This window comes from Saccostrea cucullata, unplaced genomic scaffold (assembly GCF_032062105.1).
Source record: "Saccostrea cucullata isolate Sc308-1 unplaced genomic scaffold, CSIRO_AGI_Scuc_v1 ctg4590, whole genome shotgun sequence".
NCBI lineage: Eukaryota > Metazoa > Mollusca > Bivalvia > Ostreida > Ostreidae > Saccostrea > Saccostrea cuccullata.
Window position 1 is genome coordinate 23,506 of NW_026921923.1, and position 72,089 is coordinate 95,594.

The 72,089-nt window shown below is 34.7% G+C and overlaps 2 protein-coding genes and 1 long non-coding RNA gene across 4 annotated transcripts; 1 reads left to right on the plus strand and 2 right to left on the minus strand.

Moving 5' to 3' along the window:
- Positions 1-7,582: 7,582 nt before the first annotated feature.
- LOC134260917 (fibrillin-1-like) lies at positions 7,583-58,843 on the minus strand. Of its 2 annotated transcripts, XM_062743443.1 has the most exons (6): positions 58,695-58,843; positions 58,513-58,617; positions 32,661-32,765; positions 26,118-26,186; positions 8,535-8,659; positions 7,583-7,685 (listed from the first exon to the last, which is right to left on the minus strand). In XM_062743443.1, exons 1-6 carry the CDS (start codon positions 58,795-58,797, stop codon positions 7,590-7,592), a joined length of 603 nt encoding a protein of 200 aa, XP_062599427.1. In that variant the 5' UTR covers positions 58,798-58,843; the 3' UTR covers positions 7,583-7,589. The 2 variants fall into 2 exon arrangements, with proteins under 2 accessions (XP_062599427.1, XP_062599429.1); XM_062743445.1 differs by lacking the exon at positions 58,513-58,617.
- On the minus strand, positions 22,666-23,792 carry LOC134260916 (uncharacterized). Its single transcript, XM_062743442.1, has one exon. It carries the CDS (start codon positions 23,718-23,720, stop codon positions 22,692-22,694), a length of 1,029 nt encoding a protein of 342 aa, XP_062599426.1. The 5' UTR covers positions 23,721-23,792; the 3' UTR covers positions 22,666-22,691.
- LOC134260915 (uncharacterized) lies at positions 43,964-51,946 on the plus strand. The gene is made up of 2 exons (XR_009990666.1): positions 43,964-45,808; positions 51,009-51,946. It is a non-coding gene; the product is annotated as an uncharacterized LOC134260915 (long non-coding RNA).
- Positions 58,844-72,089: the final 13,246 nt, after the last annotated feature.

Genomic DNA, 72,089 nt, shown 5'->3' on the forward strand with positions numbered 1-72,089 from the left:
TCCAGTTCTAACGATGGAGAGACGCCAAAAGAATGTTAAGACTTTCATAAGAGAGATGTTATGCATGGTATAACTAATATAAAAAAAAAAAACTCTAGCAAAATTTTTATTAAGGATTGATGGACAAGATCGCCATCTGTAAGCCAATGAGGACACTTTGGTTGGTTTTAAAAGTTTATTAATCCAATTTACAATTTTTCCCTGATCGTATAGATTTTTAGTAAGCGTTTTCGAAATTTGAAATTTGATTCGTATAAACCAATACACTGTTGATATATATATATATTCAAAAGGATCCGTCCAAAATAGAAAGAGCTGATGAAGACTGAACTCCCAATATAATAAATAGATTAGCAAAAGTCCAAAAGAATGATTCCCAAAATTAGAATAAGATATGAATAGAGGGTTAAGAATTTACGAATATCAGAGTAAGAATGGGAATAAGAACGGGAATAGGAATGAGAGCGGGAATGCTCTTTTCTGACCAAAACAGGTTATTTTGTGTTGAGTGGGTATCCATGGTCCCGGATATAAAAATGCATTTCATTAGCTAATTCACCATCACTAACCACCTACGCTTTGTCCGTAGGTCTGTCCGTTGACCTATGAACCCCAACATGGCACCACCCTTAAATGCAGGTAAATACTCATTACTAACCCCCCGTTCACACAGAGCTGCGACTCTACGGCGATCATCCCGATCAAGCCACGATCTGAATTTTTTTTGGATCGGGGCAGATCGTAGCCGATCGGCGTCTAAATAGAGCAATTTGGCAAATTGTGGTCTTCGTTACGACCGTACTAGGATATCCCTACGTCAAACGCGCTGCTAACACCCTTCTACTACGATGTTACGCAGACAGTTGCCGACAAGCTACCGTGTTTACTGCGTTTACGCTACGCTGCCACTACGACATTGAAGACCATACTACGACGCGACACAGACCTAGATGACTGTACCGCGATGTCGCTACGGTGGTGCCGATTATATTGCGATTGCATTACGCTTCTAGTACGATTTTGGTGATGATGCAAATATGTCTTGAAACTGCAGATTTTTGTTGTACAATTTTAGCGATGATACATATCTTGCGACCGTAGTTTTTTTTTCGGCCTTTACCACATGGTTTAGGGCATTTTTAATTATTATAACTGTAACAAGAAGTGAAAATACTCAATTGTAAATGATCATCAAGTATAGTGTCACCCTTTACATTTAGTTAACAGATGATGATTGGTCAAATATCAGCGATATAAGAACACACTCTTGACTGATAGGTCGTGTGTTACAACGCACTTTGAAAAATTACGCACTTTGAAAATTTTTTTCAAAGTGCATTAAATTTGGGACCAAGCTAACGCACTTTGAAAAAAATATTTTTTTCAAAGTGCGTTAATATCGACCATATTAATGCAGTTTGAAAAAAAACCGTAAAGATTGATCAATATTCCTTCAAATAATCGGTATGATAAATAACAGATCCTGGTTTGAAAACTTTTTTTATGATAAAGTCACTGTAGGACCTGAGATATTGACGTTTTAAATATTTAAGTTTTTGATAAAATAAAAGGGAAAATTAAAAGGTCTTGAAAAAAAAAAGCGTCGATTGTTGAAGTTCAATAATTCCTTTCTTCTTTTCTTTTTTTTAATTCTAGTCTCTGATAAGTAGATGTAAAGGTGTATAGGGGGCACTAACAGAGGGCAGCTTCAAGCAACTTAGCATTTATCATAATAAAAAGGGGCCAATTTGATTGTCCAAAACTATGAAAATTCTTTCTCTCTCATACGTTTTACTTTACTTTAATTAACTCATTTATTATTGAAAGTTTTCAACGTCATACCAGTTAGGTAAATACATAATTATATGAATGCTTTGAGTATAGCATAGTCATCGAGAGTGGGCGAAGTGCCAGGGGAAGGGATGGGGGGCTAAGCCCTTCACTTATTTTGGAAAGATATAAAAATCGTATAAGCATTGAAAATGCGGCGTACCCTTTTTTAGGTTTATTGCTCCCCTACCCCGTTTGTTACCGACACCTATGTATTGGAAAGATAAAGATTTCGACGGAGGGATCTGATACCCGTCTTCTCCTCTTTTCGACGGGAGTAAATCAATTCATTTTTGAGGTTAGGGTTAGGCTTAGTTCTTTGAAAGATAAATAACAAATAAAATCTTTCCATGACTAAAATATGATTTTTTTTTCAAAGTGCGTTAAGTGTCTCCATGATAAAATATATTGATGTAGACTCTTAACGCATTTTGAAAATTTTTTTTCAAAGTGCGTTGAGTTGGTCCCAAATTTAACGCACTTTGAAAATGTTTTTCAAAGTGCGTTGCCACAGTCGTGGAATGATCGGCGTAAGGTCATTGTAGGTCTTCGTAGGATCTTCAGGAACGTAGAGGGATCGTAGTGAGAACGTAGTACGAACGTAGAAGGAGCGTTGTATGAGCGTGCTTGGTTAGTTCCTACGCTCTCACGGCGCTTTTACTACGATCATGAAGATCTTTCTAAGATGCTTCCGCGCTGCCTGTACGATTACGGCGCTTCTACTACGCTCTTTTTACGACTCCACCCCGATTCTTGTTGGCCACGATGCCGCTACGCTTGTTTTGAACATGTTCAAAATAAGCGTGGTGAGAGCGTAGAGCTCTCCGATCATGAAGACTCTACTGCGATCATACTACGCTTCTGACGACCCCACGACGTCCCTCTTGCGATTTGTCACGATTGGCCACGCCTTTAACCAAATTTTGATCGTAGTAGAAGCGGCGTCTATGTGTGAACGGGGGGTAATATTTATGTGCTCAGTCCCCATCTCTGCACCACAGGGGTTCTAGCCCTAAGCTCTTTTACTTATTTACTTCAAAGTTCCCAATTTTATTGCTCTTAGTCAAAACCCTTAATAATACCCAAGTATTTCCGTTCAAATTTTATTACTTACTATCGATGGGCTTAATTTGTCTATTCGGATCAATTTCATTACAAAATGATCTACCAAATTATAGTGCATTGGAACAACAACAAAATCCAATTTGGTTTAACAAGATAATATTAGTTTAAAAATTAATGTCATTTTCCAATTATAAAGTCACCGAATTTGAGTCACTTATAATATACATTCTGATTTAATAAACCTTTATATCATTTTACTTTAACTACTAATAACTAAATATGATTATGATGTTAATATTGTCTAAGTTTAAAATGTTAAAACAATATGTCTGTGCTAAACCTTATAGGTTTACACATCTTGACGAGGTCACAAAGGGCATTAGAGGAATTAAACCAAGCATTCGGGAGAGACAAGAAAGTGTACAAGAACAAGCGAACGATACGATATATATAACCACTGAGCTGCAGGAAAAACAGAAGAGGATGAAAATTGAGAGAACTTGGCCGAATGAAGGATTTCATAGTTCGACTGGAGTATTGTGTAAAGACTCAACGTGAACGTATTCCAGAACTTAAAATTACAGCAATTGAAGATAATATCATAGTGAGTAGAGTAGATTAAAAGACGCGCGAGATGAAAAATCCGGAAAACAAGCTTGCTAAGATCATTAGTAACGTGTTTGCTGTAGAGATTGAGATACCAGCAGAGACTGTGGAAAACATGCATATCTATTTAAACTGTTCAGAATGAAAGAGTACGACAAGCAAATAAAATGTCTAAGGCCGGTTTGTGTTTAATTTGTTAAAAAATAACACAATGATATTGTAATGAGGCATACTAATGAGGAATAATACTTAAAAATAAGCAGTCGCCAATAAGAGTGTCCCAACATCATCAAAGAAAAACGGAAACACCTATACGATGACGATGTACAGAAAAAATACGCGGACCGTAACATTGAGACTGTGTTGAAGGGTCAAAAGCTCATTTTCACACAAAGCAAATCAAATTGGCAGCCGACTTTGGCCGATGAGATCATCAGTGGAGAAGGGGTAAAGATCGCGATCTGCACGGGGAAGACTACAAAAGACTACAGAAGACTACAGAAGACAATGGAAACCGGTTTGGCAGGACTCATTACAAAAGCAATAAACAACCCATATGGATAATGACATTTTACTGAATCAAATAAGTTAGGAATTATAACTTGCCTACCTAAGCCAGGAAAACAAAAACAGTCCTGAAACCCAATCAATTTGTTGAATGTGATTTATAAAATAGCCTCATTTTGTTGAACAATTGAAAACCGTGTTAAATAAAAAAAATGATTAAGGACCAAACTAGCTTTTTAAAGGGGAGATTTAAAGGAGAAAATATCAGACTGGTTTATAATTCAATGCATACATGTAACACAGAGCAAAAACATGTCAAAATTGATATCTAATTAGATACTTTGTTAATAATTCATATTTGATTAGCGCGCATTGCTAATCAAACATAACGCTGTTTGTGTGAATGAGTGCCATGTGTGAATGTTTTGTTTTGTCACGTGATGTTTATATTTTTAACTTACTACAAGTACGACCAGTTGACAAATGACAGACCACTATGTGATAATCAATATGCATGTATACTAACTTCGTGCACTAAATAAGCGCTTAATCCGCCGAATAAAATATCCATTAGCTTCTACCTTCACGGTGTACATGTATGAGGTCCAAGCATTTATGAAATGTGTAAGTCATCGAGTTATACGATGTCTTGATAACAAAGTATTCATTATTTAATGATGATGTAAATACTTAAATCGTTTTCAATAATACATAAAATATCTTATTGGCGGCGACGTGAATTTTCATGCTGTGTAATTTGTAACATTGATTTATGTGCTGTATTTGTCTCTTGTTAATGTGTGTATTGTGGGAGTGTTTTGTATGTTTCTAGGTTTCTTTCTGTTATCCATAATAAACATCATAAAACCGAACCTAGCGTATTCTCTAAACCATTGACCCTGTGACACAGAGCAAAAACAGATTCGAATTCCAGGCTTATTAACGTTAATTGACTTAAAATTTCATTGGTCAGTCACGAATGCTCCATGAATTTAAAAGGGACATACAATGCTCATAGTTAAAATTCAAAGAGTAAACTCAGGTGACCTATTGCTTTCTGTTTTCGTCCATCGTCGTGCGTTCACATTTAAACATTTCAGCTTCTTCTCTAGAACCGCTCAGCCAATTTCAACCAAATTTAGCACAAAGCATCCATGGGTGAAGAGGAACAAAACTTGTGAATTTTTTGGTCCCTCTAGGGCCTGAGGGGTGGGATCAAAACTATTAAAATTAATGCAATCTTTGAAAATCTTCTCCTTTACTCCTGGACATCAGGCAGTCAAACTGTTTCCTAATGGACTTTTCTGAAAAGCACTGTATTTTACAGTTGACAGTTTGCCTGGACATTTAAACCTGTATCATGTACGGAGGTACAGAATTGATGATAGATTAGAACACCTTTCAAATGGTCATAGGTATGGTGTTAGGGGCACTTGAATGTGAATGCAGGGAGTTGAGGATAGAGTGGTTGTAGTTTTCTTCAGGTTCAACTTATATGTGCATTGAAATAACCCATTATTAGGTCACCAGAGTAAACTCAGGTGACCTATTGCTTTCTGTGTTCATCCATCGTCGTCCGTCGTGCGTTAACATTTAAACATTTTCAGCTTCCTCTCTGCAAAGGCTCAACCAATTTCTACCAAATTTGGCACAAAGCATATATGGGTGTAGAGAAACAAAACTTCTGAATTTCATCCCCCTCCGGGGGCTTGAGGGGTGGGGTCAAAACTTTTAAAATTAATGCAATCTTTAAAACTCTTCTCCTTTACTCCTGGACATCAAGCAGTCAAACTGTTGGCATGATTGTAATCAGCATTGAGTCCTCTATTAAAATTGTGAAATTAATGACCCCAAGCTCAGGGGTTCTAGGGAGGGACTAAATAGATTATATAGTGAAAATGCATTAATTTTTCCTTTAATATCTTCTTTTCTGCTCTTGGGCATTAAATAATCTAACCAAGTACATTGTTATGTTGAATAAGGCTGCCTCTTCCAAAGTTGTGAATTTCATTGCCCAAGGTCGGGGCTTCTGGTGTTAGGGCAGGGATCTATTATTTATATAGTGAAATTGCATAAATTCTTTGAAAACCTTTTACTCTGCTCCTGGATATTGATTAAACTAACCAAGTACAAAGTGATAATGAAAAAGAATGTCTCTTTCAAAATTGGGAATTTCATGGCCCCTGGGTCAGGGGTTCTGGTGTTAAGGTGGGGTTCTATTGATTTTATAGTATAAATAGATTCTTTAGAAATTCTTTAAAAATCTTCTCCTCTGCTTATAGGTATTAAATCAATAAACTATGTACATATTTATGATGAGTAATGATGCTTTTTCCAAATTTGTGAATTACAGGGCCCCTAGGTCAGGGATTCTGGTGTTAGGATAGGGCTTTAATGATTATATTGTGAAAATGCATGAATTCCTTGAAAAAATTTCTCCTTTGCTCCTGGTTAATATGCCAATGATCTAATTACATATTCATGATGAAGAAAGGTCCCGCTTTCAAAATGGTTAATTTCAGGCCCCTGGGTACCGGCGGGGGTGGAGGGTCGGCGGGTGGGTAGGTGTTACTTTGTCTTAAAATAAATTAATACTCAGAAATCTGATCCTTGGTATTAACAACCATTTATGATGAAATAAAATTTATGATAAAATTTCCCAAATTTTGTAATACCGGGTAAGTGGCCCCAGGGTCAATGGTTCCAGTTCGATTGGGTGCACAACTGGTGGTTATAAACTGGAAATGTATTTTCTCTTTGTTACTCTGATCTACTTCTGGGTATTAAGTAACCAAAGTATGTATGCTAAGTGTATAATTATGATAAGCAATGGTGCCTCTTTCAAAATTGTTAATTCTATGGCTTTTGGTTTAAAACATGAACCAAATTTAATTGTTGGAAAGTTGTTACATGATACTCAGGTGACCATTAAGTCCCTTGGGCCTCTTGTTTTAAATGAAAGAAATGTTGAGCCAAATTCTTAAATCGTAAAAGAGCTTACATACATTGTCCTAGTGTAAAAGTAAGCTGTCAACTGTAAAAGCCAGCGCTCCTCGGAAAAGTCCAGTGATAATAATTCCAGTGATAATAATTTCTCTGTGTCAGCTTTGTGAAATAGTTGGATGCTTAGTCGAACAATAGTATAGTACTCATTAAAATATTTTTTTTGTGTTTCGATGTCATGATTGGTCAAATTATTCATACTTTGAGCTATTTTCGAAGAGCACTTGGCCGTCGATTTCCCGAGTACAATTTTGGTGTTAAGGAGAAGCATATATAAGCTCGTTTCTGACAAAAATCTGTATGACATTTTATGAATAAACATACCAGCATCTCAGCAGTCGTTCACTGCAAAAGCAAAATCAACCTGCAAAATTATTTCAACGTTTCAACGTAGTGCTAATAATGCACACTGTGTATGAAACATTATGTTATAATATAAAAAAGAAATCCCTTTATATATAAACCAGAACTACATTTGGACAAAGTAGAACAATTTTCTTGAAAAAAAAAGAATTTTATTTTTCTAATTTTAACTCTTCCATGGTCAATACAATGTTTAAATGACAAATGACATTAGGTTAGACTCCAAGGTAGGTTTGTAAGCAAACCCGGTCATTACAACAGAAGACTTCTCCATTGTGCATCAAATTCTTTATAAAAGAGCAGTCCTCTTTCTGTTAAAATGACAAGTTTCAGCTTTTTAATTTCATTTTATCACGAATTAATAGCACAACTAAGGTGTTTTAAACACCATTTTAGTATCTATAAATATGATGTTTGATATTTATTTATACATGACTGTACTTATCATTACACTGAAAATAAATAATGTTTTGTAAGGAATGATAAATTTGGATTTCTAGGTCACCTGGGTCACTCAGATGACCTATTGCTATCCGTTTTTGTCCCTCGGCGTTCGCCGTGCGTCGTTCAGTGTGCGTTGACATTTAATCATTATAAGCTTCTCTGAAACCGCTAACAAATTTCAACCAGTTTTTGCATATAGCATCTATAAAGGGGAAACAACCATTATGAATTCCATGGTCCCTAAAAAACCCCTACCCCCACTCCCCCCCCCCCCAGGTTCTGAAGGGTGATGCAAAAACCTTCAAATTTAATGGCGCTAGGTTGAAGGGTTCTGGTGTTAGGGCGAGGCTATATGAATCATATAGTGAAAATGAATTTATTCCTCGAAAATCTTCATTGGTCCTGGGGATTAAACAAACTACTGTACATACATACATGTAGTTGTGATGAGCAAGTGAGCCCCAGGGTCAGGGGTTCTTGTATTAGGTGAGGCTTATACGAGTTTATAGTGAATATGCCTTAATTCATTGAAAATCTTCTTCTCTGCTCCTGGATGTTAAAGCAAATAAATTACATACATAATTATAATGAACAAGAGTACCTCAGGTGACCTAGAAAACCCATGGGCCTCTTCTTAATTATATATTTATTGTCGTCATCATATGTTGTACATGTTGACGTTTGTGCTATTTATTACCCTTTGTGCAGTGTATTACCCTTGTACAATGCGTTGTAAACTTTGTTCCTTGATATCTGCTTCGTATCATACAACTCTCTTCCGGATAACATGTCTGATTCCACACGCAGTTTAATGTTTCGTCACATGTGGGACACTGAATACCTAAAGAAGAAATTGAATGTTCATTAATTACCTTCTAGGGCAACCTACATATATACATAGTATTAGAGCCAATATGGATAAATAAAATCTCTCTGTTTCTCTTCCTCTCTGTTCTTGCTATGTTTCTAACTGTTTCTTGTGTCTAAAAACAAATAAAATTCAAATATATCTGACAGTTTATAATTTTTTTTCTGTCAAGTAATTGTTTAAATATCGTAAATAGAAATAATCACATTGCATTTGTTAAACGTCATAATGATCTCATAAAACGTTTAATCATATAAGAAGCAAATTTGTTCAAATTGCTAGTTTAACGAGCATTTTGATAGTATTACACCAGTAATACTAGTTTCCTCCTACCAGTCTCTCTCACTTACGAAAAAACAAGTGGGACAGACTGATCGACAGACGGAGGGACAGTTAGAAAAAAATCAGACAGTTGAGCAGGAAACTTAAAGTCCTTTCCGTCTTCATTGACAGGGAACTAAAAAGGAGAGAGTAGACAAATTACGATTAGGTAAAGATGACGCTGAATTGATTGGGGTCAATTCATTTGAAGTTCTTCCAACTGATTAAGTAAAAAATGAAATTTTGTCAGACGAACCCTAGAAAGAATGTTTCTTTTCTATATATAAACATCAATCTTATGAAATGCATATTATATATAGTATTGATGTCTTGTGTATTACAAGATACAAGATTTTATTAATCCAATTTGGGCCCCCGGAGGAGCAAAAAGATTTACAAATAGAAGGAGGAGGATCCAAATGATAGAACAAGCATGATGATGATATTACAAATAAAGAGTAATTAGTAAAGCAACCAAATAAAGCGTAATTAGTAAAGCAACCATTTTGTTTAAGAAAAAGCATTAGTGTTCTTACATTTCAATGAAAAGTGTTCAAGACTTTCAGTAAATCATATGTAAGGATGGAAATTATACCTTTTGGGCGAATGAGAGCGGTAAAATGTTAGATAGGATTAATTTCTGATATCTATTTCTAAGTTAAACCTAAACAGTGGTCATGATTTTGATAACATATTTGTTATCCTTTTTAGGATAGTTTCAGTGCACATGAATATTGGTATTAATGGTAAACTTAAAATGCTGTTTGACAATTTTTTTTCCTTTTACTTTCCTGTAATAACTTTCAACCATATTTGTAATTATATTTCCTCTTGCTGCACATTCTCACTGCAGCTCTGTTTTTGCCGAGAATGTTTATTAACAAGGCACTTGTAACAGAACAACAGGGACTTATCCTCTTTGGTGCATGATCCCATCTTTGTTTTCTTAGGTTCATATGTTAGCTTTGCTCAAGATTTGTTTACAAATCATTTAGACAAGGTGTACAAATATATCGCCTTAAAAATGGGATCAAATTATTATGTTATATCACTTGCTAGATTCTAAACCCTATTTTAGCACACATAGGTATAAAGAATTAGGAACATTTGAACATATGTTCTTTTAAAGTCAATATTTGCCTTGGGGGTAAAAACAATGCTTGCCAACATTGAGACTAATTTTCCTAAAATCTTTGGATATTACTGTACAATCTCTATGTCTTACATTTTTTGTGCAAAGCTGTACATTTTTGTGCAACAGTTTTAAAGTGAGGTGGGTTAAGGATGAAATAATTAAAATAAGTTATATTATGTTGGATTTCAGTGTCTTAATTTATAAAGATAGATTACTTTCGCTGTCATGAACCATCTATTGGTACTTGATAACCCAAGCACAGCATTAAATATTAATACCAATATTCATGTGCACTGAAACTATTCTAAAAAGGATAACAAATATGTTATCAAAATCATGACCACTGTTTAGGTTTAACTTAGAAATAGATATAAGAAATTAATCGAAATTGAAATTAACATAGATAAAACAAACAAGAGGCCCAGGGGCCACATTACCTGAGCAACTGGCTAGTTAAATACAAAATATCAGTTCAGTATTGAAAATTTAAATATAAAATTGGGTTCAGGGGAAGGGGGTGGGGTATTTGAACATTCTTAAATCTACAATTTCTAAGGATGCTTTTGAATTAATATGACACATAATGACTGTGTTGTAAGATGCAAAATTTTCATTGATAAAGCCTTTTACATCTTCCTTTGTTATGATCCACTGCAACGGCTCCTCTGTTCGCCTAATTGGTCATGATTTGAAGAAGTTTATCCTATGTAAAACCTTGTTTACCCATTGTGGCTTCACACTACCCCCATGATTTGAACATTCTTCTCTACACTACTTTTTTTTAATGCTTCCAATTAATTATGACTAATCATGGCTTTGTTGTTCTTGAAAAGAAGATTTTTAAAGAGTTTCCTATGTATTCCTATGTAAAATTTTGATCCCCTCATCGTACCCCGGGGGTCATAATTTGAACAAACTTGAGTCTGCACTACCAGAAAATGCTTTTATATAACTAAGACCAATCATGGCTTTGCTGTTCGTGAGAAGACGACAACGACAGACTTGAAAAAGAAAATGTGTGAAAACCTGACTTGTTACAAAAATTTATTCAGATAAAATTGTATATGTGTTTAGGAAACTGACATTTTTTGTCATGGAATTTTCGATAAACCGTCAATAAAGATTGCGCTTTCATTGTCACATTTTTTTTAATTTGCTCCTTAGATATTGCAAATAAAAAGCAGTTAAACGAATGCCTTTTTTAATAATTTTAAAATTTCAACAGATTTTCTTTTACTAAAAAATTGGGTTTTTTTTTTTTCAATTATTCCTTCTTGAGTAAGCAATCCCTGTCTTGATTGAAGTAATTCGTAAAAAAATTGTAAGAAAAATAGAAATTAAACAAGAATTATACAAATGTACATCACTTAACTTTTGACCAAACAACTTGTTTTTCCAATTAAGTTCAATGCAACAGCCAACGAATTTAAAATAGAAATACTCAATAGCAGAGCAGGGCCTCCCTTTTTCACAACAGCAGACGCTGTGGCTATGAATTTCTCATTTTTGTGGAGGCATCCTTGTTAAATATAACCATGTACTTAATTGCTTTATTTTTTAAATACCCGGGTACAGAGAAGACAATTCTTGAAAAATTGGTACATGTTTCCTTAATAATCAGTAGATCACAGCCTTAATACTACAGTAAAACTCGTTTAGTGTACTTTTACGAGAAGCACTCACTTTTACAGTTGACGGTTGACTTAAACTTTTAAACCGGCATCATGATTGGAGGTACGGAGTTGATAAAAGATAAGAACTCATTTCTAGTGGTCATAGGTATTGCCCTATGGCAGGACTAATGTCCATAAAAAGCTAACTAAGAAATACAAAACCAAGAAATACTCGGTGTCAAGGTGGGAGGTTTGGCCGATGTTGTTGTTAAAAGTACTTATTTAAAAGTGAATTAACATATAAATGAAAAGCATTTAGAAACACCATTTCAAATTATCTTTTTAAAGAATGAGTGCACTTAAGTACGTTTTTTGGAATCTTTTCGGCTACCCATTTTAAGCTTAACATTACAATGTATCGCTAAATTAACTATGATTAATGTCCAAGCATATGCTTTTGATATTTATCTCTAACATTTTTTGTCATACATATTTCTATAATTACAGAAAATGTCACTGAAAAGAACATGTAATAAAAGCTTTAAATTCCGGAAATTTGAACGGGACCACTTTCGAAACTAAGGTATCCACAAATAGGCGGAGACATTTAAACCGCATGGTTGTGGAATGTAAACATTAGCACATATGATTTTTTTTCAAACTACGAATAGAAATGGAGAAGAGAGAGATATATCAGTCGTTTTGATTTTATGGTGCAGAATTATTTTAAAATGATTCTTAAGGGATGGGGTAGATGTCTCGCTCTGCAGACCATAATACAGAGGCGACATAGGCCTGTACATGTTCTTACTAATGACACTGTCAATACCAGAATTCTTTCAAAACACCCTTAATGAAAAGCATAAAGTTAAATAAGAGACATTAATATCTTCAAACCTTATTAAAATTTGCGCACAAATCTCCTATAGTTCAAAGTTGGAAGTACTGATAGATACTGTCACAACAGATCGAGACATAAACACAATTTATGTATTCTTATGCTTATATGCAAGCTCACCGCAGCTTGTTTTTGCTAATTTTGTATTTGTCAAATAAAACACTTTCATAGAGATGAATAATGTCATTTATTAAAATGACGGTATAAATGTGAACAATTTAACAAGCAAGAAGGGGATCAGATTAACAAGCTTTGATTAGCAGTTACGTAAAATATGATAATGTCTGATCCCCCAAAACTGACTAGAAAAAAGTATATGTAAGACAAGACAATGAAAACTTCATATGAAAAAGTTAGCAAAAAGATGGCACATCAAAACAAACAAATCAAGTCAGAACTAATGAAATATATGATCTTACATGACACATTAATACACATTTTAAGGGGTAGGAATGTAGGGGTGGAGGAGGGTCTTCAAAATAGACGTGCCTTACTTAAGCGTGGTCAGCCTGCGGGTTATCACAATACAACTGAATGACTCGCTGAGCTGACCACGTGACCTTACACCTTCTACCACACGTAATCAATCACCCAAGCCATGGATCTAAGAATTTTCACATTTTACCAAAATTAATCTTACCGGAAATCTGCAACTTAGTTATCGCATTCAATACATAAATACAATTATCATTCTAATAATTGTTGCTTTATGTATTCTTATGCTTATAAGCAAGCTCACCGCAGCTTGTTTTTGCTAATTTTTTATTTGTCAAATAAAACACTTTCATAGAGATGAATAATGTCATTTATTAAAATGACGGTATAAATGTGAACAATTTAACAAACAAGAAGGGGATCAGATTAACAAGCTTTGATTAGCAGTTACGTAAAATATGATAATGTCTGATCCCCCAAAACTGACAAGAAAAAAGTATATGTAAGACAAGACAATGAAAACTTCATATGAAAAAGTTAGCAAAAAGATGGCACATCAAAACAAAATAGGCCACAAGATGTGACATGCAGGTCACATCCATGTTAGATGTGACATGCAGATCACATCCGTGCCATCCAAGGTGAGCTTGCACACAATATGAATTATTCATGGAAGCAGTTAATCACTGGCCTCTCCATACATTCCATTTTTAAGTAATGAAATGAAAAAAAAATTATTATTCCAAAATCACGGTTTACACGAAAATGTCATATGTAATACAAAATGAAGGAAGAACATCTAATAATATCATATTTGAGAAATGTAAGGAAATATAGGCATTACAAAGTAATTCAAAGTATGAAAGAACAATTATTTCAGAATAAATTATATAACAATCACAAAGTATTGTATGAGCCAGCAAGCAAGCTAGGTTAGGAGAGGTGTATTTTAATATTTAACAGCAGTTATTCACTGACCTGCCAGTGTGCAAATGAACATGTTCTTAAGGTATTTCATCTTGTAGGAGTAAAACAAAACAGCAGTTAATCACTGACCTGTGTTTAAACTACATTCTATTAGCTGACTATTTATCATGAGTAGAACAAAACAACAGTTAATCACTGACCTGTATTTGTACTACCTCCTAGTATATGTCTATTTATTATTTATAGAACAAACAGCAGTAAATCACTGACCTGTATTTAAAATACATCTTAGTATCTGACTGTCTATCATGAGTGGAACAAAACAGCAATTAAACACTGACCAGCATTTGAACTATCGGTACATTATTGAATCCATTTTAGAATCTGGCTATCCATTGGGAGTAGAATAAAATCTATATGTTTGAGGTTTAGTAATTTAAGCAAACTTAAATTTTGCAATTTCTACCTTGTGATGAGTGATAGTGTCCTTGAGTATTACACAAGGTCAGTGAAATTTTTTTTTTATGCTCAAACCTTGAATTATTTAATTTTCTCTATTTATACTACTTTTAACTGTTTATTTTCAATTTGTAATTTAAAGATTTGAATTAGAAATTGAACATGGAGGATCATACCATGCATCCAGACAGTATGAATGTTTTACAAGGTGAAGGTTAATATTATTATGATCTTAAGCAAATTGTGAATATAATGTGAACTTCCTAAATTATACTGAATCTTATAAATAGCATCTACAGGGAACTTGAAAGTTGAAATATGAGTATAAGCTAATATCCCTAAAATTAAGATTGCATGGAAAGTGGCCTTTATGTTAAACTAGAGAACTTAAAGCTGTTTAAAGTCTTAAAATCTTATTACTAAAGGCATAGTACAAAGGTAATTAATTGAAGGGGTATAATTAGGCTATACCAAAGCCTATTTAAGCCATCGATAAAATATTTTCTTGCAAGATACATAACCCATGATTTTATTTGTAAGAATACCTTGTTTTATGACAAATTCCCACCCTATAGATTATGTTTATTAATAAAGACATTTATTCTTTAATTTGTTGTATTAAAGGAACAATAATCTTGATTCTGTCATATTCCAATTTGTCACATCTTTAATCTTGATTCCAAACAAGATTACTCATTCCTTTGACTGGACTATCCTAGCATATAGAGTGGATTGTGTACCTGTTGAAGGGCATATCCCTCCCATAAGTATTTAAAACTGAAGAAGTGAGAATCTTATCCTTAATTTAGTAATAGTGAGGTCAGTTGTATAAGGGGATCTTTTGTGATGTGGATAATTAGAATCTGCATATAAAATTTGCTTGCTGACTCACCTGCAAATGTTTTCTAAGAAACCAAGTTTCCTGATCTAGCTAGTATAGATGCTTTCTCAACCAATGTTAGTGGATATCCTGGTCGTTCAGCTGATTTAGGGCATATCCATGGCAGCAATGCTGCAGTTTTGCTGGCACATACATGTATCTGCATCTTATATAAGGTTATTGCATTGTAAAGTCAAAAAGTGTCAACCAAGTTTTGAACTTTTAAATATAGGTATAAAACATAAAATTCACGGCACCAGGCACAGCATCATTTGGTTCCCCAGGCTATGGAGATTATCTCAGTTCCCTCTTAACTGGAATTAGTGGAATGTTATGATGAGGGTTGTTAAGGATTCTTTCCAGAGGATCTGTGTTCTCACCGATTGTTCGGGATGTATCTACAATGTACTTAAAAGTTAATCTTTTTTTTTCATAACTCATCCAAATACAAAGTGCTCACCTTAAAATTGGGAAGCAAAATTAGGTCTACATGAGCAAACAATGCAACAACAAAAGAAAGGAAACTTTCTTCAGGATGAATGAGCAGGTCCTGCACAATTATTATAATATATGATAAATGTTTGGATAATTCAGGATGACTTAATATTGGCAACAATCTGGCAATATGACCAAGGACATATCAGAAGAAATATTAAGAACTTAGCAGTATATATCATGAATCCACTACAGGGAACAATACTTTGTATGAATTTTTCCAGTGTCATCTCATAGATATTTCTTACTTAACAGGTATATAACTAAAACATGAGTAAACATTAGAACTCTAAGAAAGAAGGCATATACTGCCAGTAAACAAGATGGATTAAATAACCAATAGTTTATCGTAAAAAGTTTTGTCCCAAAACAATGAAAAATATATGGAACTTTGACCCTTATGTACATAAAACTCTAAACTGATGAAAATATGTCAAGAGCAATTAACAATAGATATCTCTGCCTCATTCGTACATGTAAATTCCTTAACCAAACTAATATGTGTTACTGCGATTCATAGTATCAGTAACCGCTGTTATCAGAATATTAAGCGACATAGGCATGATGGGTAAATTTAACCCTATGGATCAGTCAACATATCTGTACTATTAATGACATCAACTTTAGCTTCACTAGAAAAAAACCGTGCGAAAAGTCAGATTTGCTTTATAAGACACAATTTGAATGTCATTTCGAGCAATTATCAATCAACACTAAAAGTAACTTTGACCCATTCGATCAAGTTGTTGTCATTATAAGCGAATAATAATAATAATTATAAAAACAATATGGGTAATTCTGATTCAACTATTAACAGATATGATATGCTACAACAGATGCAAGTTGATTGTAATTAGAGGCAGCCTACAATCAACAACATAAGACGTCAATTGATTGTCATTATGAGCAGACAACAATAGACACTCTGACCTATCAATAAACAATATAGGAAACTCTAACCCAACAATTAATAAACAATATGGGTAACTCCCAGCCAACAATAGACAATAAAAAATATGGGTAACTCTGATCTAACAATAAACAATATGGGTAACTCTGACCCAACAATAAGTAAACAGTATGGGTAACTCTGACCCAACAATAGACACTATGTTTAACTTCGACCCAACAATAAATTAGCAATATGGGTAATTCCGACCCAACAATAAACAGTATAGATAACTTTGACGCATCAATAAACAATAAAGGTAACTCCAACCCAACAATAAACAATATGGGTAACTCGGACCCAAACAATAAACAAAATAAGTAACTCCGACCCAACAATAAACAATATGGGTAACATCGACCCAACAATAAACCGAAAACCTTCATACGACGCCAATTGATTGTCAGTATGAGCATCCAACAACAAAACAATATGGGTAACTCCCATCCAAACAATAAACAATATAAGTAACTGAAACCCAACAATTAACAATATGTGTATCATCGACCCAACAATAAACCGAAAAGCTTCATACGACGCCAATTGATTGTCAGTATGAGCATCCAACAATAAAACAATATGGGTATACTGACCCACAGGTACAAATCTACTGTGTACCAAAACCAAACAAATTTGGGTATACTGACCCAAAAGGTACAAATATACTGTGTACCAAAACCAAACAAAATATGGGTATACTGACCCAAAAGGTACAAATCTACTGTGTACCAAAACCAAACAAATTTGGGTATACTGAACCAGAAGGTACAAATCTACTGTGTACCAAAACCAAACAAATTTGGGTATACTGACCCAGAAGGTACAAATCTACTGTGTACCAAAACCAAACAAATTTGGGTATACTGACCCAAAAGGTACAAATCTACTGTGTACCAAAACCAAACAAATTTGGGTATACTGACCCAAAAGGTACAAATCTACTGTGTACCAAAACCAAACAAATTTGGGTATACTGACCCAAAAGGTACAAATCTACTGTGTACCAAAACCATTAAAATTTGGGTATACTGACCCAACATGTACAAATCTACTGAGTACCAAACAATAAACAATAAAGGTAACTATGATCCAATAAGTAAATATCTACTGTGTACCAAACAATATGGGTAACTTTGACTCAATAGGTAAAACCTTGTACCAAAACAATAAACAACTTAAGCAACACTGATCAAAGAGGTACATATCAACTTTTTATCAAAAGAATAAACTTGAAAGAGTAATACTGATCCCATTAGTACATAATTATTAACTTTGTACAATGTACTAAACAATCAACCACTTGCGTAACACCGATTCAATTTGTAAGTATCAACTTTGTATCAACAGTAAACCATAAACAACTCCAACCCAATAAGGTACATAAATTATCCACTATGTACCGAAATGATGAACATCTTGAGTAATCATGTAAATATTGTCTACACCAACCAAATTAGTACATATGCCTTGACTACATAGTACATGTACAATATCCATTCAATATTTATCAATAGACAAAACATGAAATGTTACATATAAACTTTGTACCAAAACTGATCAAACAATAATGTGCAATTCAAGAAATACCAAAGTATAGTAACCATCTGAACTATGTACATAAAAAGCTCAGTCCACAACCTTAAACTCCAAAGAGTGAAAATGAGATATAGGTACCTGTATTAACATGATTACAATACACATTTCTCAACTAACCTTACAAGATAGCTGACATTACCTATTAGATGCCTGTTAAGGAGGGGCAGTGGCTTAACATGCAATGCTGCCTATAGCTGTTTTACATCATGTTGAATGCAAAAACATGAAATATGCAAACTATGATAGGTAATTCTCCTTGTAGTTAACAAAACTTTATAACTTTGCTAACTTAAAAGCTTACACCATAGAGTATACATGATTTGAGTTTTATTATTAATTAACCAATACCTTTTAATAATTGAAAGTGATATTAACTTATACACACAAAAACTATTTGGAAACCCCAAGCTCGTTATGTATAATTGTAAATCACTTATAAAGTAAACATAATACTGGCCTTCGTCCTCAATTACATGGGAATGCAAACTCTCTTATGCACGCGGTGAAGCAGCACAGGTGTACGCCGGCTGGACCTAAAACGCCCAAGTCGTTGAATTCAGCAGGGTCTCCCGCTGTGGTCCCAGCTGTGAAATAGCGATGCTTGCAGCAGATACTTGCAGGATGTTCGTTATCTATCACAACTTTTTGTTGATCAAACTCTGTGTCCACTGATCATGGAGATCGATATAGAGATATTAATCATTGTTTTGTTCAACCAGTAACAAATTGCTTACTTTGAAATCCTTTCAAAACTCAGACTGTACGAAAAAGTTCCACTTTGATGTCGCAATAAAAAAGCTCCATGAAATATGTTCTTCTCATAAATATCTGCTCATAAATAAAGTTCATATCAGCAGAAAATACACCAAATGTATTATACAGTAATCAGGTAATATATTTGATAACCCGCGCACATATTCTGTAAACAATAAATTAGAAAGTTAAACGAGACTTACCTGGAAGGTGAAGTTTGACTGTAATTTCTTCGACCCAATAGGGTGCCGAGGGATCAAATGAGATGATAAGGTTACCGCGTGGTTCATACTTCAGAGCACAAAAATTTGGATTCGTTTAAAAGAAATTTCTAGGGTGGGGTAATAAAAAATATTCTTGTTTTATTTTAAATAAAACATTTTGAATTTATGGGTTGGGCATTTGATCCCTCGGCACCCTATTGGGTCGAAGAAATTACAGTCAAACTTCACCTTCCAGGTAAGTCTCGTTTAACTTTCTAATTTCTTCTCCCCTAGGGTGCCTCTGTCTCAAATGAGACTTTAGAGATAGAATTCAAATTTTGTTGGTACTATATAGAAAATAACACTAACTATTATTTACTATTTCTGATAGTTTATATCGAGAATACAGTCAATGATCAAAACATTTTTGACAACAGTATATGACTTTCATTTACAGTTATCTAAGAGCCTTTTGCTCATCTCTACATCTAAACTAACAGGTTTGTTATAATACTTTCTGAACACAGAGTCTTTTGTCCAGCCAACTGTTCGGATAATTGTATCCACTGGAATTCTAAGCGCGCATGCTGTGCTGGCGGACGCTGATCTCGTACTGTGAGGCTTGAACATCTTGACATCGATACCAGAATTCTGCAACACAGTTTTCAACCATCGGCCGATGGTGTCTCTAGACACGGGTTTATGGGGCCTTTGTGATGTAATAAACAGAGTTGTTACTGAGGCCCGCAAAGGTTCCGTACGCTCAAGATAATGTTTCATTGTAATGACAACACATAAATCCGCGTCTATGCTATAACTGGAAAGATTCAGTTCTCCAAGATGCCTTTTTGGATTCGAAGTTTTAAGTAAATCACCAATTGTTACTTTCACATAATCTGCAGTAATGTAAATGTTTCTTACATCAATAAGATGAAGTGTTTGTCCACGTTGGCCTGACAATAGTGCTAATAACATCAATAATTTCTGTGATAATTGTAACAATGACAAAGAAGACAATGGAGATAAAGATTTCAAATATTTCAACACAACATTCACATCCCAAGTGACATTATATCTAGGTAATGCGGGTCTCAACACAAATACACCTTTCATAAATCTGCGGATTAAAGGGTGAGAGCCTATATTCAATTCATTATTTAATTGCAAGAATGAAGATAATGCGCATCTAGCGCTATTTAAACAACTATAACCAATTCCTGAATTAAACAAATCTGTTAAAAAGGATAAAACATTATTTACAGTTGTTTCAAAAATATTAATTTCTCTTTGATTACAAAATGACACCCATTTTTTGATATACGTCCTATACTGTTTTTGAGTTGATTCTCGCCAGGAAGATAGCAAAATGGCCAGAGTTTCATTTGATAATCCTCTACTTTGGAAAGATTCCCTGACACACGGAAGACGCCAAGTCTCATTTTCCGCAGGGGGTGGCGCTTTTGGGGCTTTCCCGGCCTTAACAGAAGATTGTGATTGTGTGGTAGCAGGTAGCTGTCCATGCATATTAATTGCAGTAGGCGCGGGAACCAATGCTGGGTCGGCCATATTGGCGCAATTAATATCGCCTCCGCTCTGTCGGTCATTATCTTTTGAAGAACAGTTCCTATCACACTGAAAGGAGAGAATATATAGCACATTAAATCACTCCAATTAAGACTAAATGCATCAATTGCTTTTGCATCTTTATCTGGTCGAAAGGAAACATAAGGTTTGAACTGAAAATTGTTTTTTGACGCAAACATATCAACGTCGCATTTCCCAAATTTTCTCTCAATTTTAAGAAATATTTGTTTGTCCAACATCCATTCTAAGTCATCATTTTTCTGACGGGATAAGTAATCCGCTTCCGTGTTATCTGAGCCTGCAATGTGATTTGCCGAAAGCCATATATCTCTACTCATGCAAAATTCCCAGATATTTATTGTGAGGTTGTTTAGTGACTCAATCTTCCACCCATTTTTGAAATGTATGTGACCGCTACTGTGTTGTCCATATAGAGTTTAACATGACTATCATGAAAATCATTACAAAACTTTGTTAGCGCAATAAATCCTGCTTTGAGTTCTAAGTAATTAATATGGTGTTCTTTTTCCTCTGCTGACCATTCTCCTTGACATCCCTCTCCGGTAGTTTCATTGAAAGCACCCCAGCCCGTTAGAGAGCTATCTGTTTTATAACTACACTGGGATTGGCAATGTTAAGGAGTCGCGGAAATTTATTGACATTTTTGATCCACCATTCAATAGTTTCTTTACTTGTCACAGATATATAAATTTTTGCCTCAAAATTTCCGGCATTTGCTTTTAAAAGTTTATCTTTTTCGATTTCCAGCACTTTGTAGTACAGTGGTGCATAACGGACCCCGGGTTCGCTTGACACTAATTTGCCAATTAACTGTGACAACTCTCTTATCGTTACTTTATGCAGATTAAGGATTTCTTGGCATTTTTCTCTTATCGAATCAGCACGCTCCTTAGTTAAAGTAACTGACATTAATTCAGAATTTATCACAAATCCAAGGAACTGAATAGATTTTGTTGGTGTAAACACAGATTTCTCAATGTTAATTGTCAACCCAAGACTATCAAGAAGATTTGCTGTTTCTGAAATATTATCCTTACACTCAGAATATGTTTTACTGATTAATAACGAATCGTCAATGTCATTGGTGTGTCCTCGTTTCCGTAGAGTAGAAAAAGCGGGATTCAACATTTTAGTAAAAATTCTCGGGGCTGATGCTAATCCCATGGCAAGACACGTGTATTGATATTTTGATCCCTTCCAATAAAATCTTAGATATTTTCTATCATTTTCATCAACAGGACATGAATAATATGCGTCCTGCAGATCTATTGAACCGAAAAAACAATTTTCCGACACAAGTCCTAAGGCTGCCGTAAATGTTTCCATTTTGAAATGTTGATATTCTATAAATTGGTTTAATTGTTTTAAATTGAGAATTACTCTAAATTTTCCATTTTTCTTTGGTCTCACAAAAATGTTTGATATAAATTCATCATTGTCATCACCTGTAGTGACAAGTTCAATAATTCCCTTTTTTAAAAGCTCACCAATTTCATTGTCTATTATAACTGAATCTGTGTCGTTAAATTTGATTGGTTTTGGAATAAAAGTCTGTGAGGGATCTGAGTCAAATTCAATCGAGTAGCCATTAACAAAGCTAAGAATATTAGAGTCACTCGTGATTAACTTCCAATTTCCAAAATAGTTTGATATTTTTCCCGCTGAAAAATTTTCGGAGGTGTTTTGAAATCTACTCACATTACTATCTGCATGTTCTGTAGGAGCTATTGCTTCCTCTATTTGTTGGCTGGAGCCGTTCTCTTTTTGTAGTTTGATCCCCAGCGTTGGCCTAAAAAATTACTGGCCTTGTAGTTTCCATAATTGGATGATTTCTGCATGTGTCCATGCTGTTTGCGGTTATGATTTCCGCGCTTGTCAAACTTGTTAAATCCCGATATTTTGGATCCCACTTTATTGACCTTTAAGATGTCCTCAACTTTTTTGCCAAGGTCGTCACCAAATAACTTGTCGGTGACAGGATATTCGTTAGAACACAATGCCCGGAATTCTTCGTTCTTCTCGGGTTGAATGATTAGTTCTCTTCTCCTGTTTGACAGGTCGCAATAGACATAAGTCATAAGTTTCAGACTGTCCATTGCTAAGGTAGTGAGCTCTTTCATGGAGGGTGTCTCTCCTTTTTGTTTTGCATTTAGCAGCAAATTAATTTGTTGTAGTTGCGGGACAATGGCTTTTCCGACAAGTGTCTGGGTTCTTTGTATCCGAATGTCTTGGCCTCGGACTTTGCGGCTCAAATGAGCTCGGATTTCCTCATTTAATTTTGGAGTGACAAGATTCTGAACATTTTTAGGTCGGTTATATTTGTCGCTCACTTCCTTTATTTTTTCAGAGTCTACTACCGTTCGAACGCCATCATTTGTTACTTTGGCGAGTTTTTCGTGTATTGCTTCGCCACACTTATCCTCTGAGCCAAAACATTCGGCCAGCTCATCAAGCAAATGGTCACAATCAGTGTCTACGTCTTCATTTGTCTCGTTTAAAATGTCATCAAACTCGTCTCTCTCTTCATCAGAAACGTCACTTAATTCTACGCGCGACTGAGATGTACAAGGTTTTTCATCCGATTCTTGGATCTTGCGCTTCTTTCCCTTGTTCTCTTGTAACTCGCTCACAGTAGTTGTAAGTGACAAAATGTTCTTTTGCATCTCTTTCATCATATTGATGATGGATGCATTGTCTTTCCCTCCCTCATCTTTTTGTTCACTGAGGGACTTTTCAACAGGCTGACACTCCGAGTTTACACTCATTTTTACTGTATATACAGTTTTTCTAAAATGCGTCTATACGCAAATTCAGCGTCTATACGCTATATAATGTCATAAAAGACATAAATGTTGTTGGCATATACAATGTATATCACGAAGTCACAAATCACAAACTTTTAACTAATTCCAATTGAAACAAAAGAAACTGAATTTACGTCTAATTCCGAACCACGCTAACTTATCTATGAACCACGCGGTAACCTTATCATCTCATTTGAGACAGAGGCACCCTAGGGGAGAAGAAACTGGTCAGAAAATCCACACGTTCTTATAAACGGCACTTCACGACACGAACAATATTTTGTTCCTTTCAATTCTTTGGAATTTCATCTCGACAGAAAGCTAAGGCACGTTCAGCTAAGTTAAATAATCACAGACTTTGTAACAAATCTTCAAAATAGACGTGCCTTACTTAAGCGTGGTCAGCATGCGGGTTATCACAATACAACTGAATGACTCGCTGAGCTGAACACGTGACCTTACACCTTCTTCCACACGTAATCAATCAACCAAGGCGTGGATCTAAGAAATTTCACATTTTACCAAAATTAATCCTACCGGAAATCTGCAACTAAGTTATCGCATTCAATACATAAATACAATTATCATTCTAATAATTGTTGTTGAAATTTTCAATGAAAGCGTTAGCGTATCGAACAGCAGAAGGTCACGTGAGAAAGGTGATTATAATATCAATCGTTGATGCTCGGTGACCGGTTAATTTAGTAGCTATCCCGACACTAGTTTAGGGACATTTTTTTTAAATTAGATATGAGCCGCAACTTGGCTAACATTGTCCTTTGGATATGTTTTAGTTTAAGTTAAAATACACATTCTGTGCAAATAAGAAAAATGGCCAAGTTGCGGCTCGATGTAAACAAAGTCGTTGAAAACTGGTATGCATATAAATAACAATAGAAATGAGATAAAAGTGTTAGACCCCAATCTCAAAAGCTAGTGTCGCTCGGCATTATTTAATACTTTCATGTAATTTAATATACAAAAACCTGCCCTTAAGATATTGTTTAATACCTATAAAACATAAATTTAATGAATTTTGGAATTTTATTTTGCGCAAAACATCGGGATCCAACTCTCATAGCTTAAGTGCAGTCATTCTTTCATTTAAAATATTTTTCCTTCAAAAGAAGTAGTGTTTATTTTTTCTCATTACGGACTCCATCTTATAGTCAGGAAAGGTGGGGCCAAAAAAATATCCCACACCTTGTACAAAAGAAAACTAGTACATGTATTTTCTACCACAAAAACAATAAGCACCTTAAACAAAAGAAACTAGTACATATATTTTCTACAATAACAATAAGTATGGAGGATTGAAGGGGTGAACGTGGGTAAAATTTGTAAACCACATTTTCGGAGCCGAAAGTTATTTTTAATAAGGATAAGGCTAATAGCCGTAACTAAATGGCGCTTAAATATAAAACCTGGAAAATCCCTTCGAGACCCATGAATTCACACAAAATAGTGATTAATAAAAATACGTTGTATGCATTTAGATCACATAAATTCCTTTATTTACATATTAATACACTTGTGAAAAGCTTTAAGTGATTGTATTGCCTACATGAAAACATTTGGATATGATTTTACCAGATCAAACTAGATTTTATTATGCATGTTCAATAGAAATAAACAGTTTAAAAAACAAATATACTAAGGTTTTTTAAGGTGATAAATTATTGTTATATCTTCTTACATCTAATATAATTAACATAATTATTACTATCAGTTTACCTGTACAATCACATGTTGATGAAAATCTGTCGAATTTGCAGTAAGGGTGTTTATCAGAGGGACATATGTGCCCACTGCACTCAGTATGAGTATGACAAGCTGATGTTGATAGTAGAGTCAAAGTTGTTGACTGGGCTGATTTGGGTGTTGAAACTACTTGTGTGGATAAAATAAGAATTAATGAATAATTTAAATCATTGTATTTAACTCAAAACTATCGCGTATGTTTTTTAAAGTAAAAAAAATTTTGTTATTGATTTTAGTTATAACCCGTCGTTGGGAATTTTTGAGTGTGAAAGTATCTACCATGTAGATTTATAAATGCATTTTAAAATTTAAAAATATTTTGGCTAGACTATGAAAACTTTTTTTTTTGGATTCAGTTGTCCCTTTAACATATTGATAGAACACAATATCTTACGCTATGGTTACAAAAAGTATCTTGAATGGAATTTTTTCGCATAAACATTTAAAGAAATTTGCAAATGCATAATTATACTTGTGTTCCTCTGTACAGATTAGAAACGAGAAAACTCGTCCTTTTTGTCTGTTTTTACAATTGGCTAAGTGAATTCTTGATTCTCAAAACAATTTTTTAATGATACGAAATAGACAGCTTTTCACCTGCTATTGTTGTTTTTGTCGTTGTGCTTGTTGTTGCTACTGTCGTACTTGTTGTCTTTATTGTTGTGTCTAAATGTAAAATTAACAAATAATCAACAATGTTAAAATGTTCTCTGGGAAATGAACTTAGTTGGTAACGTAATCAAATCCTGTGAAGCCCGAATTGCTTCTCAGTAGATTTGATCATGTATCTACTAACTTCATTTCCCAATGAACTTTTTTACATGTTAACGCTGTTTATTAAGGAATCACTGTTAGTATAGTATGCCAGGGCATCAACGATAGTGGGAAACATGGAATAATTCGCATAACGGGCGAAGCCCGTTGTGCACAATTTATCACATGTTTCCCACTATTGTCGATGTCCCTGGCATACTATACTTACTAGACAGTGATTCCTTATATTTCCATTTCATTGTGAAATAAAATTGTAGATTTAGATTTTAAAAATGTAGACATACTATACTTACTAGACAGTGATTCCTTATATTTCCATTTCATTGTGAAATAAAATTGTAGATTATTTTAAAAATGTAGACATAGATTATTAAATAAGACGAGGACTCCCTTGCCAAATCAATAGCCCTCTCCCACTGACGTTGAACACAAAGGCAGTCGCACGAGATTTACATGCAAATTTGACCTCCTTAGTGTCAAAGACAGGGACAGATGAGCACTAGATTTGAATGCATATTAGGCCTCCTTAGCTCCTGACCTATCGACCTGTCTAATTTGCATTGCCGTAGATTTATCAAGAAATCAACTCCGCTAACTTTCAAAGGGTTATCACAGAGAAAAAAATAGAAATCAAAATACAGTACAAGTGGACCTTCAGATATACGGACACCAGATATCCGGATGCTTCAGTATCCGGACGACTTTTCATTGGAACGGAACTTTTAATGGTATTTTGTCTTGTTTAAGTGGTTATTCAGATATCCGGACGCTTCACATATCCGGACAGATTAACAGGAACCAAAGCGTCCGGATAAATGAAGCTCCACTGTATATTCCAATATTTACATTTGAACGAAATATTTCGAATGAAACTGTATATATTACACGAACGGGACGCTATCTCGCAATGATCTAGATGTATTTGGTCTCGAAAGTTCGCCTCACTCCAACATCTGAATGTTTACCTTGATGTTCAATAGTCCAGAGTCCAGTTAAGGAATTCTCTGTTTATAATGTAAGAACAATGGTCCCTACTGGGAATAATCTTACTATTTCATGAGTTCGTAATATATTTGAAGTCAAAAACGGCGGTATTGCTTAAGTGTTTACATAAATTCAAAGGAACTTCGGGGGAAAAGGTTAGTGCGGTTTCAGGCTTCAAAAGAACATCTATTGTACATCTGTTGATTGAAAATTATCCTTTAGTTTCAAAAAGTTAATCTTTTTCATAGTTGCCCTCGCGGCGCAGTGGTTAGAGCGTCTGCTCATGACTCGCGAAGTAAGGAGTCTATCCTTAAGTCGCGGGGTTTAAATACCACTGTGGGACGTTTGAGAGCAGTCCTTCGGATGAGACCGTATAAATGGAGCTCCCGTGTCGTAGTAGGTTCTGGTACGAAAAAGATGCCTTAACTGCTCAATGCCCTGAGTGCCGAGCATAAGGCAAAATGTGTAGCACTCCGCCAGCAAGTGGTGGTGTCTCCATATGAGTGATAAATTCTCGAGAGGGACGTTAAATAACAAACAATCAATTAATCAATCAATCATCATAATTAACTTGGAAATATTCCGGAACCAGTTGCACCGTGATAGAAATATGTGGGCAAAATACCATCTAGCCGTGTAATTCGGTCGAGCTATGACCTCTGACTCCTAGATAAGTTAATACAGAATTGAACATATTTTCTCTTCAATGTCTTCATCTTCAAAAATTATTTGCAAATGTTAATATAATGAAATGAACATTCTTTGCTGATCGAGCGTAAAATTCAATACTAAACTTTTGTTTAAGAGCAATATTTAATAATTCATTTGATTTTTTTTAATTTTAGATTTTAAAAAAATGCTTCCTTATGTTACTCTCTGCTATGGTAAATTAAAATGTTATTAATTTTTTAATACCAAAATATTTCAATTGTACTTATTTTCTATATATTGGAAATGCAAACTCTTCATACAAGGATATTCAGATAGAATCATTTCTTACAACTTGTTGCATGAAAGTAGACATGTTATGCTCTTAATTCTTGTAAGACTTTATAGTGAATGGAAAACTATTACATGAAAAATCTGCTGAATTTTAGAGAATTTTTTTTACTTCTATAGTCCTTAAAAGAATACAAAAAAGAAGCGGTGAAATGTTTTAAGGTATTTACAGCGAAAGGGTCTAATGTGCGATTGTTCTAGATTGATACCAGTACTCTCAGCTAAAACCATTCAAAATTAATATGTTTATAAAACAGAAATTTTTAAACAGACTTTGGACAGTTTCGACTTGGGATAATTACTTCAAGCGTCCTCCAAGCTCTCACAAATATATATTCACTGTATCTCGTAAAATATTGCGACTGGAGTATATGTCTATGCGTTTAAAAATTATAACCGAAAGGTAAGAGGGTTAAAGTCTAAGTTTGAAGATATTTTTAAGAAATGTTTTTATTTTCTGAATTTTAAGCTTAGATCTCGACGCTTAAATAGGAAAAGAATGATGAATTCTTTAATTTTACGGTAACTTTCAAAGTTTACTGGATACCGTCTTGAAAACATTTGCTTGCATAATGTTAAAATTGTATTAATTTGTTTTTTTAAAAAAACTTATTCAAAGTATACACCATTTTTAGGTGGAAGCCGCCTATTACATTTGCTTTGTTGACCTTTCGACCTCTCAAGATGTTTGCCCCGTTTCATGGTACTCCAAACGGATGTATCTTAAACTAAGGGCATACAACCCGATAAATCATATTCGACCCCCATTCCCAATCTTTATCGTTATTATCATATCAAAAAGCGTGTGTTATGGCGAATTTATGTTAACAATTTTATTTTGATCAATGTAAAAAAGTCCAATGAAAATAATATAGCCTAATAATAGAACGAATAGTTACTTTAGTATTCCTGATACGTTTCACGTTTGAGAGAAGAACGAACGACAATTCTGTATGTTTAAAACATAAACAAATCGGGTTCAACGTTTGATTAGCACGGGGTCCTGAAGCGATCTTTCTACGAGGGACAAAATAGTTCAAGTAAGTAATTATGTTTAAGAATTAATGACAGGTACATAGCTACTGAGGAACTAATTTTTTCAATAATCTTGTATAAAATAGAAGAAAAGAGGTATGTAACTCCTTTTATCAATTGTTTATTTATATATATACTACACTCGCGTATTAATCTAACATATGACGATTCAGCGTGAAATTATTGACAACAAACCCACGTGGAGCACAAATGATTTACATGCAGTAGTTGAATGGAAATGACAGGGCTTCTCTTCAAAATAAGCAAGGTAACTCACGCTGTGTGATTAGCCTGTCTTTTATTGTCACCCTTAATTATCTAGCTTTTATTGTTTTAACTTGAAAATGTCGCCTCCCAATGCAGGCATGCTTTAATTTAGATATCGTAATATGATAGCTGTTATGGTCGGTTCTTATCGAAGGAACTGGTACTCTATAATTACCATGATTACATGCCTGGGAGAAATTATTTGTGGAATTATCAGTTTGTGTATACATTAATATATCCTTATTCATTTAATGTGAATACATGTATGTTGAAGGATGGGCCAAAACTGTAAAATTTGGACAGAAATTAAGATGCAAGCATGAGAACTACATTGTATTTTAGTCTGTAAAGATGTGTCCTTACGGAGGCAGCTAACAGAAAGTGGGATAAAATTAAGATTGCATTGTGAATTTGCTCTAAATGGCAGAAGAAAACTCAACTCAGCACAACCAGAAACACTTTTCTGAAGGTGAGTACATCAATTTATTATATTTCTAGTGGAATTTTTTTTCATAAGTTATGATACATATTTTTGAAAGCATAACAAATATTCTTGTTATGATGGCAAAAATGAACCGAATACTGTTTTTGAAAGTATATAATATTTTGACATTTCTTATTTTTGTTGACTTATTTTCTTTTCATTTTTTTTAAATACATGCAAATACATGATTACTTATAATAGTAGGCTTTTGAGAGAGAAAAAAAAATACAAAAAAATATTATAGAAGTCAAATCGGTCAATATTAAATTTTACTCTGACTTTTTCCAATTGAATACACAGTTACACGGTAAAATGTAGATAAAAGTTTGATCTTGGGCCTAGTTAAGCTCTGTTAACCCACAAAGCTAATTTTATCATATTTATCAATGTAATATATGTACTAATAATTATCAAATCCATTGGAAATAATTTTTGGTACTAAAATTAGTCATCAAATAAAACACAAATGCACAATACAACCAAAATTACAAAAGGTTGTTTTAATTGGATCTATTTGACAAACTGCTGTGTACACATGTAGGTTATATAACTAGCGAAATAGGGGGGGGGGGGGGGGGCAGATGTTGTTGGTCAGGATCGCTAATCTTATATTATATCATTTGTTGGTTGTTTCCAGTATAAATACACTAAACTACACAAACTGACTTTCAGCAGTTTTGAATCTTTTGTTATTTCTATATACCCACTTCACTCTTGAAGTGGGTATAGTAGCATTAATTTCTATACATATCAGATTTCACTGAATGAATGAATGAATGAATGTAGATCAAGGCGATAACGGATGTTTTACAGCTAGGTGCAGATGAAGACATACTAATTACCATTTGCATGCTTTAGTTATAATTGATAAGTTTTTGATAAAAATGAAATAAGAAATAATATACATCCGAGTAACCGAGTACCTATTTTTAGTATTCGATACTTGGACGTTGGATCGAGTCGGAGTGCCCGGTAAAGTTGACTTCCCTAGAAAATATATTAAACTAGAGGTACTGTGAAGTTGTGAACAATGAGCTCACTAAATAATACCCCCCGCCTCCCATATGAATATAATGGCAATATCCATGTTTTGCTCTGGAAAATCCAAAATAAATGTCTGATCAAAATGTGAAATATGAGGTGCACAATGGCAATATGTTATAAAGATTCTGGGAAAGTTAATTACATTTCCTTCAGTGGATAAGAGTTGCGGATAAGAGATGGGTACCCCAAAGCGTAACAGACGTACGGACGGACATACCAATTACTATATACCCTCCCACTTTTCAAGCGGGGGTATAAATATATCATGATAAAAGGTTATATGAAGTCCTTGATTTCATTTATTGAAAGTCGGATACATTGTAAAATAATTTTTGTTAAACATTATGAGATATTCTTAATTTTTTTTTTCAATTATACACTTTGTAGAAAATTCTGCCAAGTGACAGTTGTGAGGGGAATTGTGTATATAATCTCCAGAAAAGAAATCACCACTAATATTGGGATGTATGTACCAATATTTTACAATCATCAAAGACAAATTTACCACAGGAATGAAAATAAAATTGTCTGGCGTTCAAGGGCCTGCCATGGTAGAAGCTCTCCTGAAAAAATATTCCATTTATTGTGGACATCATGACACAGGGTTCACCTGTCATCAGCATTAGAGACTTGCGATTTTTTCTACCTGGACCATACATTTATTGGATGAAAACAATTCATAGAACCACAAACACATTGTAAATCTATATGAGGTCTTCTATGTATGTTGCATCCTTATTTAATTTGCTGTTTTATAACAAGACTTAACACATAAAAAAAACTCCAAAGCAATTGTGATATTTATTGTTTTCTATTACTCATTAGAACTCATTTTTGTGTGAAATTTTATAATTATCCATTTCTTGTTCCTCAAAACAATATCTTACAAATTTTATGTATTGCAACTTGCACTTCAATTTTAACTTGTTATACTTGACAAAAACTAGAGGTATAGTGAGCAATGAGCTCACTAAATGATAACCCCGTCTCCCATATGATTATAATGGAAAAGTCCATGTTTTGCTGTGGCCGGGAAACCCAAAATATGTGTCGGATCAAAAAGTAAAATAGGAGGTGCACAATGGCAATGTAATAAAGATTCTGTGAAGGTTTCATTTTCACTCAGTGGTATGAGAGGAGTTGCGGATCAGAGATGAGTACCCCAAAGAGTAACAGACGGCCGGACGGACAGTTAGACGTACAGACGGATGGACGGACATACCGATTACAGTATACCCTCCCACTTTTCAAGCGGGGGGGTTTAATAAATGTTAAAATGTTCATGTTGCTATTGACGTCACTTATACTCATGTCTCCGCTTCAAAGGGAGACGGGAGATATATTGTTTATTCTTGTTCCTTGGTTTCAATACTACAATCAATCAAAATATTTATCACCCCCCCCTTTAAAACAGATTATGCTTCAAATATGTGTAATTAAAGTTTTGCAATGAGGACTTGCAATCATGCTTCCGCCTATCAGTACTCTCAGTACTTTGATTAATTTTCAAATTGTCATTGACTTTGTACATACCGATAAAATTGATCAAATACCTGGTGCTAGTCCACAAATACATCTATGATAATTATGTATATAATCAAAGTGACATTGGCCAATCAGTCCTTGAGGGCAAAGACAATGACTATGTTCTGTGCAAACTGAAATTAGAAAAAAAAAACTTTATTTTGTATAAGTACAGAGCAAACAGGACGTCCATGGGCCTTACAGGTCACCTAAGTATCATGTAAAAAACTTTCCAACAACTGCATTTGGCTCGTATTTTTAACCAGAGTGTATGAAATGTACAATTTTGAAAGAGACACCATTGTTAATTTTAATCATGCAAGAAGCATGCTTCGTTTGATTGCAATATACCAAGAGGTGGAGAAGGTGAACGAAGAAAAATGCATATCCACTACCAGTATCAACCAGCAAGTACCCCCACCTCACAGAAACACCTGGCCCTTGGCAATACATTTCATAATTTTGGAAATGACACCCGTCATCATCATAAATGCTTCGTTAATAACAAGGAGTAGATTAAAAAAATCACATTCAGTATATAATCATAAGATCCCTCCTCCCCTGGTACATGTACCCCTGACCAAGGGATCTTGAGATTCACAAGTCTACAAGAATGATCATTGTTCATCATAATTATGTTCATGTTTGATATGTCTAAAATACCAATGAACAGAGAAGATTTTCAAAGTATTCATCTATTTTCACTACTTGATCATTAGAGTCCCATCGTAAGGGTCTTCCACACCCCAAGACTTGAGAGGTATGAAATTAAAAGAAAATAATATTACTTCCAGTTTTGAATAGTTTGTGGACTGACGATTTGCCTGGCACCACTGGAAAGAGAGTCTTAGGAACGCTTTAGAGGGAAAGGTTTTGTCAGGGAAAAGTGTATTAAACTGAAAGCAACACCCTTATCATAAACTATGAACACATATATATGGCATAATCATGAAGAAAGAAAAATGACCAATTTTTTTAAATAAAAGAACAACAGACTTTAATTTTTTTTTAATCTTGCATTATTCGTAAATAAAAGGAACTGGTATAATGAGAAAAGTTAAAAGTTATTTATTTAAACCAATGCCATATCTCTACCATCAACAAAATCTTTGTTGAATGTTGATATTTTTGCATATTTAAAATTGGTGAGTTTCAGTGATACATATCTCATACTGTGTTCACATGTATAAATATTTGAAAATACTGTGCATTTCTAGTTTTGCTCATTTATATCTTTCCAGCTCAGTTGCCAAAAAACCCACTTCAGGCCTTGGGGCCATAAAACTTAGACGAGCTCACTTTTGAGCCCAGTCTCACTTTTTCCAAAGGAATAAATAGTGGAAAATTGAGACTGAGATCAAAAGTGAGCTCGTCTAAGTTTTATGGCCCCTAGGCCAGCATAATGACTTTTGTTGGATAAAAGTCATATCCAACTACAATCCATGGAAAAAATCACCAATTTATTTAATAAAAGAACAACAGACTTTAATTTTTTCTTTAATCTCGCAGAGATTCTTTTCATCTAATGTTTAATGCTTTAAACCAATGTTTTACACTGTATTTATGTAGGTCTCAACTTTATTTTACTTCATCACGCTAACGCAAAAACCATTGTGTCGTCATGACTGCATTTAACTGATTATTGGATATAAAAATAATTTATAGAACAACTGTTTAAATCCTCCAAGACGATAAAGAAAAGATGGGAAGTTTAATTTTTTTAACAAAATGCATTTTAACTACACCTATAGATCACCTAACACGAGAACATTTGACCAGATAAGATTTCAAAATTTTGAAGCGAACACCGTAAAATTTATTATAATTATGTAATTAGCTTATTACCCATACCAGGAGCAGCGACGTTTTCAAAGAAATAATGCATTTTTCACACACCGTTTGTTAAGAATACACCCCCTTTCCTATCAGAAGACTCCTGAACCCTTCAATGGTCACGAATTCTACATAATTGTAGAGGCAACCTTGCCCGATATAATCATGCTCTTATTTGGATAAATAACCATGAATAGAGAAGGCAATTGAAAAAAAATATAACATGTTCACTTTATCATCATTTAAGCCCCGCCAACGCTTTAACTGATCTATGGGCCATGATTTTCACAATTTCGAAAAAAGGCTTTTTTAACTTGCTCAGTTTTAATCTTGATTTATACATCATGTAAAAAGAGGAACAAACTTATATTATTCTTAAGATATTCATTTTTATATAGTTAATGATGGCTGTACGTTTACCTGTACAATCACATGTTGTTGAGTATCTTTCGATTTTGCAGTAAGGGTGTTTATCAGAGGCACATAGGTGTCCACTGCAGTCAGTATGAGCATGACAAGCTGTTGTTGATAGCGGAGTCACGGCCGTTGGAAGCACGGATGTGGTCGTTGTAAATACTTGTATGAATAAAAAGAGAATTAATGAATAGTTTTAATATTAATAAGTATTTCTTTCAAAACTATCCACGTTTTTTAAATCAAAATTTTTAATTAGCTTTTTAATGATTTTTCATGATAGTTCATGTGGATACTAGACGTCATTGTGGGTAGAAAAAAATAGGAATTTTACTGTGCTTAGTATAATCTCTGTTTTGTTTTGTGTATTTTAATACATCATTTATATCTTAAGAACAGAAGATATTTTGCAATTGTATTAGATAGGTGTTGTCTTTAATCAATCTAAGATTTCTCGGGTAGATTTCAGTTGAGAAATTTTACCCCAGAAAATGCTGAATATCTATTAGAACTACCTTGAATACTTATGAAAACAGCTGAGAATATTGGTGAACAACATCTATAAGAACTACTGAGAATATTTATGAGAAAAACTGAGAATATTTATGAGAAAAACTGTGAGTATTTATGAAAAAAATGGGAATATATATTTACGAGAAAAACTATGAATATTTATTAGAACTACTGAGACTCTTTTAAGATCTACTGGGAATAGTTTTGAGAACTACTGAGAATATTTATAAGATTCATGAGAACAAATTTTAGAGCTATTGAGCATATTTTGAAAGACATTAGAATATATTCGGGTCACAGAGCACTTTAGGTCATATAGTTTTAGAATCGGCATGGCAAATGACCTAGCCAAACAAGGAAGATGGCGATCAACTTCATATTTAACTTACATTAGGAGACAATAAAACTGTCCCCTGTTATTGTAGCACCTACATACTCTTACAAAGATTTTTCAGTACCCCAACCGTTTGGATACTGGGATCATCAATTCCATTCTGGGCAGGCCACAATGCTGCAACCTATCGACCAGGTGGAAGTAACCTTAATTTACCTGCCACAATTACTTGGTTAGGGCATAGGGGTATGTACTGGGATCAGTTAGACAAGGCAGTCTCTTATTATTTACTCCAGCTATCTACACCCAAATTTCTATTGATACACCTTGAGTCTAATGATTTAACTACACCAGATTTAGCAAGCATTAAACGTATTCATCAAATGCAGTGCAGCTTATATCGCTATAACTCACTTCTCCCTAGTACCACTTTAATCTTTTCCTCAATGTTATCTAGGCTCTACTGGCATGGAGTCCATCCCACAGCAGGTGCAAAAATTAACCCAAAAAAGGAAAAAAAAAAACGGTTCAAAGTAAACAAGTCCATCAAAAAGTTTATAACCAGAGAAATAAATGGCCGTTACATAAACCATGACTCAACCATTAAAATCTCGGAAATACATTTGTCAGGCATGATGGTCCCCATCCTGCCTCAAAGCAGGGGGGCGTTTTGGTATGTAATACATATGTGCATGTTGCACATAAGTTGTCTAAAGTAATAAAGTGATTTCCTAATAGTATTAAAACAACTCAATCACTTTAAGTAAGAATAATATATTAATTATGAAAATTGAATAGATAACCCAACAAAATCCGGGAGCTCTCACATAATGGCCTGCACCTGGCTTGGCGGAAACGCGGGAAGAGAGAGATCGGTGAACTCTCGAGCCCGATCCAAATTACAATTTAAAAACACCCCCCAAATACACTACATCCCCCCTATTTTGTGGAGGAATGTCCCAATGCCGACAAAGTGGAGGCCATTTACAACATTAAATCACATAACACTTTTGACACAATAGATCACAATTATCTTCCTGTGATTTACAATACAAATTGATTAAATATAATCCGCGATAAATCTCTTCCATAGAAAGTGTCCAGATTATCATATGGTTAGCTTTAAAACATAAACAGTTCAAATAAACACAAATTCCGGATCCCTGAAAATGGCTGCAGCAGGCGGCATTTGCGAACACGCCTGCATGGATCCTACCAAGGCTCCAAACACAGGACACCGACATCTGGAACAAAACGCTGAAAACCAACTTATTAACAATACAAACATGTCTCAAGCCCCCGCTCAGAGAGCTAGGAGCATGGACACCCTAACTAAATTTTTTCTCACCACAGCCCTAATGCCCCTGGACTATGAAAGCCTGGGGCCCGTAATGAGGATCTGGCATGTTCTTATAGCTTCCAGCTGGACCACCTGTCTTCACAGAAAGTCCATTATGGTCAACACAGGCCTTAAATTGCTTTATATTGATCCTGGGAGCAACTGTCCGCACTGACCTTGTGCTTCCTTAATGCAGAGCCTGAGAGGTTCTGCAACCCTCTATCCTAAATTCACCAGCACCACAGTGCAACTCAACCCCAGCCTCCTGCATAAAGTCAATGCCCAAGAGCATGTCAACTTGCAGAGGTGCAACATATACAGGGTGCTCAAGCTGAGTCTTCCCTATTTCAATTGGTAAAGAACCCAGAGCGCCTACCTCCATGGTCACCCCTCGCCCAGCCATGTCCACATCTGTCCTTGCTTTGATCTCTGGGGGCGGAGACATTCGATCATAGACTGTCTGCGATATGGTAGTTATCTCTGCAGCAGTATCCACTACAACACTAACTTTATGACCATTCACAGTGACAGGCACATGCCACGCCCTTTCCCCATAGCCAAGACTTGACCTTGCAGACAGGGCCACCCTTGAGAATTCTGATGCGCACACCTGCTTACTCTCTGTGCACTTTCTTTTACTCTCATTTGAAGCAACTGATTTGGACACAATTCTCTCAGGGCACTCGCGTCGGAAATGTCCCGGTTGATGGCATTTGAAACATAGACCAGACTGTCGCCAATCTTGCATGACCTGGGGAAGGAACTCCCATGCTCACCTTTAGAGGTCTTTTGCTCATTTCTATGCAATGACTCATCACCAGAACTTAGTTTTAACTTCCGTGAGTTCTCGCGGCTAAAGGTTTCATAGGATGTCTTATGTGGAACAGGTGCGGAAGATCTAGACCGCCGCGCACCTGAGGACTGGCTATCGAACGAGACAGACCGAACTCTACTACAAGGCTGAGGGATAAGGGCTTCGTGACTCAGCTGATACATCTTTACTCGCCGAACAGCCTCGTCCAAATTAACAGGGGGACTCTCGATCAACCGTCTGCCTGTACGCACATCCAGGCAGCCCATTGCAAACCGCAGGATTGCTTGCTCCTTGAGCAATTGTCCCGGGACCCTCGCCCCTAGAGCACGTTGCGCGGTTTCCATGACCTTGTCACCCCACTGCTCTAGACTTTCGTCAGTCCCTTGAGTTAAACTTTACTTGCGACGCGGCCTGCAATGCACCCTTTCCGAACCGTTGCTCGAATTTAGATGCTATCTCCGGAAAAGTCATATGCTCACCCCGTGAGGAGTGCAGGTAGAAATACCTTAGTGCTGGTCCTTCGACGAAGACACTGAGAGCCAATAGACTATCATCATCATCCCACCTATAATAACGAGCCAACGTTCTAAATTTCGCATAGAATAGATCCCACTCAAGTTCACCAGCGTACTTGAGACTCTTGGCCTTAGCAGGGATATTTCGGCCCGACCTTGAGGAATCACTGGGAGATGACCCCTGGAGTCTTACAGGAGACTCAAGAGAAGTATTTTCCTTACCGCATGATGCACCCGAAATATAAATATCTATTGGCCTAAACTGGAGCTGGACTCGCCAAACTGACACCTGGCACAGCCTCCGTGCCTGTCTGACCCCTAACACACATCTGCCCCGATGCAGAACATGAGTGACTCAGAGTCCCGGGGGATTCCCTATTTGTATTTTCATATGCCTCCTGAGGCATAGCGTAATCTGACCTAACCGGAGTTAATGGACCTTGAAAACTATAGAGGGGCTCCCCCCAGGACACTGCCCCCTTACTGGTGTGTGATTGAGTCGTCATGATTGAGGGATGACTACCCCCATTCCTCTGACCAACACTCTGGCCGGGGGAAACTCTCAATGGGTTACCGCCATACCCACCTGAAAACAAGACTCTACACTGCCCCTCATTATTCCTCTGCCCAGATTAGCCCCCATGTGAGAAGACTACAATAGTTCTTCTACATGTAGCCTGGGTGCTGCTGGGTACACTAGTTACACAAGTCAAACCACCTGACCCGGGGTTCCCTGAAGGGCTACTCAATGAGGTTACATTGTGCCTTCTTACTGCAGTGTTCCTGTTTTCCTTCCCTACACTATATTCCAGGGAGTGGTTACCCCCTGACTTCCCTACCAGGATCTGGGTCAGTTGGGCTAATTGGGTCTGAACTCCCTTTAACCAAGCCAGGACCTGATCATTGCTCGGTGTAAACCCCAAGCTCTGATGTGGTCCACCCCCAGCTGTCCCCAGTACAGGCCTGTCACTACTCCCAGGGTGAGGGACATATCTACTTCCCCAACCGCTGTCTTACAGTGGCTGCAGCGTTATTGTTGACAACTTACACGATTGATCACGTTACACGAACGATTCCGCACGATTAACGCACGATTAAACCTGTTAAAGGATCGATCCTTCACGCAAACGATTCTACACATTACACGATCTTGCACGATTGCTAACGCAAACGCACGATTCTTCACTCAAAATAGTTCAAAATATTTAAGAATCGATGTTTTCAAAACGAAATACGACTCCATACTGATTATAGATTTTAAAGAATTATCAATATAATTTCATAGACTTAACGATTAAAACTTAGATAACGAAATTTACACGCACGATCGCGCACGATAAAACCACAAACGATTGAGTCTGATACACGCACGATCTCGCACGTTACACGAACGATCACGCACGATCCACGAACGATTCTACAAGATTGGTTTGTCAACAATAACGTTGCAGCCACTGGATACTCACACCCTCGCTGCTGCTTGGAGTACTAAATACTGGTGGTCTAAAAGGAGTTAGCCTAAAAAAATTTGGCCTTCTCTGTCAGGTTGAATATCTCCCCATGCATTAGCATCCTGCCCCTGGGCCCCTGCCAAACCACCCGGCCTAGCTACCTCGCCCCGAAGGACACCCATACCGCTCATGCGCTCGGGACTCTCCTTACCTCGACCAAATAACCTTTTCTTTTCACTCATAACTCCAGGACAACTGACAACAAATAAAAGCTTGGCTTGACCTATGGCCCTAACGTTAAAACACTAATACATCACAAAATCATTACAAATCAAACAGAAAAATCGATTCACAAAAATACATATTCCAATCACTGATTTCTAGCAAATTTCATAACTTAACCCTGATTCCATTCACCGCCGAAATAATTAAAACATAATCACCTGCACATGGCCTGACCGCGCGGCGTCCCCTAAGCGCCGCTTCGGTCTCGTAAGACCGTCAGAAATCCTACCGGCGACGCCAATAAAGTGATTTCCTAATAGTATTAAAACAATTAAATCACTTCAAGTAAGAATAATATATCAATTATGAACAATTGAATTGATAACACAACAAAATCTGGGAGCTCTCACAACATGGCCTGCACCTGGCTTGGCGGAAACGCGGGAAGAGAGAGATCGGTGAACCCTCGAGCCTGATCCAAATTAAAATTAAAAAAAAACCAAATACACTACAGTAACATTATATGGAAACATCCTTGGTTCATGGCCTGTCATGGCTGGTTTCACCTCCACCTCGCACAAGCGGAGGGAAACCACAGTATAGTATAGTAAATGGGTACACCAGGTTGCACTGGAGACAGGGAGAAGGACAGTCCCGCATACACTGGTGCATAACGTGATGACCGTTCGGATCGGATACGTGTGCTTACACTCGGTCCCCATATGTGCCCATTGTTATTTTGGTACATTTGTAGGTATCCCTAGCTCCCTACAAAAAATTGCGGCCTTTTTATCTCCAATTATGTTGATTGTAACAAATACAATTTTATGTCTCATAAAATGATTTATATACAATCTTTTTTACATTGTTTTTGACAAATTTAGATTAAAATTGCAGTTGTTATTGATTTTTAATGTAAAAAGAGTGGGGTCGACTGGATTGGGATCGAACTCATGTTTGGATCGGGTTCGGCTTGATCGGGATCGAGTGCTCAATTAATTTGATTTTACGCAAACATGAGGTTGGAATCAATTTAGAGATCGAGATATTCAAATTTCTCTGATTTAAAGCTATATTTTCTACTCCTGTGACACCACCTCAGATGCGTTATCAGTTTGAACAGTTTAATGGATTGTGCAATTGTCTTAATCGATTTCGGATTAGTCAGCATGGAGGTAAAAACCTGATATCCCAAACCGCTCACTGTAGTGCAGATAGGTCAATTCTTCTTTGAAGAGTTGCTTTGTGTTTTTTAACTGAATGAACCAGATTTCGATAATTCACGGCTATAGAAACATACATTTAAATTGTTAATATGAGCCAGGGGCGGTCTCAAGACCCGCGAGCTAGCCAGCTCAAGAGAATATTACTCGACTTTCAAGTTGGTCAGCAGACATCCATCCAAGTAGGCGACAGTGATTGACAATAATAAACTTTTACACCATCAATATCACCAGTTCACCAGCAATAATTAAATTTGGCACCACTGCAGTTTCTGGAACCCAGACATGAAATACTTGGCAAGTGATGGGGTTCACCTGAAGACAACAGCTGCGACCACCGGTTCATGAAGAAGTACCTTCAGAACATAAAAAGTGCTGCCCTCCATGCCTCCAATCTGATTGGATGGGAGAATAATGATAAGTAGTACATTGCACATATGATGATAGATTGTTATGCATCAGTGTTTTCCATTTATTTCAACGTAAAGGATTAGAGATCACAAAATCTCTGTGGATCTTACAACAAATTGTTATTCTAAAGCGACAATTTTGTCATTTAAAGTGGTCAATTTACCTGATTGCCGGCTCTTAGGGAAAACACTGAATGCATGTGATAAAGATTCTGGCTAATGCCGCAATATGTCATGTCACATGTTACACAAAAATATGACATTATATTAGTGCTTATTTAATTTCAACGTAAACCTCGACATGTCTCTGCACATTATGTTACATGAATTAATAATTTGCTGTCAATGTCAGCACTTGTAAAAATTTTGGGAATCGCCAATGGATTCCATCATATTATGTGAAGGCTCCAATTTGTTTTTCTTAATCTTCCCAATATCCAATGAAGGTTGGGACAATTTGTTTATTTATTAAAAAATGATTGCCTATCAATGTTTTTTGTATGTGAAAGCTCCAGCTGTTTTTGTCCATGTCAGTACTGGTCAGTATGGGAATCGTCAATTGATTCCAATTGATGTTGGGAATCGTGAATTGATTCCATCATATTATGTGTAGGCTACCGTTTGTTTTTCTTAATCGCCCAATATCTGATGAAGGTTGGGACGATCTGTTTCTTTATTTCAAAAAAGGAATTTGTTTTTCTTAATCTTCCCAATATCTAATGAAGGTTGGGAGGATCTGTTTATTTATTTATAAGTGGTTTGCCTATCAATGTCTTTTTGCATGTGACTATGTGAAGGCTCCAGTTTATTTTTCTTGATCTTCCATGTATCTAATGAAGGTTGGAAGATCTTTTTATCTATTTATAAAAAAAATGGGTTGCCTATCACTTTTATGTCACGGTTGTTGAATTTTATGATGACCATGATGAACTGACCTATTTTAAGCTGAGCCGACACTTGTATATATATGATAATAGATTGGCAACATGCATTGTGAAGAGTTCAATAACAAATGATAAAGATGAAAAATGTAAGCATGTTTGCTCCTATCTACCATGTGTTTATAGCTTGGTGGCAAAGAAAATTATTACTTCTATTATATTATCACCTATGGCAATTACAACTGCTTAGACTTATTGTAGAATAAAATGCCACCAAAAAAGAGGAAAATGTGATGGGTCCGAAGCCACCCAAAAAGGTGAAGTTACACAGTCAACCGGCTCAATTGCTCTCTGTGGGTTCAGTTTGGGCAATTCGGTGGATTCCAATTGATCATCGACTCAAGTGGCTGCTCCAAAAAATCAGCTGGCAGCAGCAAATCTTAGACAACAGCAACAGCCTTGACTCCCAGCAATGCTTCTACAAACAAGATCGCTTCAAAGGCTGCACCACTGCACCACAGACTTCTATTACATCTTCTACTGATTTGAATAGTTCCTATTTGGTAAACACCCTTATTAGTTGCATTGCTTTTCCTTATAACAGTTGCATTGTTTTTCAGGTTTTCGGTGGCAGATACATTTAACAGTAACAACTAGATTCTGTCCCGTTATCAGTAGACAAATAAAATAAATAAATAAATAAATAAATAAAATCTTTAATGATCATTTCATTGACCTCAAAGTTTACTTCTAAATTTAAAATAGAAAAATATTTCATTTCAGATAGAAAATAATGTTAATCATTAAATCCTCAGTCAACTAGTTTTAATTATAATGGGAACCATTTCAGATGTTCACTAAATGCTCCCCCAAGTTCCTTATGTCCTTCCTGGTATCCTATTCCCGGCAAGCTTCATAAAATAAGGCAATCTAATATTTTAGTCATTTTAGGGTTTACACACACGCAAATACATGCACATACATAATGACCATATCAAAATGTTTACACTTTTAATGCATCCATTTTAAAAGCAATTCATCATAAATAATTGAAAATTGGCTATATTAAATATATTTGTCATTTTACTCATTTCGTATTCTTGCAAGTGCATGTATGTGCAGATTCACCATGTCATTTGGTGAACACTATTAAAAGTGCTATTATATTCTGATTTTTAAATCATTTCATTCTCAAAGCAAACAAATACATATAAATATATATAGATAATTTGGCGATATAATGTATTATCAGTAAATGAAGACATTTTGTGAAAAATAAGTTGTGCAATGTGACATTAATGAAAATGTATTACAGATTATATCTGAGAGGCACTTATGGCTAAGCTAGACATAGGAGATGATTTTAGAAATATCCCAAAGCACATTCAGACTATCATTTAACAATCAATATTATTTGATAAATGTTAACCAATGGGTGCTAGTTCATCTTGTCAGTTTTGTTTAAGTTTTAAACAGGTCCTTGTAATGGTTTATGTTGGAATAAAAATCAGGCCAATATCTCAAAATGTCTCTCTGATGTTAGAAACTTCAAACATTTACGTTTGAGAGTATATTTTCCTCTAAAGAAACAAAAACTGTCTTCTCAATAACTTGTTTGACTATATATGGAATTGAGGTAGATTCTATTCCTATAGGAAGTAGATTATCTAAGACATGAGAACAGACTCATTAATATTAGACAAATGTTGAGAGGGATAGTCCAGGATAAATGTTCAAAATTTGCCTGTCAAGTGGTCACACCTGGTCGTGCATTGTTTGAGACTCTTTATAGATTTGAATTCTGAGTTCAATTGCAAACCAAACCATTACATAGAAAATCAACTGCTAAGGAACATGTGGAATTAAGGCAATGTAGCCTTTTAATATGGATCATTTTTGTGGCAAGTCAATATTTCATCAGTATTAGTGGTGTTCTTTACAGAAGCTACATTTATAAGTAGATAGATGCATCTGGTGCTTTGGGTTAAGAAACTGTATAAAGTTTAAAATGGTCTGCTAAATCTTAGTTAGATATTCATATAGATTGTCAAATTTATCTTAAAGTTCTTCCAATCATTTTGCTAGTAGACATTTGGGTCCCATATTTCAGCTATCAAAATTTGCCTTTTAGCTGATAATACAGCAGTTATACCTTCAAAACTCATAGTTTACTGTTTTATCTTCCATCTACAGAAAGAATTATTTGCAATTTTTAATTTTATGAACCAAATACTCCTCTATGGTAGGAAAGTTGTCAAAAGAGCCCAGAGCTTCCAATCACAAAACCCATCTTAATGAATTAGTATCTGACTTATTTCACTCTTTTCAAGAAGCAGATACAAGAACCAACTATCAGCAGTCTTCCTTCTTGCCTTGAACATTTTTATGCACTTAGGCAAACTCGTTCCTATAAACAACACATACAACTCGAAGTAATTCAAAGACAAGCCATAATCTTTCTTGATGATAATTCACTTTAGATAACAATGAGATATTCCAAACTATGAATGATAGGCATCCAGTGATACTTACTTTAACAGCCAATGACTTAAAATGTCAATTTTGTCCAGTTCATGCCTTAAAAGTATACATTACTTAACATAAACACACATCTAATCCTTTATTCACCTTCAAATCTGATGAACCAGTTAAGTATAGTTTTGTGGGATTCCAATCAAAACATGCAATATAAGTTTTCAACTGATTGCTTTACTTTGGTCATAGTTTTTGTGTTTGTACTGCAAGTTTTGTACTGCTAGTGGCAGCTTAGAATGGTTTATCTGAAATTGTAATCCAACAACTCGGTCGTTGGCACTCAAAAGACGTTACAGTAAAATAAATGCAGTCAGGTTTTAAATTCCACAATTGATGTTAAGAATTCTAAACTAAATGTTTCCCTTATACATGTACTGTCATTGACTATGATAAGAGAGAAGTGAGCATATGGTTGTTTCTCTCCAGAATTTAATTAGGATCTGATAAACTTTTTACATCCAATTTCAGTGATTTAACATATAAATCAGTTCCAAACTAAATGTTCCCCTTAAACATGTACTGCCATCGATTATTGAAAGAGAGAAGTCAGCATATGGTTGTTTTTCTTCAGAATTGAAATAGGATCTGATAAACTTTTTACATCCATTTCAGTGATTAAACGTATAAATCAATTCCAAACTAAATGTTTCCCCTTATACATGTACTGCCATCGACTATCCAAAGAGAGAAGTCAGCATATGGTTGTTTTTGTTTTTTTTTTCCAGAATTTAATTAGAATCTGATAAACTTTTTACATCCATTTCAGTAATTAAACATATAAATCAAGTCTATTAGGCCAGCTAATGGTTGCTGTGATAAACTGATAAGCAGTCAAGGTGACCAGACGTGTTTTTTACAGCTCCTGAAGATCTTATCTCTACTTAGCTTAACAATGGAATAATAATGAGTTTGAGTGATAATTCTAATCTTTTCAAGTCACTTTTGGACTCATTTACCGGATTTTCAAGATCATTTATTTTAACTAATGATCTTCCAACGGAATCTGTGGGACTTAGTGTAAATAATGTGCCAAATTTCTTGCAAGTACAGGAAAATCAGGAAAGTGTTACAATTACTTTCGATGGCGACAAGTACCCCATCATTTTAGATCTGTTGGAGAAGAAACTCCTATTATTCAAAGACAGCAATGAAAGGCGACATGGATCTATTTATAAATCACAGGATAAAACTGTCACTGTTACCATCTACGAGACAACAAGCTCTCTACATATCCAAGGGGAGTCGTATTTTTCTTGGTATCAGGAGTTCCTCACGGACTTGAATAAATTGGATGTAAATTTGGAAACAAATTGTAAGACTTTAGATGAAACATCTCCTCAATGCACCTCCACCCCTAAGGGTAAGACATCACAGAATTGTCATCAGTGTATTAGCAGTGCCAAACTTATTCAGGAATTGTCTGATACCGTCAAGCTTTTGTCACAAGAAGTCAGTGACCTAAAACAGCAACTAAATGGGTCAAAAAATGTCACATCGCTTGTTTCAAGAGCTATCCAAACAACTCCTAATAGGACAAAACAAAAGGAGACATCAACAGACGGACTCCTTCACATTCCAGCTGGTGTATCAAGGCATACCCAATGCACCCTTAAAGCTCCTACAATATCCAACAGTACCATGACAGATGCCAGTGAAGCTCATACTACATGTACTAGGAGTTTTCCTACCTCGCCAGATTCAAACACCAAACATGGCACAAATCAACCTAGAAAGATCCCAGCGGATAAATCTGTCCTCATCATAGGAAGTTCCATACTACAAAGGATCCGCACCAGAGGATTGCGTTCAACTGTGCAGGTCAGCACAAATCGCGGGGCAAACATCTCCCATATACGGTCCAAGCTCTCAAAAATGGATGTTTCTTCATATCGTAGTGTAATTATCTATGCTGGCGGAAATGATGCATCTAGACGACGAGACCCAGAGGCAATAGAAAATGATTTCGCAGAAGTAATCACAGATCTCAGAAATCGGAATTCTAGTATCAGTGTATTTATCTCGGAAGTATTACCAAGGCGTGATACAAACACCAGTGAAGTTAATGGAATTATTAAAAGTGTATGTGAAATATATGGTGGTACAGTGATTCCAACTTCTAAATTCTTTGGTCGTGGAAATCCCAAACAAGAGTATTATTGGAAAGACAACATTCATCTGTCAGACAGAGGTACAGCAGAACTGCTAAAAATTTTCCATCAATACGTGAGTATCCTCAGAGTCGGAAACGTACGTACGAATGGTAGAATCGGAAATACTTGGCAGTACTTCCTTCCGCCGTCCAGCCTTCTGTTATTTCTGTGGAGAAAGTGGACACATATCACGACACTGCAGACATGGAAGAAAGTTGGACTGCTGGAATTGTGGGGAACTAGGTCATAAAACCAAGCTTTGTCCGAATGGACACTAGGAAACTGGCAACGAATGTGTAGCCGACCATAGTTCCCAAACGATTTCTCTTGACAACAATGTTTATTCGACTCTTAGTAGATTATGTTCAGAATGTAATAAGATCCACTGTTCATGCAAACAATGTGAATATTTTTCTCTAGATCTTGTAACAAATTCAAAAAATTTAATTACTTCACCAAATACTTCTAAATTCTCAAAACCAGACAAGAATACTCAAAGATTTCATACCAAGAAGGTTTCACAATCTGCTAATCATACTATATCTAAAAATGAGAATATACATGTACCACATGTACCGAGCAATAATGGGTTTGGTTTGGTGAAAAAAGGTCTAAGATTTGGAAATCTAAACATATGCCACTTATTGCCTAAAATTGAAGAAATTAAACTATTACTTCATGACAAACAAACTGTAAATATTTTAGGACTTTGTGAAACCTTCTTGAATGACCAAGTCAGTGATTCTGAATTGTATATTGAGGGTTTCGATATGGAAAGAAAAGATCGCATTCTGAGAGCAGGTGGTGGAATTATTGTCTACATTTCTAATAATATAAGATATAAACGTAGGCCTGATTTTGAAATCAGTAATATTGAAACAATTTGGCTGGAATTAAAGATTAAAAATTCTAAACCAATTTATTACTGTTCAGCATATCGTCCACCATCTGCTCCCTCCTGCTGGGCAGAGGACCTGGCTAGAGAGATTAACTGTGCCTCCTGCTGTGACGATGCAGAAATTATCTTAACAGGTGACTTTAATGTAGACTTATTCAAAGAACCCCCACAAAGTTGGACATATGCTATAGAAGAGTATGGTTTTTCACAATTAATTACAACACCAACCAGAGTAACTAATACCTCAAGTACCCTAATAGATCACTTTTACACCAATAAACCAGATAACATATGTGAAGTAAATATACCTTTTATAGCCATCTCTGATCACTACCCAATATGTGCCACTAGAAAAACAAAATGCATGCCGCAAAAAGGAAAACACATAGAAATTCAGTATAGAGACTTCAAAAAGTTTGATGAAAATAAATTCCTCCAAGACTTAAAACAAATAGAATTTAACAATCTCCTCCAGATGCATGACCCTAATGAAATACTAACTGAATTCTATGAATTATTTAATAGCGTCCTTGACCAGCATGCACAGGTTAAAACAAAACGAGTAAAGAGTGAAATCCGTCCTAAATGGATGACACAAGAAATAAACAATGCTAGACATTTACGGGACTATTACCACAAAGAAGGAGACATGGAGAACTATAGAATTTATCGAAACAAAGTTAGCGTTCTTATAAACAAATCAAGATCTTCTTACTATAAAACAGCGATTGAACAGAGTTCAAATCCCAAAGAAATGTGGAACTATCTTAATCAATTAACATGTAATCTTAAGAATACAACTCCATCTCATGTGTCTTCTAATGGTGAAATTGTTGACAATTTACAGGATATTGCAAATACTTTTAATAACCACTTTACGGATGTCTCTAACAAGCTTCTATTGGATATGCCAAAACATGATTATGATCCTAATATATTATGTAATTTTGTTAGGTCTAAGCTTGATGAAGAAACATTGTTTAGTATTCATCAAATTGAGGAAAGTGAAGTTTATAACATGTTAAATTCTCTAAATATCAATAAATCAGCTGGCATTGACTTCATTGGGCCACGTCTTCTGAAAGTCACATCTAAATATATATGTAAACCTATAACTCATCTTATTAACGCTAGCATAGCAAGTGGTATTTTCCCGACAAATTTAAAACAAGCCATAGTAACACCTATTTTTAAGAAAGGTGACAAAGCTGACCCGAATAATTATCGTCCTATTTCTATTCTACCAACTATATCTAAATTGATAGAAAAACATGTAGCTAAGCTAATACAAAATTTCACTAATGAATTTGATCTACTAACACAATCCCAGTCGGGGTTTAGGGAACTCCATTCCTGTCAAACTTCACTTACAAAACTAACAGAAAGTTGGCTTACTGCAATGGATCGTGGTGAATTAATCGGTATAACATTTATAGATTTTAGTAAAGCATTTGATTTAGTGAATCATGATATTCTTCTAGAGAAATTAACCCATTACAAATTTGACCAAACAGCTATAAAGTGGTTTAAATCATATCTTTACGATAGGACCCAGTGTGTTAAATTTGGATCATGTGTCTCCAATATTCTACCCGTCACAGCAGGAGTGCCACAAGGGTCAATTTTGGGCCCACTTTTATTTTTATTGTACATAAATGACCTTCCATTACATGTAAACAATTCAAATATTGATATGTTTGCTGATGATGTAACTCTGTATTCTAATAATAATAATGCAAGATGTTTAGAAAATACACTAAATTAAGATCTTTGTGAGATTGAGAAATGGTGTGCTCAAAATCAAATGGTTTTAAATGTAGATAAAACAAAATGTATGTTAATGGGAACACAGCAAAGAAAATCAAAATTAGATAATCCAAATTTACAACTTTATGCCTCAGACAAAACAATTGAAATGGTTGAAACTGAAAAAATTCTTGGTGTACATATTGATGATAAGTTACAGTATGCAAATCATATTGACTCGGTTTGTAAAACGATAAATTATAAGTTATTTACTCTTCGAAGGATTAAGAAATTTCTCCCTCTACATACCAGAAAACTATATTACAATGCTTATATTTTACCATCTATTAACTATTGTTTGACTATTTGGGGTAATGCCCCCAAGCAGGACATGGACAGATTATTTAAATTACAGAAAAGGGCAGCAAGGATTATTCTTGACGCAAGTCCAGATTCTTCTTCTAAACCACTGTTTGAGAAACTTGGATGGTTAACAGTTTATGAGCTAGTTGATCTATACAAATACATATTATTATACAAAATTTTCAGTGGAACGACTCCCCAATATCTTTGTAATTTATTTGAATTTCATTCTTCTACTTCTTATAATCTACGATCTGAAAGTAATTATGATCTAAGATTGCCGAAATTTCGTACAAACTTATTCAAGACATCTTTTCAGTATTCAGGTGTACATCTATGGAATAAACTTCCCCAACACATTAGATTCTCTCAATCTCTACGAACATTTAAGCGTAATATAGAAAATTACATCATCAGCTGTCGCACAATTTTTTGAGGACAATAAGGTTTCGATATTGTATATTGTATTATGATTGTTAAAACTATACATGGACATTATATTCATTATCGTATGATTGTAATTCCTTAAACATATTACTATTATATATGATGAATTGTATTCTGTATTATTTTTTGTATTTGATATATATAGAAGGCCCTGGGGAAGAATAGTGCATGCACTAACCAGGTTACCTTCTTTAAATAAAGTATTTATTATTATTATTATTATTATAAATTGTAAAATTTTAAAGCATCCTATCAAAAAAAAGAAAACAAATTTAAACCTTCCGAGGTCAGCATTTAGCTGCTTAAATAAAATAGTACTTTGGTCAGTGATCTTGCAAAGTGTTCGCTTTGAAAATTAAGTGCTAGTTAGATGCACATTTTACTCTTCATATTGGCCTTAAATTTGCGAGCTAATATACTTGAGGACAGCACCCAGATGCTCATAAAATTTATGTATGTTAGTTGGAATTCAGCTTTAAATTTGGTCTTGAGAATTGTGTATCAGGTCAGCATATGTCTGTTTACAAAATTGTATCATGTCATGAGCTTAGAAGTTCAAAAATTTGTGTATCAGGTCAGCGAACAGCTGCTTATAAAAACTGTATGTTAGTTGGAACTCAGCAGGATTTTGCTCTGAATTTTGTGCATAAGTTCAGCATGTGGATGTTCATAAAATATTAATTGTAAAAATGAGCTCATGTTGTTTCTGAGGTAGCATATGGTCTCTTTTTTAGTCTCGTTAACCTTATGTTATTCACAGGTTTAGTAACCTTTGTCCTTTATATTTTGTTACTTATTCAGATATAACTTTGTGCTTATGTGGGTTATTAATGTTTATGCTTATTTAGTCCATACGGTTACATGATATTCAGTTCACAATGTTATTATCTGTTAAAGAACACATGTTTGCTACATTTAATATTGAGCAGTATATAATTTATGAAATGCCTTTCCTTGGGTGGCGCTGCATGCTTCATGCAAGCATTTTGCATGCTGTTTGGCCTCTTTGTTTACGTCACCTTCTTGTTACACAAACTTGGTAATCATTATATAACAATAGCTGGGATAAGCACTAAGTCGCAATATATCATATCTTAGTTGAAACTAATCATTATTTGGCCTTATCCCAGCTATAATTTACATGATTGTATGTAATATTGTATATTTATGTGTTTTTGTTCACTTTCGTCATTTATTTGGTCAATAAATGACATTTTCACTCAACTCAAGTTCTCGTGTCTTCACTAGTTTTCAAGTAACAAGAACAAGCTACGGAAAGGCTTTTCATATTGTGAAAGTTACTTTTATTAGTGGAAAAGTTGTGGATATAAATATGTGTTTTTGTGCTCAAAGTGTCAATAGTACAGTGATGAAACTTAATACAGATGTTATCATTCCAGGTGTTTACATGATAGGATACAGTAGGTCTGGATATCTAAGTTGTCTGTATGTCTGCTATCTTAGTAGGGGATGGACTTGAAGCAGAGCGCTTCAAGTTTTTGTTATATGAAAGAACAACAGGGATTTATCCTCTTAAATGCCCCGCCGTGAATATGGTCGGGGTATATAGTATTTGTCATGTCCATCTTTCATCTTTCCGTCCTTCTGTCATTCCGTCTATCCATCCGTCACACTTTGCGTTAATCTCAGTTCAAAGCTCGGTTTCAAAGAAACTTTTCAAGAATGATACATGATCCCATCTCTTTTTCAAGAGGTTCATGTTGGCATTACTCACAATGTGCATTGCTTGAATCGACTTTTGAGCCTGATTAATGTTGGCTAGTTTTACTTTTCATTATAAACTTCATTGATCAAGATTATAATTAGTTTACAAATAAGTTAGCAAAGGTGTACATGTATATCACCTTCATAATTGAATCAAATTCTTCTGTTATGAAACTACTTGAGTGGATAAAAAGAGAATTAATAAATAATTTGAATTCAAGTATTTTACTCAACTTTTGCGTATTTTCCTACCTAATTATAAATAGCTATTTTTATTGATTATAGTAGTTCCCAGTCATCAGGGAATCTTGAAGTGTTTAGTATCAACAGTGTAGATTTATAAACGCATTTTAAAATTAAAAAAATATAAAAAGACAAAAGAGGTTTCCCCAATTGCATACTCTATTTTTCATTTAAGAAGTCTAATTAATCATGTTAATACATTATATAGAATTTTCGTTTCAGAAGATATTTTGCAATTGTAACTGAAAGGTTTTGTATTTAATCAATTTACATTAGTTTTTAACTAGATTGGATCAAGAAATTCGTCAATCCCATGCAAAAAAGCATTTTGAATATTAAGACTTTGATCTAAACTTCATGTACACTTTAAATAAATCAAAAGTTTTATTTGAACAGACGACAGAACGACAGAATTTTAAAAAAGTGATTATGTACAATACACAAATTGACAAATTCTCCTTCTTCTATATAAAAAAAGTAATCTTACATTTAATTTAACATTTCCTTAAGATACACGAAAGATTTCGAAAAAAATAAGGAAATAATCATGGTAAAATCAAACCGATGACATTTAATAAATTAAGACAAAACACCAGTTGATATCCCTTGGAAAAACCCTTTGCTTTTAGAATAATTAACAAACCTTAGAATATTAATTTGGAAGGGAAAATGGTAGACCATGAAAACATTTTTGATTAAGATGTACCTATTAAAACATTAAGTAGAGTACAATAACTTACATAATGATTAATTAATACAGAATGTTTCTTGAATTGATTTATTTTTTTCGTATATTCATTTACAAAACGATGTTGCAAATGCATATACTTGTATCCCCCTGTAGAGATTAGAAATCAGAATGTTTCATTTGCTATAATTGTTGTTTTTGTCGTTGCGGTTGTTGTTGCTTCTGTAGTACTTGTTGTCTTTATTGTTGTGTCTGAATGTAAATAGCTCATTTAAAAATAAACAACAAAGTTAAAGGGTTCTCTGGGAAATTAACTTAATTGGTCATGTGATCAAATCCTGTGATGCCCAAAGGGCTTCTCGGTAGAGTTAATCACATATACACTGATCAAAATTAGGCTAATTAACACTTTTTTAATAATATGTAACACTAATAAATCGGAAAAGTCATGGATAGAACTTATCATTATGCATTCTATAGACCTCAATGGGACTTATACTACAGGAAAGACTTCAACACGACGTCACCACGTGACGTCTATTATTAGTAAAAATACCTAAATGAAAACGTGAAAAGTTCAACACTACCTCGGGGATAATTAATTTCAATTTGTTATAATAGTTGTGTAAAAACATCTCTGTACCATGAAAAGTGCTGCTAGAATCCTACTGTCCTTTCACAGAAATAATTATTCAACACTTTCGGACGAAACCTTCCCAAAATTTTTACATTTTGTTCATAAGATCGAAAAAATTGCATCAATTCTTGTAAACCATACGATTCTAGCATCACTTTCCAAAATCAATAGAATAAAAACTTAAGATAGAAACAAAAATTAAGTTTCAAAATGTGCGGCGTAGTGTTGAACTTTTGCATCTTTTTTGTTACGAATGATCGACAGAGAAAATGCTGATCGGCAAGTAAACACCCTGTCTTCTTTTATTTTACGATGAGATTGTAGAAATACATCAGCATACCTTATTCATAAGCTTTATTCCCACATGAATCACACATGATATTCATTCTAAATGATTTTAAACTCCGATTTCTTGTGTTGGCTTACATGAATTCTCGTTACGTTTCACTTTCACTTTGCTACTACATGATCAACAGTTATGACGTCACGGGTTTGGTATTTAACCCCTGTGATAAAAACAGAAACCAAGAAACGACAAAATTCCGTTTATTTTATGCCTCTGTATATTTTGATTTATTTTTACGACCTGGAATCAGATATCGATTTTAAAGAAATTATTTTCTAAACTTCACGTCATATAGCTTACTATGACGTCATATCATATAGGCAAGTAGAGTATTTGGTTGTAACCTTAACATACCTGCGTATGTTGAAAGAACAATGATTGCTGCTGAGAATACTCTTGCCTTCTCTCATGGTCTCTTTATATATTTGAAGTCAAAAGAGGTAGTATCGCCTGTTTTAGGTTACATAACCCTTAGCTTTTTCTGGTAAAAAATTTCATCGCATAATTGCAAGATTTTTGGCAGTCAGTGATTATTCTCATCGTTTGACACTTCGATTAATTGAGAGAAAGGTTTAAAACGATCGAAAGAGAGAAGGATGGGAGAGTGGGAATTAATTTAATTTCTATATGCAGGGCATTTATTTACAACATTGTTTTTATCATCAAAATTCCAATGTGATCAATGATTCAATTTCCCTTGACAATATAGATATAGTTATCGAATGCGCTACCCAAATGATAGGTAGGGCCCATACCGGTATACGTCTGGCTTTTATGGCTTCACAAAAATGTGAAGTCGAACATGAAATTTTTATTGTGTTAATGTTTTATGTTTGATAAAATCAATTCTAATAATTTGACAGCGTTTATTTATATCCACTTATTCATGTACTAACCCTACCCCCACGCCCCGTCTGTCGCTCTTCACCCCCCCCCCCCCCCCTCCCCCGATTTCTTTACTTTTTATAATAGGAAATTCTTGTAATTTTACATTTTCCTAGTTGGTTTGATAACAAGTATGACAAGAACTAAACAACATGAACTTGTATATTATGCGAATTAGTACAAACTTTAAAAAAAATGTCATGTTCTTTGAAGCAAAAAATAAAAAAAGAAATAAATCATGGCTTCATCAAGTGAAAATACATCTATCAAATATATAGAAATAAGGTTTCAAAGAATAAATAAGATATCGAATTTTATCAAGAAGATGGTACAATCTGGGCTGTATTGTGCCCTAGAAATTTTAATTTCTTAAAAAGTTATGAAATTGGCTTTAACAATAGTTGAGTAGCTAAATATGATAAATAATTAAAGAATATGCATGAGGAGGACCATTCTGGAGATATGACGTCATATCTGGAATATTTCTAGGTTTATTGTAGAAAAGCCTCAGAATGACTCATTTCTGTACTTATTTTCCTTTATAAAATAGTGTCTGCCACTGTCGCCCACTTCGATTTTTGGATATGATATGTAAACTGCCATGAAAAATCACATATCTCAAAATACATATCTCAAAATATTTGTGGGCGACGGTGGCAGCGTATGTTTTCTGAAAGAAATTCCACTGAAAATTGATGTCTTCTGCAACTTTTTAAGAAAATACGGGAAAATGCACAAGTTAATGACGTCACAATTAGCATTTAGGAGGTCATTTGAGAAAAACGATTTGTGTATTCTTAAACCCCAGTCAAATTTCCAAAAACGACCAACGGCCGACGGGTTTTGAAGCAAAAATGGGATTCTTCGGGTAACAGTCGTCAGTTCATCGGCCGTTGTCTTGGCCGATTTTGACCTCTTTTTTTGTCGGCCGACCAATTTTGTGTCCATCGGTCCAAGTTATAATTTTTCATACGTCGGTGACCGATTTCTTCAACTGCAGTTATCCATCGACCAACCTTCCATCATCGTCCGACCATCGGCGGTCAGTAGTTTTTTACATAAAAAAAATCCAGTCGGTCTCCTTAATGATATGACGCCGTCACTTGTCTGTTACACTGCTTTTTGAATGACCCTGAATAATAACCAGCAAGGACAATGGATCGAAAAATAGATCTGTTAATATTTTATTGCTCTGCTGCTTGGGTCCAAGGTTGATCCGAGGAAAAACCAGAAGTCTCTGTCGAGACTGTAGCTCTACTGGTTTATATTTAAAACAAAGGAAGAGAAAAGTAGCAGTTGGGATTTGAAACTTTAAAACAGCAATAAAAAGAAAAATGATCCTTGCCGCTCATCGGACCAAAACTGTAGGAGGAGTAGCATTTTAAAAAATTTCACAGACATTTCTATTTTTAGTAACCACGGCAACACCGTTCATCGAAATCAAAAACCGATGCATATAATTATTTATCTTGGTGTAGTCTACTTGTGTGTAAAGTTATACTGAAATCGGACCAAAACTGTAGGAGGAGTAGCATTTTGAAAAATTGCTTACAGACATACAGACAGACAGACGGACAGACAGACGCATTACTATCGCATAAGCTCTTCTGGTCTCTGACCAGTAGAGCTAAAAATCACACATATCCAATGTTGCAAATTAAAAATTCAAGTTGATGTTGTTTTCATCGCCCCCAAATTCAAGGGGCATAACAATATTTACTGTGCGACGTCTCAGCGCTATTGAGTTTCCAATGTACGGATGTTGTGGCCGAATACCAGCTCCTGTGTCTCTTGCGAACAATTTGTGCACTTTTATGCTGATTCCCTCAACCAGCAATTGTAGCAGCAGTTTGTGCAGCAGTTCTTAATCGATTGCTGAAGGGGGGTCTGACGGTCCTGTGTGGGTGTGGGTAACCCGTTGACGGCCAATTCTTGGTCTGTCATCCGTGTTTTTAGCTGGTGGAGACGTACGTTAAACAGCTACAAAGCTGATTGATGTACACTAAATGCATCATAGTTAGCACGTGTTGCGTTCATCTTTGTTAAGGCGTGACATTGCAGCATCAATCAAATCGGGTTCAATAGGAGTCTTTATTGTTTCTCTAAATCCAAAATATCAATGAAAATAGACCCCCAGTTTACAAGAAATCATGAAAAACACTATTATCATAAAGATTATTATTCAAGGGATATAACTCAACACTTGGGTTTAAAAAAATCCATAATGTCCTTTTAATAGACCACAGGTATCCAATGATAAAACGGTAGTTGTTCTATGTACTTTTTCAAAATGTCTTTGATGGGTAAAACAATATGCGTTTCCTTTTTTGTTGAGTATATTATCACATATTCAGTCTTGTTTGTTCATATCACTCTATACACCTACCAGAGCAGGTACATTGGTTGTGGTTACACTGGCCAACTTGATACTCGGGACATTTAGTACAGTGGGAACTTTGGTCACATTAGTGTTTATTTGATGATGACGTTGTTATGGTGAAAAAAGAAAATTCATGTCAAATTAATTAACTTCCAAGAAAATTGTTCATAACTAGTACAAATACTTACCTTCACAAAGACATCGAGGGTGACCGTCTAGGTTAGCACATTGTGGATATAAACCGCTTCCACAACCATACCCATGACAATCATTGTTGTAAGTGCATGACATTTCGGCTGTAGAAAAAAATCGTATTATTATCACTTTTTCTTAAAATCGGACTAGAGAAAAGCGTTTATTTCGTTTAAATGCATTTTATTTTTCCTACAGTCAAGAACTAAACAGTTGCAACAATTTTCATGTGCAAACATAATCAATTGATAATTATTATGTTAAGGGCAATTCGTTTTAAATTAGCAAAATGTTTTTTTTTCTTATTGAATCTCTCGAACACACGACAGATTTGAGTCTGTTTTTAAAGTGCAAAAAATCAGACTATATATACATTTGGTTGTCTGGTCCATTAATTAATTTTATGCTCGTTAACTTTAAAAATGACTGGCAAGTGGTGAAGTGAATTTAAACATTGTTCTGCTTTTTTCTTATACATAGTACATGTCCATTATTTTAAAAAGGTTTTATCAATGTTAATCGTATTTCCATTATAAGAACCTGCCAAATTTTCTTTAAAATTTCCCTACTCAACTGAGGAAATTGTATTTATGTCACTCTGTATAATCGTGAAGGTTTTCTCTCTTTATCCTCTGTACTATTTAATACTACCCCATGTTCCATCTAAATTGTCAGTATGATTCTACACAATTACCAGAGCAGGTACACTGGTTGTGGTTGCACTGGCCAACTTCATATTCGGAGCATGTAGTACAGTCGGAACTTTGTTCACATTCATGTCTGGTGGATGGGGACGATGCTAAAGTGAAAATAGAAAATTCATGTTGTTTATTCCTTAGCGTTTTATAAGTTAATCGCTACTTTGAAATTACTTACCTTCACAGAGACATCGAGAGTGACCGTCTAGGTTAGCACATTGTGGATACAAACCGCTTCCACAACCATACCCATGACAATCATTATTGTAAATGCAAGACATTCCAGCTTTAAAAGAATCATAAAGTTAGAATTATTTTTTTCAGTGATGTAAGTATGCATGGAGTGTGTGTGTATGTTTTGTTTTTTGAGTTTTAGTGCACCTTCTTTTAAGTTTTGTTCAATAAAAATGAAAAACTTTCATGGCAATTGATGTAACAACTAAAATGACCAACAAAGAAATGTCAGGAACATTGAGTATGAATCTAGGAGTTTTTTCTTCTTACATGCAACAATGTAGAGATGTTTTTAATTTGGTTAGAAATAAAAAAAAAATATCTCTTTTGTTTGGTTTCAAGAAACAAATAGTACTCATAAGACTTCAAGGTTATAGGAATCAGAGTGGGGCTACAAATCCTGTTTGATTAAGTTATACAAGTAGCTGATCTGGAGTTTAAATACTTTTCAAAAATAACTTTGAATTAGATATCCATTCCGGTAAATGTGACTCTTTTGGTAGATATATCATAATGGATATTTCAGCAAATACTTTTAGATTTACATTGGTAAATTTGTATGGTCTAAATAATGATAATCCAGAATTCTTTCAGAACATTTACGAAGAAATTACAAAATTAATAAACATGTTAATGCTCATGTTTGGGGGATGAAATGTTGTCCAAAATAAATAACTTGACACTTTCAGTGTTAGGAATCTTAATAATCCAAAGGCAAATTAATAAAGAATATAAAAAGTGAACTTGAAATTCATGATCCATGGAGAATTTGGAATGAGGAAGTCAGGCAGGACATATGGAGAAGGTCAAATCTAGTTATTAAAGTAATATTGATTATTTTCTTTTTTCTGATTGCATTTTTACTAGAGTATTAGATACCAAAATAATCCCAGGGTATATAACAGACCACTCAGCAATTGTATCAAAATTCAAAACAAATTACAGTATTTGGAAATTTAACTGTCACTTATAACATGAAAAGGAGTATATAGAAAAGTCAAGCAATGTATTTTAGAAACAATTATAAACAAGCTAATTTAGAGAATTTGTGTCCCCCGCTTAGGGAAAAAGTAAACCATGCGCAGTTCAAGGGGAGGGGGGAGTCGGATCCCCCTGACTGAATTTGTAGAATTATTAAATGTTTACATGCATATACTGTAGCAAATAAAATATGCCAATATGGATATAAAGATTTGATTGCTTATTCTTTATTATGTGTATAGAAGATTCTTTTATTTGGAATAATTATCACACTGTAATGATGACTTTATGAGTTTGTACAAGCCAGACCTCATCATTTTTTTTTTATTTTCGCGTGCTGAATACTGTCATTTAGTAAAATAAGTATTTCGGAAAAAACTAGATTCGAACCCGGGACCTCTTACATGTAAAGCGAGAGACATACCACTACACCACGGAACCGCTTTAAACTGGTGAAAATTATACGCAAAGATGAAGTCACATACATGTATTATATTCACGTTCGATATTGTCAAAATTTTACACAATGCATGGTGTCCAATTTAACCTTTATTAAACAGTTCTAATAGATGTAACAAAAAATAAAGTCCGCCGAGAACCTGTTTTATACGTAATAACTCTCCTCATGCCCCTGTACTAAAAATAGAGACATGTAATACAATAAATACCAATAAAACAAACGGGCGGGACACTTTGAGAGGAAATATCGCCCGGAAAGAATAGTGTTACACACAGACAGAATGTATAAATTTATGACCTTGAACTTTGACCTTTTGACCTCAAAATCATTAGGGGTCTTTCTTAGGTCACAGGAAGTTGTTATGTAAAATTTCATTGTAAAAGCTCAATGGGTTCTCGAGACATCGCGCGGAAACGAAAGTGTTACAACGGACAGAATTTGCGAATTCATGACCTTGACTTCTGACCTTTTGACCTCAAAATCAATAGGGTTCTTTAGTCCATAGGGAGTTGCTATGCAAAATTTTATTGCAAAACCTCAAAGGGTTCTTGAGAAATCGTGTGGAAACGAAAGCGTTACAGACAGACAAAATGACGGACGGACGGACAGACCCAAATTAATACCCCCCACTTTTCAAGCGGGGCACAAATATGTTATATCATGAGATATTGAGCAAAGGGAGAGTACTCAATTTAGTATATAAGTAATCAATTCTTCTGAGAAGTCCCGAAAATGAAAATCAGATCCTAAACAGACTATTCTTCTATAATGCCCAAAAAACTAAAACTAGAAAGGGGAAAAAACTAGAAAAAGATATTTTAAAATTTGAAGGAAAATTCAATATTTCATGGAAAGCAGAGGATATTTTGACACTTGAAGAAAAAAGCAAACTTCACAAAAATCTAGGTCAAATTATACATGTATAGAGGGTTTTATGTTACGCTCAAAAGTTACGTGGTATGAAATGGGGGAAAATTTTGACTATTTTTGTTAATTAGAAAGTAGATATTTTGTAAATAAAATTTTTTTTGAATTAATAAACTCAGATGGTAATGATACTGCAGACCAGTCTGACATTCTGAATGAACAAAGGATTTTTTCTCAAACTTGTACAAAAATAAAAAGAAATACTAATAATGAAACGATTTGTGTGAAAATATTTTTTTACAACATAATGTCAAATCATCTGATGAACAAAGGGACAACTGTGAAAGTTCTCTGAAACTTCAGGAATTAATGCACAATGACACTAAAAATATTTAAACAAAAAATAAATAAATAAAGGGTATTTAACGGAAAAACTTTGACAGTTCCAATCTCTGGGAGTAATTAAATGCATTGCAAAAGAGGACAAGGATAGAAGATATATGAAAAATTGGAGACATATTTCATTTTTAAATTTTAATTACAAATTGGTTCTAGTAACATAGCAAATCTCATTAAGAATGTGTTGACCAGTATTATAAGTGATACCCAAAAAGGTTTGATAAACGGACGTTTCATAGGTGCAAATACCAGGTTTTTATATGATTTACACATTACCTTAAAGATAAAAGATATGTAAAGTTAGCTACTAGTAACTGGCTACTAGTAGCTGGCTACGACAAGTGGTAAAGTTAGTTACTAGTAGCTGGCTACGAGAAGTAAGTAAAGTTGGCTACTAGTAACTGGCTACTAGTAGCTAGCTACGACAAGCAAGTAAAGTTAGCTACTAGTAACTGGCTACCAGTAACTGACTTAAACATTCTAATACCTTTTGTGTTAAATTATGCTAATTTGGGAGAAATGATTTGGCACTAAAGTTACCGAGATATCGTTATTAATAAACACTTGTTTATTAATTATTAATAATAATACTTATTAATAAACCTTTTGTATCAAATTATGCAATTTTGGGAGACAAATCTTGATATTATAGAAGTAGCTGCATTTTTACACCGCTGATATCCACTGATATTGTTGACAAAACAATGTTTCAGCTTCTCCACATGATCTGGCACTAAAGTTACCAAGATATCGTTATTAATAAACTCAGCTACTAGTACCTTTTGTTTAAAATTATGCAATTTTTGGAGACAAATCTTGATATTCCGGAAGTAGCTGGATATTTACACCACCGATTTCAACTGATATTGTTGATAAAAACAATCTGTGAGCTTTTCCACAATATCTGGCACTAAAGTAACCAAGATATCGTTATTAATAAACTCAGCTACTAGTACCTTTTGTTTAAAATTATGCAATTTAAGGTGACAAATGTTGATATTATAGAAGTAGCTGCATTTTTAAACCGGTGATATCCACTGATATTGTTGATAAAAACAATTTCTAAGATTTTCCACATGGTCTTGCACTAAAGTTACCAAGATATCGTTACTAATAAACTCAGCTACTAGTACCTTTTGTTTAAAATTATGCAATTTTGGGAGACAAATCTTGATATCCCGGAAGTAGCTGCACACTAACACCGCTGATATCCACTGATACTGTTGTTAAAACAATATCTGAGCTTTTCCGCAAGATTTGGCACTAGAGTTATCAAGATATCTTTATTAATAAACCCAGCTATTAGTACCTTTTGTTTAAAATTATGCAAATTTTGAATACAATTATTGATATTCAGGAAGTAGCTGGATATTTAAACCGCTGATATCAACTGACATTGTTGATAAAAACAATCTCTGAGTCCTTCCACATGATCTTGCACTAAAATTACCGAGATATCGTTATCAATAAACTCAGCTACTAGTACCTTTTGTTTAAAATTATGCAATTTTGGGTGACAAATGTTGATATTATAGAAGTAGCTGCATTTTTACACCGCTTATATCCACTGATATTGTTGACAAAACAATGTTTCAGCTTTTCCACATAGTCTGGCACTAAAGTTACCAAGATATCGTTATTAATAAACTCTTGTTTATTAATTATTAATAATAATACTTATTAATAAACCTTTTGTATCAAATTATGCAAATTTGGGAGACAAATCTTGATATTATAGAAGTAGCTGCATTTTTACACCGCTGATATCCACTGATATTGTTGACAAAACAATGTTTCAGCTTCTCCACATGATCTGGCACTAAAGTTTCCAAGATATCGTTATTAATAAACTCAGCTACTAGTACCTTTTGTTAAAAATTATGCAATTTTGCAAATCAAATCTTGATATTCCGGAAGTAGCTATATATTTAAACTGCTGATATCAACTGATATTGTTGATAAAAACAATGTCTAAGCTTTTCCACATGGTCTTGCACTAAAGTTACCAAGATATCGTTATCAATAAACTCAGCTACTAGTACCTTTTATTTAAAATTATACAATTTTAGGTGACAAATCTTAATATTATAGAAGAAGCTGTATATTTAAACTGCTGATATCAACTGATATTGTTGATAAATACGACCTTTGAGCTAAAAATGCGGCTACTTCTATAATATCAACATTTGTCACCCAAAATTGCATAATTTTAAACAAAAGGTACTAGTAGCTGAGTTTATTGATAACGATATCTCGGTAACTTTAGTGCAAGATCATGTGGAATAGCTCAGAGATTGTTTTTATCAACAATATCAGTTGATATCAGCAGTTTAAATATGTAGCTACTTCCGGAATATCAAGATTTGTCTCGCAAAATTGCATAATTTTAAACAAAAGGTACTCGTAGCTGAGTTTATTAATAACGATATCTTGGTAACTTTAGTGCCAGATCATGTGGAAAAGCTCAAAGGTCGTATTTATCAGCAATATCAGTTGATATCAGCAATTAAATATACAGCTACTTCTATAATATCAAGATTTGTCACCTAAAATTGCATAAGTTTAAACAAAAGGTACTAGTAGCTGAGTTTATTAATAACGATATCTTGGTAACTTAAGTGCCAGATCATGTGGAAAAGCTCAGAGATTGTTTTTATCAACAATATCAGTGGATATCAGCGGTTTAAATATCCAGCTACTTCTGGAATATCAAGATTTGTCTCCCAAAATTGCATAATTTTAAACAAAAGGTACTAGTAGCTGAGTTTATTACTAACGATATCTTGGTAACTTTAGTGCCAGATCATGTGGAAAATCTTAGAGATTATTTTTATCAACAATATCAGTTGATATCTGCGGTTTAAATATCCAGCTACTTCCGGAATATCAAGATTTGTCTCCCAAAATTGCATAATTTTAAACAAAAGGTACTAGTAGCTGAGTTTATTGATAACGATATCTCGGTAACTTTAGTGCAAGACCATGTGGAATAGCTCAGAGATTGTTTTTATCAACAATATCAGTTGATATCAGCAGTTTAAATATGTAGCTACTTCCGGAATATCAAGATTTGCCTCGGAAAATTGCATAATTTTAAACAAAAGGTACTAGTAGCTGAGTTTATTAATAACGATATCTTGTTAACTTTAGTGCCAGACCATGTGGAAAATCTTAGAGATTATTTCTATCAACAATATCAGTTGATATCTGCGGTTTAAATATCCAGCTACTTCCGAAATATCAAGATTTGTCTCCAAAAATTGCATAATTTTAAACAAAAGGTACTAGTAGCTGAGTTTATTACTAACGATATCTTGGTAACTTTAGTGCCAGATCATGTGGAAAAGCTCAGAGATTGTTTTTATCAACAATATCAGTGGATATCAGAGGTGTAAAAATGCAGCTATTCTATAATATCAACATTTGTGTCCCAAAATTGCATAATTTTAAACAAAAGGTACTAGTAGCTGAGTTTATTAATAACGATATCTTGGTAACTTTACTGACAGATCATGTGGAAAAGCTTAGACATTGTTTTTATCAACAATATCAGTTGATATCAGGGAGTGAAAAATCCATCTACTTCCGGAATATCAAGATTTGTCTCCCAAAATTGCATAATTTTAAACAAAAGGTACTAGTAGCTGAGTTTATTAATAACGATATCTTGGTAACTTAAGTGCCAGATCATGTGGAAAAGCTCAGAGATTGTTTTTATCAACAATATCAGTGGATATTAGCGGTTTAAATATCCAGCTACTTCTGGAATATCAACATTTGTCTCCCAAAATTGCATAATTTTAAACAAAAGGTACTAGTAGCTGAGTTTATTACTAACTATATCTTGGTAACTTTAGTGACAGATCATGTGGAAAATCTTAGAGATTATTTTTATCAACAATATCAGTTGATATCTGCGGTTTAAATATCCAGCTACTTCCGGAATATCAAGATTTGTCTCCCAAAATTGCATAATTTTAAACAAAAGGTACTAGTAGCTGAGTTTATTAATAACGATATCTTGGAAACTTTAGTGCCAGATCATGTGGAAAAGCTCAGAGATTGTTTTTATCAACAATATCAGTGGATATCAGCAGTGTCAAAATGCAGCTACCTCTATAATATCAACATTTGTCTCCCAAAATTGCATAATTTTAAACAAAAGGTACTAGTATCTGAGTTTATTAATAACGATATCTTGGTAACTTTAGTGCCAGATCATTTCTCCCAAATTAGCATAATTTAATACAAAAGGTACCAGAATGTTCAAGCCAGTTACCGGTAGCCAGTTACTAATAGCCAACTTTACTTACTTATCGTAACCAGCTACTAGTAGCTAACTTTACCACTTGCCGTTGCCAGCTACTAGTAGCCAGTTACTAGTAGCCACCTTTACTTACTTCTCGTAGCCAGCTACTAGTAGCTAACTTTACCACTTGTCGTAGCCAGCTACTAGTAGCCAGTTACTAGTAGCTAACTTTACATATCTAAAGATAAACAACATTCGGTTTGCTCCTTTAATTATATTTTGAGAAAAAGCCTTTGATTCATTAGAATGGGATTTTACTGTTAAAGACTCTTAATGTTTGGGGGATTCATTAATTAAATCGTGTAAAACCTTTTACTCGACCAGCACTAGTTGTGTGATACAATGGAAATTTATCCTGCTTTTTAAATCTCGAACGTGGATGTAGACAGGGAGACCCTTTGGCACCATATCTTTTTATCATTACCGTAGAACTACTCGCAATCTCACCGAAGAATAATGAGAACATAAGAGGCATATCGATGAATGCGAAAGAAAACAAGCAGGACAGTATGCAGATGATTTTTTAAAAATATTAGATGGAAGTGAAAAAATCTATAAGAAAATCAATGAACATAATTGAAAAATTTGAAAATGCTTCTGGTTTGAAAGTTAATATTTCAAAATCTCCAGCAGTATTGTAGTGATAAAGGCTTTATAAAATAGTTAGGGTTCGGGATTCATATATTTGATACGTCACAATCAGCTGATTTACTACCATATTAAGCCAGTTGTGATTATACCCTGGATTGACACAGACGTCTGACGACACTGTCTAGTCCGGAGTCCACAGCTCAGGTGGGTTGTAACTTATTATTACCCCTCACCATTTTCACGAGTTAAACTAACTCCATAGATTGTATTTCCTTGTTCTAACGCACTTCACAACATTGGCGTCACCGGTAGGATCTTCCGATCGGTGAAGTGCGACATTGTATGTTTATATTTCGCGCCATTTTTTTTTCTTTGTTTTTCGTTTATCTTATCAAATAAAATTCTTTTGCAAAAAAATAAATTCAATGGCGGTTTCTATCATTTCCTTGCTTTTTTTCTCATTTTTTCATTTAGATTTGATTGTTGTCGGATTTTCTGATAACGATCATAAACACTTCACTATTGATTTTCTGTCGGACATTCTGATAGTTAATCAACAACACGTCTGTTTTTCTATCTTTATTTTTGAACAAAACTGAATCAGAATGGCAAATAGTGAAAACCCTGTAGACATAAACAATGCTAGTTTTGGGGAATTAAAAGCAATCCCAAACATAGGAGATAAAAGGGCAGGGTTAATCATGAGACTTAGGGAAGAAAAGGGAACACTCTCTGTAGAAGATCTAAAGACACTAACATCAATCCCAAGCACAATATGGGACCCCCTTGTGAGTGAGGGTGTGATTGTTTTTGGAGTGAGTCAGAGATCAGACACACAAACAGAAAAAACACAAAACCCAAAAATTGAAGATGCTTTAAATGAAATTACAAAATTACAATCAGATATAGCTTGGCTCACAAAAGACAATGAAAGAAAAAACATACAAATTGTTCATTCAGAAAAAGACATCACTTCTAGACAACAGCAATTAGAAGATTTAGAAAATACATTAAGATCAGAACATGAACAACAAATGTACAAACTACAACAACAAGCTAATTCAGAGAATTTGTGTCCCCCGCTTAGGGAAAAAGTAAACAATGTACAGATCGGGGGAAGGGGGGGGGGAGTCGGATCCCTCAGACTCAATTTGTAGAATTATTAAATGTATGCATGTATACTGAAGCAAATAAAATATGGCAATATGGATATAAAGATTTGATTGCTTATTCTTTATTATGTGTATAAAAGATTCTTTTTATATGGAATATTTATTACACTATAATGATGATCTTATGAGTTTGTACAAGCCATCCCTCATAAATTTTTGAATTGCTGAATACTATTATTTAGTTAAAAAAAAAGTATTCCGGAAAAATAAAAATAAGGAATCGTCTAGGAATCGAACCCGGGACATCTCACATGTGAAGCGAGAGACATACAACTAGACCACGGGGCCGCTCTTCAACGACGCAAATTATATGCAATCATGAAGTCAAAAACATGTTCGGTATTGTCAAAATTTTACACAATCCATGGTGTTTGTTTTATTTAGCCTTTATTAAACAGTTCTAATAGATGTTATAAGAATTTTATACGCGATAACTCTCCTCATGCCCCTGTGCTAAAAATAGCGACATGTATTACTATAAATACTAATAAAACAAACGGGGCAGGGTATTTTGAGAGGGGTGAGAGAGGTCCTAGGGAGTTTTGATATAAAATTACATTGCATAAGCTCAAAATCTTCTTGAAATATCGTCCGGATATGATAGTGTTACACACAGGGCTCTTCATTAGGCCACAGGGAGTTGTTTTGTAAAATTTCATTGCAATAGCTCAAATGGTTCTAGAGATATCGTGTGGAAACGAAAGTGTTATAACAGACAGAATTTGCTTATTTATGACCTTGAACTTTGACCTTTTGACCTCAAAATCAATAGGGGTCTCCTTTAGTCCATAGGGAGTTGCTATGTTAAATTTCATCGCAAAAGCTCAAAGGGTTCTGGAGATATCGTGTGGAAACAAAAGCGTTACAGACAGACAGAAAGACGGACGGACGGACGGACGGACAAACCCAAATTAATATCCCCCACTTTTCAAGCGGGGGACAAAAATTTGAAACAGAGCTAGCAAACACAAAAGCGAACTACGAAAACACAATTAGTAAAACAAAATGACAACAGATGGGTAGGTAAGTTACAACATTTAGAAAACAAAATTAAGCAACTTGAAGATGAAAAAATCAGCCGAGAAGTAGACAAGTTAGCACCACAGGGAGTCTGCAAAAAGACTTCATCTGCGAACCCTGACACTAATGAGCCAAAGGGACCTAGTCCACCAAAAATATCCACCTTTGATGGAAAGAGCGACTGGAGACCCTTCTTTACACAGTTTTCTCACATTGCGTCAAGATACAAATGGTCTGATGAACAAAAACTGGACAAACTTATTGAGAGTCTTCGAGACAAGGCCTTGAAATACTTCAGTTCAAGACCAATGTCAGATCAAAGAAGCTTCAAGAAACTGAGTGCATAAATGAATGAGAGATTTGGCAAGAAAGACTTGCCTCATATAATACGAAGACAACTTCAAGATATCAAACAAGGAATCCGTAGACGAGCTTGCGGATAATGTTTTGGAAATGACCACAGACGGATACCCAGACGCGTCTGAAGACTGTCGACAAACTGTAGCAATAGATGCATTTTTGAGAGGCTGCACAAATAAACAAGCTGCACTCATTGCCATGGACAAAAACCCAGACACACTAGACATTGCCACACAATACATGAAAAGTGCAATCACAAACCAAAAGCCCATTTTAGGTACAAAAAAGTCTGAAACAAGAAGGGTAAAGTTTGAAAGTTCAGAGAGCGATAGCGAGGAAGATGAAGAGAAAGTTAGCAAGATTAGGTCTCTTTGCAATAAACAAACATCAACACCATACACAGAACAAACAAAAATGTCAAGACTAGAGTCAAGGGTCACAAGATTAGAAGATGACACAAAAGAAATCAAAACAAACATACAAGATATTCTAAAAATTGTAAAAGCTCCAAATCAGAAACACAATTACAGGTCAAACAGTAGAGAGGGTACAAGACTTAGATCCCCTTCAAGTAGCCCAAACAGACAAGCTTGTTTTAAGTGTGATCAGGAAGGTCACTTTGCCAAAGACTGTCCTAATCGTAGAAGTAGGTCACCATTTCAGAGTAGGAATAGGTCCCCATCACCCCAGTCTAAGCCTTTAAACTTCAACAGGTTGGAGATGTAGGCCATTCTTCAACCTATTCAGATACATCAGACAGGCCTCGTCCTAAAGTAAAATTTAAATTACAAGAAATTGACCTTTACAAAGATGATAGATTGAAAAACACACTTTATGTCCATTGTACTGTGAACAACAGAACAATTGATGCTGTGATAGATACTGCAGCACAAGTCACTGTTATGAATTGGGAACTTTTTGAAACCCTCAAACCCAAACCAAAATTAAATAGAGAAATAACTTTGAAAGGGGCAGGTAAACAAAACATCAATGCCAAAATAGCAGAAAAGGTTAAGTTGAGATTAGGGTCAATAGTACAACGGTGGGATGTAGTGGTTGGGGAAATTGCTGACTCATTATTACTTGGTCTTGATTTTTTGAAAGCACACAATAGCATTATCAATATGCAAAACTTTACTCTTACTTTGGATCAAATATCGATACCAATCACTAAGATCAAAACAGAGGGTTCTAAGAATGATATTCAGGTATACAGAATTTCTTTACAGAAAAGAACAGTTACACCACCTCAAACAGTTCAAATTACACCAGTTAACGTTGACAGATCATTCAAAGGTTCAATTTGTATTGAGACGGAAAAAACTTTTCTAAGGGTATTATGCTACCATATTCTGTGGTTAATTCAGAACATAAAAGCATTCCCTTTAGAAATCCAACAGATAGATTTGTCACTTTAAAAAAAGGTGAAAATATAGGTTTTGGAATGGAAATAGATGAAGTGGTTGATATGGAAGATGACGAACAAATATCTGTCAATAAAATTGACATAGATCACTCCATTATTAAACCATCGTCAGAAAATTTAAGATCTCAGTTACCACCTCACTTACAAGACCTATATGATAGATCAATTACTAACCTAAATAAAGAAGATCATTATGAAGTTTTCTCTTTGTTAAACAGATTTCAACAGTTTTTGCCAAAGATGATTTTGATTTAGGTCTTTTTAATGGGGAGATAACTCATAAAATTAACACAGTAGGAGCAAGACCAATCAAACAGAAGTTGCGTAGAACACCAATGGGGTTTGAAAATGAAGAGAAAAAAACATATTGAACAAATGCTTGAAAAAGGTATAATTCAACCCTCTAATTCAGAGTGGACCTCTCCTCCCGTATTAGTGCGAAAGAAAGATGTGAAAATGAGATTTTGCATAGATTATAGGGCCCTTAACAAAGTTACAACAAAAGATGCTTTTCCCATACCAAATATACAAGATTGCATTGACACTTTAGGGGGAAATACTTTTTTCAGTTCACTAGATATGGCTTCAGGTTACTGACAGGTACTAGCAGATGAATAAGACAGAAGCAAAACAGCATTTACAACTACGTATTGCTTGTATGAACATGTTAGATTACCCTTCGGTTTATGTAACAGCCCAGCCACTTTTAGTAGAGTTATCCAACAAGTTCTAAGGGGATTAACATGACAAGAATGCTTAGCATACTTGGATGATGTTATCATTTAGGTAGCGATATGCTGTCCCATACTAGAAATCTCACTGCAGTTATTTCCAGGTTTGAAAAATACAATCTGAAACTCAAACCCCAAAAGTGTGAATTATACCAAAGAGAAATCAAATTTCTGGGAAAGTTAGTCAATCAAAATGGTGTTTCAGTCAACCTTGAAAGTAAAGATATTATCAAAAAATGGCCAGTCCCAAAAGATACAAATTAAAGCAATTAGAATCATTCTTGGGATTCGCAAACTACCACAGAAATCATGTTAAGGGTTTTGCTGAAATTTCTCATTCATTATACTAACTTGTAAAAACATAAAAAAATTCAAAATTTGAATGGTCAGAAGAACATCAAAATGCATTTGAAATGATCAAACAATGCATCATTCAAGCTCTGACATTAGCGTACCCAAATTCACAAGATACCTTTATTTTAGACACAGATGCATCAGATAATTCAATTGATGCTGAATAATGTCAAATACAAAATGGTAAAGAACAAATTGTAAGTTTTGCTAGCAAGGTATTAACACCAGCCCAAAGAAAATATTGTACCACTCGAAAAGAACTCTTTGCAATTATTACATTTACGAGACAGTTCAGACTTTTTGTTGGGTAATACCTTTATTCTAAGAACTGACCACAATAGTTTGATATGGCTCTTAAATTTCAAAAACATCGAAGGTCAACTAGCAAGATGGATTGAGGAATTGTCACAATATAACATCATTTTACAACATAGACCAGGGAAAAACCATAGTAATGCAGATGCCCTTTCCAGAATACCAGATAGTGTAGATCTTTGTAATAAATATCGACCTGGAATAGAATTGAGTCAATTACCTTGTGCTGGGTGCCATTTTTGAACTCGAGCAAAACAACAGTGGGCCACTTTCGAGAATGATATAGATTATGTTACTCCTTTAACAATAAGATCAGTTGACAGTGTTGATAAAATTGCTTATGGGTTGTCAGAT

Excerpts from the sequence above, each read along its gene's own strand:
- LOC134260917 (XM_062743443.1), bottom strand. The coding sequence starts at position 58,797 with ATGTCTTGCATTTACAATAATGATTGTCATGGGTATGGTTGTGGAAGC. Across the intron at positions 58,618-58,694 it reads CTCTCGATGTCTCTGTGAAG|CATCGTCCCCATCCACCAGA; the intron begins GTAAGTAATTTC and ends TTTTCACTTTAG. Across the intron at positions 7,686-8,534 it reads TTACAACGCATTGTACAAGG|AAAGAGGACTGCTCTTTTAT; the intron begins GTAATACACTGC and ends TCATTTTAACAG.
- LOC134260916 (XM_062743442.1), bottom strand. The coding sequence starts at position 23,720 with ATGAGTGTAAACTCGGAGTGTCAGCCTGTTGAAAAGTCCCTCAGTGAA.